Source organism: Centrocercus urophasianus, unplaced genomic scaffold, assembly GCF_019232065.1.
Source record: "Centrocercus urophasianus isolate 14NV4802_14NV808 unplaced genomic scaffold, USGS_Curo_1.0 seq_10, whole genome shotgun sequence".
In the NCBI taxonomy this organism is placed as follows: Eukaryota; Metazoa; Chordata; class Aves; order Galliformes; family Phasianidae; genus Centrocercus; species Centrocercus urophasianus.
In genome coordinates this window covers 50,535,255-50,607,343 of record NW_024884142.1, presented here as the reverse complement: position 1 = coordinate 50,607,343, position 72,089 = coordinate 50,535,255, and positions in this window count along the sequence as shown.

Here is a 72,089-nt window from a genome sequence, read left to right as displayed (position 1 = left end):
TAAAAGTTCATGAGTCTGTATGTAGTAAATGTGGGTATACAAATATATTTATACATCGCAAAAGATGCAAACACTAAAAAAAATTGAAGAGTTACAGTGCTACAGTAAATACGGAAATACGTTTTCATTCTCTCTCCAGTCAATTTCTCCCCAAAATACTTTCAAAGAACAAAAATTTTTTAAAGTAGATACAGTTTATTTTTACTACCTCATGCTAATTACACAATCTTAGCTTCAGCTCATCCTTTTCAGTATCGAGATTCAAATAAAAAGCAGATGATAATTATTGGACTTACTTTGGAGAGAGAAAAATGGAAAGGAAAAAAAAAAAAAGCTCCTCAAAATATAGAGAACAAACTGTGAGATAAACATAACATTTAATTTTTACCCTTACTATACTAGTGCTTTCCAGAGTATCAAGACAATGACTGCTTGTGAGGACAGCCAAACAGAGGAGAATCAGTAATGAGGCTTCACAAGGACATTACTGTCTGAACTCAAGACTGCAGGGGATCCATATGAAATCAACATGGGGAAGATCTCCTAAGGGTCTGCCTTAGGAGATGCCCAGTCTGCACAGTGATAGTAAAACAACTGCTATTGAAACCTATACATTCTGCAAAAGACATGGAGAGAGTAAACTCTCCTTTGTCTGTAACCTGTGAGAATAGCATCATGGCCAATAAATAGGTGCCTATAGAAACACCTTCTATTAGAGGTTAGAGGAGGACCTGTCCTGGCCGTGGGAAACACAAATAAGACCAGAGGTTTTAGTAATGGCAGTAGATCAAAAGGAGGAAATTCTAATCTTTCCTATTCTTCTGTGCCAAATATAACTCATTTTGTGAGGTTGGGTATGTATTCCTTATGATCTTTGGATTCCCCACAAATCGTTCAGTTGATTCTTGGATTTGTGGCAACACCTGTTTGCTTCATATAATTCCCAAACATTTTATTCAACTTCAGTCAGTCTCTCTCATCTACTCCCAGAAAAGAGATTACCATAATGCCTGTGATTCTTAAGTACCTCCGAGGCAGAGAAAACACAGAGATTTCAGTACAGTTGTCCCAAAACTTAGAAGTGGTAAAGTTTTATGTGAATACAAATATTGTTCCACATAGAAATCCCAAATAGCACTGAAGATTTTATTTGTTACTGCCATCAAAACATGGGAAAATATTAACTCTGAGATGCATTACATATTGCATCCTTAAGCACACCTGTTTCACCAAATTTTAACTGACAGACAAAAGTCATCCATTCAAGGGAACAAAGTGGGATAATTGCATGCTGGCAGTTTTATTTAACTTTTTGCCATTACTGGTGGTGACTAGACACACAGTTTGGTAAATTATAGGGCGCCTGCACTTTCTAACACCAAGGAAAACTCAGTTAAAGACTACAACACTCGAGTAGGAGCAGTTGCCTTTGTACTATTCCTTTCTCTGCTCTTTTGAGAGGTGTCCCAATTTATACAGATTTCAAACTCCATACTGAAGATTTAGATCCCCCTCAAGTTATTGCTTACTAATGAAAAGGGGTGCATACTGAAAAGGAAGAAAAAAGAAAAAAAAAAGAACATTTCCATTTTTCCATTATTCCATTAGTAACTTTTATTTGGCCAATATCTTGCAGATGGAACACTTGCCTTAATAAACCAATCTAGTGGCTTTCTATTATGGAGTGACAGCATCAGTGGACAAAGGGAAAGCAATTAATCTAATCTACCTGGACTTGTGCAAGGCCTTTGACATGGTTCTCCCACTTGGACCATTGGAGATACATGGATTTGAAGGGTGGACTATTTGGTGGATAAGAAATTGGTTGGAAGGTCACAGCCAGAAAGCTGTGGTCAATAACTGTATGTCCAGGTGGAGGCTGGTGATGAGCAGTACTCCCCAAGGGTCTGTCTAAGGACTTGTACTCTTTAACATCTTTGTAAATGATATAAAGGTGGGACTGAGTGCACCTTCAGCATGTTTGCTGTTGACACCAAGCTGCATGATGCAATTAATGTGGCAGAAGGAAGGGATGCAATCTAGAGGGACCTTGACAAGCTTGAAGGGTGAGCCCATGTGAACACAATGAGGTTCAACAAAGCAAAGTACAAGGCTTTGCCCTTGAATCAGAGTAATCCCAGGTATGCTCAAAGACCAGGATAAAAGCTCCTTGAGAATAGCACTACTGAGAAGAACTCAGGGGTCCCGGTAGATGAAAAACCTAACATGATCAAGCAGCATGCTATTGCAGCCTGAAAGGTATCCTGAGCTACATCAGAAGAGGGGTGGCCAACATGGCAAGGAAGTCAACTGTTTCTTTCCACTCTGCACTCATGAGGTCCCACTTGGCGTGTTGTGTCCAGGTCTGTCTCGAGACAGACTGAAGGAACTGAACACTGCAAGAAGATTTCACAACTGCCTTCCAGTATTTAAAGGAAGTTTATAAACATGAGGGAAATCAACTTTCAGATGGATAGATAGCAATAGGACAAGGGGGAATGGATTTAAACTAAAGAATGGAAGATGTAGATAAGATATCAGAACAATTCACTGAGAAAGTGGTGAGGTGCTGGAAAATGCTACCCAGAGAAGTTGTGGATGTTCTTTCCCTAGAAGTGTTCAAAACCAGATTGGATGGGGCCCTGGGAAACCTGATCTAGTATTTGATCTAGTGGTTGGTGACGCTGCCTGTGGCACAGGGATTGGACTTTGATGATCCTCGATGTCTCTGCCAACCCAAGCCATTCTTTGATTCTGTGACTCTATTACTCTATGATTCTATGATGAACACGGTGTTACAATGCTATTGCACTGTACGATCAAAACAAATAACATGATCACAGAACAAGGGAGGCACAATAAATATGCAGACAAGTGGAGTTAAAGAAGGCAATATACTTCACATAGTTATGGATGGAAAACGAAATGCTCTGTAGCTGGCCTAGCAGTTTTCAGCTGGCTTATACAGATGACATATAGCTATTTCTTTATGTTCTTACCAATGGATAATTCATGGCAGGTCTCTTGAATAATTTATTTTGAGAGATTTTTAATACCCTTTATCATTTTTTTCTTTCCTAAAACTGTATTTAAAAATATTAAGCATTCATTAGAAGAAGATAGAAAGTTCTAAAAAATCCTTATCTTCCACAGCTTCAAAGTAATGTTCTGTTGAAGAAACAAAGGTATATGAATGCCAAAAATGCTTTCCCCTTAGAGTATTCACTTGCGAGATTACTTCCATGTAATTTTTTACTCAGCACACAAGATTGGAAACATTTTGGATTCCTTTCAGCTATGCTGAGGCCAATCCAGATGTTGAGTACAGTATTTTTATTTTTGATTTCTATTCACTCATCACCAAGCATCAGCCAAAATCTGCCTCTCTGCTTGTGCAGTCTTTTTCATTAGTAGAAGGGAATATGTAAAATGTTTACAGCTGAAACACACAGTAAGAAAATATAGCCAATTTATGAGAGAATATTTCATAAAACTGCTTATTAAATATTGCCAGCAAGGCCCCAAGTATAATTACACCCAGTTGTCTTTCATTCCTCTTTGCAAATATGATATTTTCTCATTCCTGTTTTCATATCTGATGTTTTTTGTCATCATCACAAGCACTGAAAAGAGACAAAGCTCATATTCTCTTCAAATAAAAAAGTAAATGTTCAATTTGACTGAGAATTTTAAATTTGGAGTAATATCTAATTGATTTCCAATCAATTTCCAATTAAAATATATTCTCCTTGAACTGATTTTTTTTCTCCTCTAGAAACTATTGTAAACCTGAAGAATTACAGGTAAAAGGGAGAAAAAGAGGGAAAGAGCTATTTTGGCTTTCTAAAATACATTTACATACAAGGAACAGCAACAAATGCCACCAGCTGAAACTTAAGGACTTGAATAAAAACACCCCAATACACAGACAGAAGCCTGCAAACTAAGAGAGAAGAAAATTTAGCTTTCTGAGAAAAAAAATATTTTAAGAAAGTAAGAAAAGTATATGCTATGGTGGGGAATGTTTTTAAAAGCTTCTTTCAAACCCTCTTGGCAAGTAAAGTTTTGTTTGGTTTGGTTAAAAGCACTGTGGCTTATGCCTTTGGCATTCAAATTTACATGCTAATAAAAGTGTGCTTATAAACTTGAATAACCACACTCCACAGTCCCAAACACTGCACCTCTGAATCTAAAAGCTGCTACTGCCAACATATGCATATTGTCCAGATCTCTCCATCTGCAGTCAATTATTTTTCTATGACCAAAAAATTCCAGTCCTTTACTGCATACTCCCAATTATTAAAATGCATTTTTGCTCTTTGAAAATCATTTTTTTATCATCTTCCAATTCCATAGCAAATGCATTCAGTTTAATTATAGCTTTTCCACCAATTTGCAAAGCTTTGCAAATCCTCACTGGATTCTGAGAGTGAAGCTGAACATCTTTAATTTCACTGAACATTCTCAACAAAGAGAGATGCAGAGCAAGGTAGCTCATCATTTATACCTGTGTAGCCTCATTGGCTTTAAATTATACTTTCTGCTACTCAAGTATAAATCAAATTTTAGTACCATTATTGGTGCAGTTGATCAGAACATATTAAACAGTGGTGACAATACACAAGAACAAATAAGTTCATTTCCTCTCTCTTCCTCACATCACATTGAAGAACAAGAATTGTTAAATAAAAAACTGTTATGTTGCTAAGCTCTTTTCACAGTCTGTATATATTTTAAAAGGCTACCTGTTATGCCTTATGATGTGTTGCCCCTGCTGAAAGTAAAAATTTTTATTTTCTCTAATGCTGCACCTTATGTAGTCTGGAAATCCCTGATGGACACAGGAAAATAAAAGATAGAAGTTGTCTATTTAGCCAACACAGAGAAATAATATTGATTAGGACATGCCTATTTGTGATTCCTCTAGACAGCCTGAGGTCTTCTGAATGCTAAAAGCATTTATACAGTGTCAGAAGCTAATGCCCAAGGTCTTCCAAAACTCATGCTATGGTTGTTATATGCAGATATGTAGAGAAATAAACAGAGAGGGAAAGTGAAGAAAATTCTGATAAACTTCAGATAACATTCTTCATATCACTGAAAATTTGTTTTCAAGTTTAAGTTTCATCAGGAGAGCTCATAAATGTCTTTCTATACGAATTTCGACTGAAGAGATTGAATATCTGAATAGTTTTATTCTTCTCTGGTAGACCTGTAGATTACAGTAACTCTGCTAGGACTCAGAACTGATTTCACCAGTTTTCAGCTAGTGTAGATAAAAGAAGAAAATGCAACCACAAAATAGAGACAAAGCAACAACATCCTGAAGAGAGCTTGTGATCGAAGGAGAACACTTCTGACAAGAATCAGTGGGTAGTGGCATAAGCTACAGGACTTCCATGAGACTTTTACACATGTCTGGATACTGGGCATAAAGAGGCAGTTAACGAATTAACACTGCTTTAAAAAAAAAAAAAAAAAAAAAAAAGAATCAGGCTCAATGCATTGGAGGATTCTGGCGTTTTTACAGCATTTACTACTAATCCTGTAGTACATTTGATTCTAAGTGACAGTAAGTGGCATTATCATAAACGTCAGTTGCATTATTGTTGCAACTTTCACACCCTAATCTTAAGGAAAGCAGAGCTGTTTAGATGTTGGGAAAGAGATAAAATGTTTTATCCTGATGTTACAGACATAAGATCACTTGTAGCATCCCACTATCATGAAAGGGAAAAGAAGCATTAAACTCTCTGAGCTGCTCTCCTAAGATTTAGTAAATTGCTAGATTCATATGTTTAAGCAGGAGGATAAGAAGAGCACGGCTGTTAACTAAACTGCCCCAGTGCTTTGAAGTGGCAAGGCAGCCTGCATGAATGGGATTGTTTGAGGGAACTACAAGAAATTGCACAACGTTGTAATGGGATATCAAGGGTTTATCTTCATGTGAGCAAGTGAAGCACTCTGAAAATTGCTGATTAAATCCGACTACCATGCCATCTTGGATCGTACTATATGTATATAGAGTGTTCTACAGAAGAAAAGAGAGTTCAGAAAAATCTTTGACTCCTTTAAAGTTTAGTGGAGTTTCACTCACTTATCATTTTTCCTCTGAGGGAAAAAAAAAAACAACAAAAGTACTGAGAATGCCTCTGAAGTCCATAAAATCAAGAAAGACTTCAGAGAAAGTGGGAAAATTCCTACAGTGTGACAAACATTAGAGCAGAACAATGTTTCTGAAAGCACTCATGAAACTCTTACCTGGACCTACAGTATTGAAGACAGAACATGAAAGACTAATGACAATTGTACCTTCACACCGATGACACTATTGCAGCTCCTAGCTCTTTTGCAGGACCAGCACTAAGGATAATATACTCCAGATATACAAAGGGGAAAAAAAAAAGAGAGAAGAAATAAAGAATTTGTGGGGAAAACTGATAATCTAATCTTTTTTTTTTTTTTCTTTTACTTCCTTTACAATTCAGGTAAATTCAACTTTAAATTCAACTTTAAAAGCATAATGCCAGTGGCAGTCACTAGGAGGAACAGCACTAGCTAGCTTCATTAATTTTCAATAATTTTAAGTAAAGCAAAACTAGGGCTTGTAAAGCTGCTAAGGATATGTTCTTCACTCAGTCTCTTTGGAGTATCTTAAGCATTGGTTTTAAGTTAACGTTTTTGGCATTTACCAAGCATCCTGTTAAAGCTTCTTAAGATTAGGCAGTTCGTGTTACAATCAACTTTGTTTGAAAGAAAATAAAATTGTTATTTGAACACCAACCTTTGCCCTGGGGCACATCTGCTGAGGAAGAGACAAAAACAGGTTACATCATCTTGTTAGCTTAAGAAGAGGCCCACAAAATACATATTAAAAACAGAATCATAAGAAATCACACATTTTATTTTTATTATTCCAGGAATATTGAGTTGGCATGCTTGTCCTTGAACATATAGTGCCAAAATTAATACAATTATTCGCAAGAGCCTAGTTTTATACAAAGTACAGTTTATATTTTTGAAATACTAACTCTCGATACATGCAGAAGCGCTTTCACCATGGAAGAGTTTCAGCTTGCCTCACAAATGAATTTACTAAATAATCCTACAGAAGAACAAGAACAATTCCCACCTGCATTATGTATTGTAAGCTTCGAAAAGAATGTAACGTTGTTCTGTCACTTTCACCCACCAAGAGACAGAATTGGGAAGGCAGACCAAGTCTTAGGGATTCTTCCCAGACTAACAGAATCTCAGAATGGCTGAGGTTAAAGCAACCTATGGAGGCCATCTTGTCAAACCCCTCTCAAGCAGCACCACCCAGAGCATGGTTGCTCAGAACTATCCTATTATCGGGCCCATTACTGAAATAATGAACAAACCACTGAATGCTTGTATTCAGACACATGCCAATAGCTTGCTGAAGTTCCAGTTACTAAGTCCCAGTCACCACATCACTGCTCTTGCTTTTTCCCTTCCAGCTTGGTATAATGACAGCAAAGCTTCTGCCTTCACAGAAGAATCAGTGGAGGCTGTAGAGAACCTTTGATCAACAAACCCATATCCGCCATTCACATCTACTGCAGTGCCACTACCAATCAGTGATCCAAGTGAGACTGCACCTCCTTGCTAGCTGTTGCAGAAATACAAGGCTGCGGCCCTCCAGAATTTCACTCTGAAAAACACTCCTCCTTGACCCTCCAGCCAGGAGTTCACACACTCGTTGTTTCATCTGTCACCTGAGCTTGGAAAGCATGATCCTAAAGAAGTCAGTGAGCAAGATGAAAGGGAAAGCATGGTCACTCATCTTGAAAAAACTCATTTCCCTTCACAAATTCATCTTTCGCAGTTCATCCATCTTCCTGCCACCTCCCATTTTGAAGTGAGGTACATCCCTTTTCTTTTTCTTCCTACCCTTACGGTCAGACTGGCTGACTCTTACGTTCCCTCTTTTCAAATCTAACACAGTATTGTACCCAGGGAGCATTTCATCAAGGGAGAAAAACACACTACACTGTACTACAGGCATAGTAGCACACTTGTCAGTTCACCTCCAGTGAAATAAGATTACTTTCCTCTTGGACAGATTTTAGCTTTGGAGAAAGTTTGCAGGAGGCACAAAAATACTTGGTGAGATTTCCAATGAAAAAGGCTTACTCAGACCTGGCTGGATTATGTGAATTGCCAGAGGGAGTTCTGGTGACACTGACACTGTCTTAAAAGTGAAAAAGCCTTGTTTTTTTTTAATTTGCCACTTCATATGATTTAATACATAAGATACCCCAGGGAAAGTGTATCTTTCTATCTTCAGATACCCATAGAGAACTGACAGTACCCACTTTCCAAAGTTTTCAAAATTCAGAATTTCAATGCCATATTTTATTTCTGTGAAATCTTTACTCTTTTCATTTGTACAAGTATAAGTGTTCCAATAAAATTCTGGCAATGCAATGTTTCACAAGAGCCTTTTAGAACAGTTGAATTATAAAGTGTTACACAATGGACATTTCTCCTATTCAAATGGCATAACAGCAAAATCAGTCCCAGGAGGAAAAGTGCATTGCAGACACCAGCTTTTAAAGTGGGTTTAATATTTGAGTGTCCACTTGACATCTGATCTCTTGTGAATTAAGTGAAAGAGGTGGTTCTTTAGTGTAGATTCTCTTTCCATGTCTGTCTCTTTCTTTTTTCCGTCATGATAGACTATTGCCAAGTAATGATCATTACACATGTAACCATAATCATTACACACAGCATAGAGCTTAAAATCTGAAAAAAAATCACATGCTGACATTCTCAGAAATTGTTCATATAGGATAAACAGACAAATCCAAAATATTGGAAAAGAAGACACCCCCAAATCATTCGGCTTCTAGTCATACTGTTGGCCTAATTGTCCCTTCATTCTTAGCCAGTGAACAGTGAATGGGTGAAGTGCAGAACCCAGCTCTCTTGTTTATCTGACTGATGCAAGATCTAGAGCTCCACTGAGCATTTCAACTCAGAGTGAAGAGATTATTTTAAGTTTACTGTACTCCAATATACGTCACTAATACTTGTGCAAAATCAAGCCTTTCATAAATTCAGGTACTTGGAAATACACACTTCAAGACCTGGCAGGATCTGCCAGAATACCTCTCTGCAACATTAGGCTCCAAAATATGATGTGAAACCCTGACCCTCAATCCTGGAAGCCAAATAGTGAGTCAAATCAGGTAGCTTATCTAGATAGCTTCACAAATTATTCTGGAAGGAATATTTTATGAGAAAACAATTCTTTAAGACTGCCATAATCTTACACTCTCATTCTCAAGATGTCTGGTCCAGGATTTCACTCAAGATGGATTCTCTTTCAATTCAGTTTATTTTTCTTTTGAATTATATCACATGTATTACAGCATGAATCAGAAGTCTGGAAACTTGAAAAAAATTGCTGAGAAAGTATTAAAATAAGAAATTGCATCCACAAAACGTGCTGTAAATTTAAAATAGAATGTTTAAGTAAAGTATGGTATTCAGTATTACCTAAATTCTATTCATACTTGATAGAGGTACAACCTTGCTGATACATGATGCCTATTTAACGACTTCTGATATATGAATGTTGTGCCTAAGTCTGTTTCTTAGAGCTTATATGTACATGTTGCACAGCATAACTATGACAATAACCATGACTTAATACCTTGGTTGACTGTATATCTGCACAGCCAGCCAACTGAATTACAGTTCAGAAATACTGTAACTAACCTTAAATAAAAAGCAGAGCAAATCAGGCTTTGTGGAATTCCAATCTGACACTGCAAGGTACCTTCCAGTACTGAACAAGGTTATATTAAGCTGCCTTGGATACTTCTATTTTATCTCCAACCTTCGATGTAAACAGAGAAGATGGCAACTTAAAGCCACAAAGAGTGACCCTGAATATGCTCAGAAACAATCCTGAGAAACCAGAGCTCTGGTAATGGTAGGAAAATAGGTTTTGGTAGAGCTTTCCTTCCTGGAAGCTTTTCAGGAGCACATCGCCCATGCACATAGACTTTTGCCTTCATCTAAGACTAGATCCTTTTACTCTAAATATGGAGATATCAGTATTCTGTAGTGTAAGACACATTTCTTTTACAGTAAAATTACTGTAATTCAGTAGCCTCTCAGTCTGATTCTTCAAAACTGTCAAACACAGGTGTTTATATGACTCAGTTCATGCTGCTCATTCAGTAGACAAATATATATACCATCCAGATGAGACTATTATACCAGAGATTGCAATCTAAGCAAGTCACTATAATTTCAGATATTCTTTTAGCTTCCTGCATGATGGAGCAGTTGGAATTACCTGGATTTTTGGCAAGTCATACAGTTTTCAACTTATTTCATCCTGAACTTACGTGGTGATGGACAGTCAGCCTGTAAGCTTAGGAAGAAGAGGATCTTGTTTGCTTAGTCTGAATCTCTTGGGTATGCTCACTGCTGTTCTAATGTAAATGTTTATGAGGGATGCAATAAAATATTAAACTAAATGAATAATTGATGTTTACTTTATAGTAATTCAGATCCTTGCTTGTTTGAATAAAATCCATTATTTACAATATTCTACTTAACTAGGAGTGATTTCTCTTTGTTCATGCCACTTACTAATTACTTGTTCCATCTGACACCTTTTCCAGGGACATATTGAGATGGTTATTGCATGTCAGTGTTTAAGGGCTTACTATTCATTTTCCAGATACTCTATAACACCAAAAGATGTTTGCAAATTTATTTCTTGCTTGGTAGGTTATGTTTACCTCTCAAATATTTTTGACATGACCACCACTTTAAAGATATAAGTATATTAATTAAAGAAGAATGATGGGAAAAGATCCACAAAACACTTCAAAATAACATACAGCTTGAACTCAGTACATTGTTTTTATACTCATAATATACATTATTCATGAATATTAAAATGTAATTTCAAAAAAATGTACAAAAACCTTTAAAATTTTATACCCAAAGTACAGGAAAAAAATCTTCATTTGCAGAAAGGCTTCAGTAATGCAATTGGAAAGTGAAAACTGTATCTCATGATTAATAATCAAATCTTGAAAGCAAGTAGTTAAAAGTGACAGTCTACAAACAGCACATAGCTTGAAAATTATCCATCCAAAATATCCAGAGCAAATTCAGAAATTCAAAATGCAGGTAATACAGACAATTCAGTTCTGTTCCAATTAATTATGCAATCGGTTCAATTAGTACGGTCCAGTCTCACACAGCAATTCATGTTATATAACAACTCTTAAATCTTAAATTATCACTAAGCACAATGTGCACTGATGTTTTGTACATACTTAGGCAATTAAGCAAAGAAGGAATTCCATTTCCCTGCTCAGCACAGGCGTGCCCCATGGATCAACACCCACAAGTTATCTCTTAAAACCAGGGTGTGAGAAACACCAGGAAAAAAAAAAGAGAAACACTGAATGTGAGTCTCCATTAGAAATTCCACCATTAAATTATGTTGTAAATCTACCACACAAAATAAAGCTTGATGTTATATACTGTCATAATAAACATGACACAATTCAAACAAAATAATTTTTTGCAAATAAAGTGCCAAATGTCTCCTACTTAATATGTAATATTGAAAAATTAAAATGTGAGGTGAAGTAGATTAAATGCAAGCTGCATATATTTAATCTTTTCAAGAATTTACAAGATGGGGTCCTAGCTATCATGAGGGCAACCTGCTTGCTAATTCTTAATGTGAATAATTGGATTTACATTGGCAAAATATCAGCCAACTTCTCTGGCTGATGCTTTGCAGTTAAGCAAGTGGAACTTGTATGATTTTGTAGTGTTATGCCAGTAAAATCAGTCTGGAAGTCTAAAGTGCCAGATTGCAATTTATAAAGTGACTTCACCCCTGTGTGACCTCTGAAATTTTGCGTGAAGTTACTGGAGAGATGGTATGCATGAGAAACCGTGGACTGAGTTTAAGTAAAAAGTCATTGACTATTTCAGTAATGACCTACAAGAAGACCTCAGAACTGAATCCAGCTTCCCTTGAAGTTGGTCTGAATACAAAAATAGTTAGAAATATACTGCCACTGAGGAAATTTTTTGTTTCACTATTCACTATTTCACTATTGTTTTCAGCTTTTCAACTACTACATTTGAGGTTTGGTCCAGGCCAAACCTGGATGCATGTGTTGGTTTTTCTTACCACGTTCAGTGTCTTTTTATATATGGGATTTTAATATATATGCTAAGTAAAATTGTATTTATTTTCTGTCTAATGTTTTGCCAAAGAAAATGTTATTGATAACAACTACATCCTTTTTGCCTCTAGAGGACCTAACAAATAATGCCCTTATCTAACGTACTTCAGGATAGAATATCAGCGCTCTGTGATATGAGTGTAAATAATGCTTTAGTTAGTTAAAGTGTGATCACCTTGCTAGGTTTATAAAATTATCACTGTGAAAACGAGGCCTATCTTTTTTTAAAGAGACATTGTACATATTGTACAGTGACAGAAAACTGAACAGTGAAAAAATGTAATCAGATAAGCAAAATAATACTGGTCATAAGAAACTCCTTATTTCCAGCCCTTCATTCCAGTCTTCTGTATTTTCCATATAGAGAGAGAAACTTTAAGATACGACTAATGGGACTTTAGACATCTATGACTAAAATGAAGTTCAAATTTAAGCTTGTCATCTAGAATCTTTTACTATCCATTGAGGGAAACTGGAAATTTTGAAACATTAACCACCTCTAAAGGTAAGTATCTATGTCAGCTAGATGAATTACCGCCTGGAAATATGTATTTCTCTCCATTGATTCCACAATATTCTCAGTCTACATTGCAAAAATTTATCTGGAATGAATAATACGCATTGGATTACATTTTTAATTAAAAAGAAAATGAACATTTTCAAGGAAAATAAAAGTATCTACATATTATGGTCCCCTGTCTAGTGGGTTAAGCTAAATATTAGATCAATCTAAGACACGTAAAGAAATAACACAAATAAACAGATATAAGGGCAATCAAGGGAAGGGATTGTTCCATTATATTTTGCACTGTGGTGATCTCATATCACTGTGTGCAGATTTGGGTGCCACAATATTAGAAGGATGTAAAACTATTGGCGAGTGTCCAAAGGAAGTTCTACAAAGTTTGTGAAGGCTATGAAGAGCAAGACATGTGAGGAGCAGCTCAAGTCCCTTGTTTTTTCAGCCCAGAGCAGAGAAGTTGAGGGGAGGCATCATGGCATCCTACAGCTCCCCAGAGGGAGAGTGAAGGGATAATGCTGAACTCTGTTCTCTAACTGACGATGACAGGACCCAAGGGAATGGCATGGAGCTGTGTTTGAGGAGGGTCGAGTTGGATGTCAGGAAAAGGTTCTTCATCAGATGGTGGTGGGCATCAAACAGGCTCCCCAGGTCACAGCCCCAAGATACCAGAGTTCAAGGAGCATTTGGACAAGCTCTCAGATGTAGGGTTTGGATTTTGGGTGGTCCTGTGTGGAGCCCAGGGTTGGACTCAATGATTTTTGTGGTCAGGATATTCTGTGATTCTGTAAAAGAGTTACAGTGTCATGAATATTTCAATACCAGCACAAAATAATGTTGTTTCTTCAGAGAGAACATTTAATCCAGACAGCATCACATATAATTGTTTTAAGTTCAGCAAATTACAACTGCAGGATTTCAGATTGAATATGACCATATGAAAGTCTTTCACACAAAATTCAGACAACCTGAAACTCCATTATTTGTTCACATTTCAGAATTTCCTATTCTGGAATGGTGCCAAGATCAAATGTATCAGATGTCCCAAGATTCTTCTCATGATATTTACACCCACATGGAGCCAGGAAGTCACGAAGTTTGACTATAAGTTGATTTCTTCACATGGTTTCCTAGAGCCAAAGGATTCTAGTTCTGAAAGTGCCCATGATGTGAAATTAGAGCAATAAGTTGAAGTAAATTACTCCAGCCAGTAGCTTTCATATACCTACACAGGACCAGAAATAAGAAAAGAGATTACTCATCCCTCTTTTCCCAGCAGCACATCTTCTTCCAGGCAACAGTGTGAAAAGAGACCGTGAGCTAGAAACACATGCCAGCACAACTTTCTAGAGATATATAAAGCTTCGTGCCTTTCAAATGTAAAAGATGTCAGCTATGCTATACAGTGTACCTTTCCGGTCAAACTGCCTGAAGCTTCTCTGTGTGCTTTTCCAGATCCATTAGGCAAGGATCAGATTGATTTTGGTTGCTTCTTTAAATCTCTGACTTTGTAAGTGTACAAGCAGTGTCTTTTTATTGCTGCATTTTGCAGTCTACCGTCCTTTGGCTTTGGGGTGGATTGACAGAGTGCTCAATATTGTGGTTAAAAGGGGCAATAGTACCATGGATTGCATGGCTGTGCTATCTTCACAAGCTGTCTTTCTTCTAACTGCAAACAAGAGCTTGCTGAGGATTTATTAGCAGACTAAACGAACTCATGCGAGGGCTGGGTCAAGTTACACTATCAGTGTAACTAAGTCACTATCGGTAACTACTAACAGCGGTTTGCAAGACAGTTTGAATAGAACTGATGGATTTATGAAACACTGCAAACCTGGAAAATCATGCAATGATGAGAGTATAAGAAGATCCTGGATAAAAACTCAACAAATTCTAAATCCTGCACAGATGTAACAAGCTCAGTTATATCTGATTTTTTTTACATATACCACTTTAAAATGGATAGTTGTAAACAAAACTAAAACTAAAAGGATTAACATTCCTTAGATATTTCACCTACATCAGCTACTCCAAAGGAGACATTTAGCCCAAACATTCATCATGTCTTCAACCTTCCTCTGTGACACAACACTGAAGGAAAAAAAAGGTGAAGTACTTTAAAAAATGTTGACTCTTACTTGAAAAACCCTTTTTCCACACTACTTTCTCAAACAAGTAAGATTTGGTAATGAATTGTGAAAATAGTGCTCCCACTCATGGTTTGCTCTTAGTGAATGCAATGATGAAGGAACTGCATTTCTGCATTTCTCTTTAAGCATTTCTCCTGAATTAAGGTGTGAACCACAGATCAACTTTCACAGGCGAAAGTATTTGTTTATTTGGTTTCTCAAGGGAGAAGTTCCAAAAATGAAATCCATGATAGGGAATAAGTAGAGGGCTTGCCCTGAAAATACCAAAAACTCTCTCATGCCTCCCCAGCACTAGACTTGACCTGAACACGACAACTTCAGACTATTTTCTGGGAATTGCCCGAAACTGTGACCCATGGCACATTATTTACATAATCCAGAAGCATTTCCCATTTTCGGTGGCTGTCATTCCACTTTCCACATATGCTCACATATCCCAGCTCCCATATAGAAATACCACCCTGAAAAAAAGCATGCCAAAATGTATGTCATTAACTTTTACTAGGAAAAGAGGATGAAAGATACTAGTAGATTTTGGAAATGGGGACTATTGAATCAAATATTATCTATTGATGAGTCAAGTTATGACAAGACCAGCACAAAAAATTCCATGTATTCATACTAAGTTTCTGTGAGCTCCAGATATCCATAAATCTAAGAAAATAGTTAAAATTTGGTCCACTTCTGCAACTGCTAACAGAGAATCCACTCAGAAAGTCTTGTTAATTTTAGGAAGAATCCATGCACATAAAGGAACATAATCAGAAAAAGTTTTTTTTTAAAGTGGAAAAAAAAAGAAATTCTTAAATCCTTTTTTTCCTCATTTTCTTTTCCTTGGATAATGAGCATGCTATCCAAACAGCTACTATACAAAACTGCCAATGCTGTGATCCAGACATAATAGTCATGAACAGTTAATCAGAAACCACCCTAAAATAAATCCTGTACAGTATTCTTTATCCTTAAGAATCTGTCTTGGCACAAGTTTTCACCTCTAAAATGACTATGTTCAAACTTTACTAGGAACTTCTCTCATGTAAGGTACTAAAGTGTCTGAATTAAATAAAACATAAGCAGTAACATTCTTCTCTTATTTCTTGGAAAATTGCTGCAATCATCCTTAATGCTCCCAATCTTCCCTAAGTCCTCCAAAAACTGCCATGAATATTTTTTGTGTTATGAGTAAGCCCAGGACTAGTTGTCCCTCTGGAGACAAAAGCTCTAATGGGGATGACCCCAGGGAACAAGGAAAAGGATGAAGAAAAACTGGGGTAAGGTGAAGGAGAGTGCCTCTGAATAGAGATGACAAGTGACTTGACAGTCCTTCCACCAACACTGACCATGCCTAACAGCTCTAGGAAGAAATGTTTAGCCATATCTTTCACCCTCTTCAATGCCACATCTCAGAGAAGGGAGAAAGCGGGAGTCTCTGGCTAAAATTCAGCAATGGTGAGATACCTGCAGTCTCAGTCACGACCCTGGCTTCACTGTGCACACCTGGACTTTGATCCATGATCCCTCCAAGTAAGGTAGACATCGAATCCATTACAAGCCAGGTGAAACATGTTGTCTCCAGCCATTTGCTCTGAATTTGACTACATTAATTTGGCTGTAGTTGGCTACTCTGCTAAGTTTATGCTTTTGGACTGTGATGCACCACTGACTTTTTGCCCAAATGACTGTGTTTGTCACCCAAATAGGAGACCTCTCTACATCCCTGCTCTAGGACAATCAGTTGAGTCTAACATGTTTTTGCTGGTAAGAGAGAGTATCTAAGTATCAGCTGTAAATTGACATTGAAATAATAAAGCATTTACTTATAATCACATCTTTCAAATGAAAGACAACATCACCCTTCTCATATAAGACATTGACAGGTCCATTTTTTCTTAAATTCTGTTCATTTGAGACTAAAATAACAGCTAAACTTTATGCTGTTAAATTCCCAGAAATCATTTTTATGTGGCCAAAGAAAGGCATGGACACTAGAGATTTTAAGAAAACACTGTGGTGTTTATTTGATTTTCTTGTTACATAAATGGATTTTATGTACTGGAAAAGTAGCTAATCTTGATAGATGTGCATGTGGTAATTCAGCTGATGGTTACTGAAGCCAGACAATGTGAGCTTTCTCTTTCCAAGCCTCTTACTGAGAAACTGTGCTGATACTTAAATAAATAACATGGCAAAAGGAAAAGGGATAGAAATACAAAGCTGATTAAAATCAAATTAAAAATAACTCAACAGCAACTCCTACTGAAATGCACTCCAGAAGCTGCAGTAGCATCACAGAATAACATAAATGAAGAAAAATACATTGATCTCCAGACACAAACATAACAATCATTTATTTCTTCGTATACATCATTTAGACATTTTAGAGAACATTTGTTTGGAATGCCTGAATCAGCTCATGAGATCAGCGTATGGCAGTCTCTAAAAACTGGTGAAGCTTATCAAAGTAGTTGACAGATTACTCTGCTCATCATATAATAGGCCACTGTGAAATACTATTTTGTCACACTATGCACTAAATTTAATCATTTTGTGTATCGTTTAAATGTCTACACGGATTATACCACCTCTTTCCACACATTTTTAAACCTGCTTTTTTTTCAAAAAAAAAACTTCTATTTTAGCTCATAAGTATGCAGAACATTACAACACCAAGGCAAGACTACCAGTTGTGAAGCCAAATTCCAAGAGTAACTCATCATTCAAAGAAGAAAAATTAAGACAAAGATCTTTTATACTTGTAGCTCTATGTTCAGTGCAGAAATAGAAGTGCATATAACCAGTGCATTATTTGTCTTTTCTTTGCACTTTATCCGATATCAAGTACACCACTAAAAGCCATAAGACACAGCAATCTAGTCATGTTTCTGATCTTGTCTGTTATCATTAGGACTGGAAAGGATAGCAATTTGCATAAGAAGTAAGAGCAAATGTTGCATGTGGAATGAGTTAAGAGTAGATAACTGGAACTCAATCTGAGTGTGTGTGGCAGATCTGTAACAAAAGCACATATCTAAATGAAAGTTATGTCAGTGCTGCTCTTGTTCATAAAGCCTTTCGTTCAAGAGGAATTGAAAAGAACCTATTCTCTAACAATTTTAAATCTCTTTGTTTTTCAAGAATTGTTTTTAAAGATGCATTTGAGAATAAGTTGGAAAACACGTAGCAGTTTTGTAGGGAAAAAAATCAAAATATATTTCTTTATTTGGTTGTATTGATGATACAAAAAAGCCCTTAGTAATAACAGAATTAATAAATCATATAATCATAACATCACCAAGATTGTTAAAGACCTCTAAGATCATCTAGTCCAGCTGTCCACCTATCACCAACATTTCCCACTAAACTTTGTTTCTCAGTACAACATCTAAGCATTTCTTGATCACATCCAGGGACAACGACTCTACCACCTCTCTGGGCAGCCTGTTCCAGTGCCTGACCAGTCTCTCAGAAAAGAATTATTTCCTAACATTCAACCTGAATCTGCCCTGGTGTGACTTGTGTCATATACTAAGTCTCCAAGATTTTCCACCAGAATTATGATGGAGTTATACTGCTCCTATCCAAGACTTCGAGGTTAGGGAGTAGAATACTCTGAGGATAACTGGTCTGACTGTTAAAGGTAGATGTAAAGAAGGCATTGAGGATTTCAGCCTTTTCCTTATTCTCAGTAGACACATTACCTGTTGCATCCAGTAAAGGATGAAGACTCTCCTTAACCCTCTTCTTACTGTTAATATATTTGTAAAAAAGACTTTTTTTCTCTTTTACCCAATGGCCAAGTTGAGTTCAAGCTGGGTAAGGTCACCAGGTGACCAGACCATAAAGATCTGGTATCTCAAATATTGACTCTATGTTAACGTTACTGTAAGAAGTGATCATACCACTTATGTTTAATAAAAACTTAGGCTTCTAAATTTTAGGTGTATGCTTCACTTAAAGAATCTCATTAGTTCCATGAAAGTCACTGAAGCTCTTCTTTTAAATCTACTTTCTTAAACATCAGCTGACGAGAGCATTAAGGTAACTTGCTTGGACAGTGGCAGCTGCCACTCCAATCTAGTGTTGGCTCACTTTCAGTAGTAATGCTATGCCTGTAATGTAGCTTAAGACATTCAAATTATCTCCTATTCCTTTAGAAAAATGCAGCAGAAACTTAACTTCTATTTCAGTGTTACTAGAGATATTAATTTAATTACTGAAATTAGAAACTGAAATAGTCTCTTAGGTTACCCTACCCTGGAGAATGATGCTGCAGCAGCCTAGGCCTCTTCAAGATCATTGCAGATGTCAGCAACAAGTATAACTGCAAGCACTTCCCCTGAACACTTGACCATCCCCACCTCTTAATATCTTTTTTGTAAGCAATAAGGATTAAAAGAGTGCAGTAGCTAAACTAAATTTCATACAAACAATGCACTTAATAGTACTGAAGACTAATGATGTACATGGGCACCAGAGTAAATGACAAGTTTTTTGCTTCTTCTGTTGATTATGAAAGACATTAAAAGAAAGGTTGGGAGCAGAAAAAAAAGAAGAGAAGCTTAGATTCAGATCAACCAATTGAAATGTGGAGAAAGTACATAGTAAAACCAATAATTATGAGAACAGCAATAGCAATGCCAATAACACAAATTGTGTTGGATGGGTTTAACACAGATAAGCCACCTGATTAGAATACAGTTCTTTTGGCACTACTGAGTTCATCCTAAAAAAAGTGTCTATGTTCTGTTTCATATAGTTGCAGGATTGTTTTCATAGGTCATTGTAGCTTTGGATACAGATAGTGCAGTTAACTAGCTAACAAGTGAGAGCTATGAACAGGCCAACAGGAAGACACAAGTTTCTGAATTCTTTGTGGAGAAGTATTCAACTCACATCCACAGTCCTTCTCTATTCCTGCATCTAAGAGTCACAGGAGTCTGGCAGCTGCTTCTGGTCTCCACCTTCACTGAGGAGAACCATAATCCATGTGAGGGAGGCAAATATAGCCTTCAGACTATGAAGTGGGCATGAGACACACTTCTGAGAAAGATGTAGACAACTGCTACCTGAAAAACCATCATCCATACCACAGCCTTGTGCAAGAACAAGAAATATCTAGGGAAGAAAAGAGTGCTAAGATGAGGTATGAAGCTTTCTGAGAACTACCACTAACTCCTAACTCCAACTACTCTTACTGCTCTGGCTGACTAGGAACAGGATTCACTAAATACTCCCCTGGTAAAGAAACAAAATATGTAGCCTTTGTGACCACAGAGTTGGGTACCACTTTTATGTATCACGTTTTCTTCTTTCTACGTGTCAGTAGATATCTATGTCAGTCATTATTTACTTTTAATGTATAATAATGCAGAAGAAATTATCTAGAATCCTAGAATCATTAAGGTTGGAAAAGACCACTAAGATTATCTAAGATCACTGGCTCATCACCACCATGCCCACAGTGCAATACCATGAATTTGGAAGGTAAATCTAGTACCCACTCTCATACAACCTCAAAAAATAACTGTATCAGAGACACACTCAAACTACTTGTCAGTTAGGTCTTCCTCAAGTGCTCTTAAAATTATAAGCATAAGATCTCAAACAGAACCAAGAAGTTAAAAGTTTCAACATTTCATAAACAGCAGGGTGCTTTGATCAGATCTTCTTTGTGATTGTGATAATTATATTGGAAAATATGTCAGTGCAAATATTTGAAAAACAAAGGACATCAAAGCAACTAAGAAATCCTGTTTGTTTATTTGCTTTGGAAATGTCCTTGAAAATACTCCTGTAGGTAATAGCATATCTCTCAAATGGCTAACTAAATGTCTGAAATAATAATAACAGAACTATGGCAAAAGCTATGGCACAAATATTAAAGGCATAAAATTGAAAGCAAATAGCCTAACAGGAAACAAACAAAAATCCTGCTGTTTTCTTACACACAACTTGATTTACCACTGGCTCGAATCATGATACAAGTGACTAGTTATTTTATCATAAATTGTCAAAAGACCCCAATAAAAACATTAAAGGAAACAAAGCAGTTACACAAACAGGAAGTCAGTATGAAGAATTTAGTCTGCTCATCAGGAAGCAATTTTTAAAATGTTAATGATCTAAATGTTTCAAATATTTTGTAAGTTTGCATGCTGTATCCATAGCACTCTGAAATAGATAATTTTGATAACAAACTTGTCAAATTTGTCAAGTTGAGCCTATCCCAGATATATGTAAAGACTGAGAGAAGAACTCATTGAGATCAGACTTGTGAAGAAGAACTTGGAGCTACTGGTGAATAAAAAGCTTGAAATGAGCCAGGAGTTTGTGCTTGCAGCCCAGAAGACCAAATGTATCCTGAGCAGCATCAAAAGAGAAGTCGCCATCAGGGCAAAGGAGGTGATTGACCCATCTACTCTGCCTCAGTGTAGCCTCATCTGGAGTCCAAGCCTCCAGGACAGGAGGGATATGGAGCTGGTGGAGCAGGTCTAGAGGAGGACCATGAACATGATCAGAGCACTGGAGCACCTCTCCTACGATGAAAGGTTGAGAGATTTGGACTAGTTTGACTAGGAAAAGAGAAGGGTCTGGGGAGAATTCATTGCAGCTTTCCAGTACTTGAGGGAAGCTCATAAACAGGAGGGAGAAATGAAATTTTATTTCATCTGATAGTGACAAGGGGGGATGTTTTTAAACTAAAAGAGGGAAGATTTAGAATAAATGCTAGGAAGAAATTCTTTACTCAGGGGGAGGTGAAGTGCTAGCACAGGCTGCCCAGAGAAGCTGTGGCTGTCCCATCCCTGGAGGCATTCAAGTCTGAGTTAGATGAGGCCCTGGGCAGCCTGAACAGGTTGTTGGCAGTCCTGTCCATGGCAGATGATTTTTAATTCCAACCTATGCCTTTCTATAATTCTATGATTCTAGAGGATGGAAACTTATTTTCTCAAATGAGTATTTAAATCAGTAGAGAGGAATAGGAAAAGATCAAGCTAATAAGTTGTTTGTTTGAAACAGTTTTTTCCCATAAGAGGACTTCTGAACTTGAATTTTCAGTAGAATTTACAAGAGGGTAGCAATTGCTGAGTTCCTTCAGTGCACAGACATTGAAGAAATGAGACTAATTATACAATTTCTCTAATATTTTGCAGCTCATAAAAGGTCAAAATATAATTATAACAAGTGACACATTATCTGTTTTGACGTTTAAATACAGGATTTGCCATTTAAATATCACTTATTTGTTGTGCAGCAATATATAAACTAGTGATATTAGAAGCTTCTTCTTACCCTGAATGACCTGTTTCCATCATGGACTCCCTGCATTGCCATTATACATCTGAGAATATAGTGTTAACTTTGGCTTAAGGTCTGTGACACTTTGGGAAATGTAGTTTGGCAAAAGAGTGATATTTTGCTTGAAGGGATTATTTCTTTAGGGGTTTTGGATTTTTTTTTCCATGTGGCTGGTCAAATTAAATTAAGTTGTTTTGCTGGAGGAAAGGGAATTATTTATTACTATTCTTTGCCCTTAAATTTAGTTAGCCGTGCAGAGCATGCATATCAAATACGGTGAATAGAAGAGAATGACTTTAATTCTTTTGGGTGTTTGATTACAAGGAATTTCCGCCTGCAGAGACTCCTCAGTGAACCACCCATGGGTGGTTCCCTCTAGTATATGTTAGGTATGAGAGAAAATATCAGAAAAAGCATAGATTTAGCGTGACAATTTAGGTCAGGAATTTTGTGGGGTTTTTTGTAGCAAATAAATTTGTTTGTACACGGAAATCTTCACTCCCTGTTTATCTGTTTGGTTCTTTTTTTTTTCAGTTTAAGAACAACAGTGCTGGGTATATGCATGGGAACTGCTGAATCACAGCCTGAACCTCTGGTTGATCACCTGATATGAGCAACGAGTCAGCCCTGGGAGCACAGGAGTTTTCCAGTGAACCCAGGACAAGGGTAAGAACTCTATCTATTCTTTTTTATATAATAACCTGCTTAGCCAAACTCTCTTGTATTTTTCATAATTATAACATCTGTATATTCATTGATTATACAGTGTAACCTTTTTTTTCCACCCATTTGTACTCAAAGATAAACTCTTCCTTGACACAATACAATAAACTAAAAGCAGGAAAGTAATCTCCCAAATCAAATACAAATCAGACAAACTGAAACAATGAAGAACATGAAAGGGACACTTACAGAAAGGGGTTAAATGAATAGGCACTGAACTCAGCACTGGCATTTCCTCTCTAGCCATAGTCCCAGGCCATTCTCCTCTATGCACTGAGAAAGAGATGTGCTCCAGGAGGTTAAGCAGATGCTGCCTGCCATCCCTTCCCAGTTTCATGACACATCTTGAGTATCAGATTTACCTATCACCCACAGCAAAAGCAAGCCCCTTCTTTCCCCTTCTCACTCTGCCATCTTAACTTTGTACCCCTCATACTTTTGCTAACTCAAAAACCAGAGATTAGAACCAAAGAATCATAGAATCGCTCAGGTTGGAAAAGACCTTCAAGATTATCAAGTCCAACCACAACCTAACCATACTACCCTAACTAACAACCCTCCACTAAATCATGTCCCTGAGCACCACATCCAAATGGTTTTTAAACACATCCAGGGATGGTGACTCAACCACCTCCCTGAGGAGCCTATTCCAGTGCTTAACAGCCCCTTTTGTAAAGAAATTTTTCCTGATATTCAACCTAAACTTACACTGGCACAACTTGAGGCCATTTTCCCTTGTCCTGTCACCAGTGAGAGAGACCAACCCCATTCTCATTGTAAGCACCTTTCAGATATTGGAAGGGAGCAATAAGGTCTCCCCTCAGCCTCCTTTTCCCTAGACTAAATAGCCCCAGTTCCTTCAGTCTCTCCTCATAGGGCATATTCTGCAAGCCCTTCACAAGCCTTGTTGCCTTCTTTGGACCTGCTCCCGCACCTCAATGCACTTCTTGTACTGAGGTGCCCAAAAATGAACACAATACTTGAGGTGAGGACTCACCAATGCTGAGTACAGAGGCAGGATTACTTCCCTAGTTCTGCTCACCACAGCATTCCTGATACAAGCCAGGATGCCATTGGCCTTCTTGGCCACCTGGGCACACTGCTGGCTCATATTCAGCTGACTGCCCATCAGTGCACCAAGGTTTCTTTCCATCAGGCAGCCTTCCAGCCACTCTTTCCCAAACCTGGGGTTGTTGTGACCAAAATGCAGGACCCGACACTTGGCCCTACTGAAACTCATGCCGTTAACCTTGGCCCATCAATCCAGTCTATCCAGGTCCCTCTGTAGTTTCTATCTCCCCTCAGGCAGAACAACACTCCCTCCCATCTTAGTGTCATCTGCAAACTTACTGAGGGTGCACTCAATCCCCTCATCAACATCATTAATAAAGACGTTAAATAGAAGTGGCCCTTGAGGCCTGAGGTTAATCCATAACATATCTGGGGGAACAAGATAAATAATGATCAGTTGGCCTGCACATCTTGCTGGTCCAGGAGACGCCTTCATCTTCTGCCTAGATGATTGCTAACCCATCCCCCCTCACTCTCTGCTTGCAGCAATTGCTCAGACTTAAATTCAGGTGAATGTGGGAAAAAAGGATAGATGGATCCACAGAGAAAGATGGAATTTCTTTGGGAAAGGATAACAAGATTTGAGTAGAAGGGACAAGCATTTTCATTCTTAAATGCAGAATTTGAGAAGGGATAGAATGAATGTTGAAGCTGCACATGTATTCTGAAATGGTATCACAATTTTCTTTTGGAGGAGAATAATGGTGTGAGTACTGGCAAGTAACTATGAAGGCCCCTGTTATCTTGTAAATGCTGCCATAAGTCAACATTCCTTTAAAAAGATGCATGTGATTGTAGAACTGAAATCTAGTGTATTTGCATAGCTATGGAGAACTTCAGTTACTTTCTGAAGCACATCAGGTTATTACAATTAAACTCATAAGCTTAAATGTTCTTTTTTTAAAAAATAGCTTTAGCATAAGTATGCTTTGGTCCAAGTGTGGACTTTCTTTTAGCTTCAAGTCTTCCAGTGCTTTCTAAGTGTGGTGACATTGAGTCAGATATATCAGATAAGAATAAAATTAACAAAAAAAACATTTGGAGTGCCAAATATTCAGGTGTCAGGCAATAGGACTGTTAGTTAATAATTAATCACCCATTTGCTAGCCATATTTAAACAAAACTTATTTTGGTTGAAATCAGGAATATGGAGATTAGTCACCCAGCTGTAAAATAGAATAGCAACAACAAGAAAAATAGTAAGTTCTCATATCTCTGCTACTAAATACTATTTAAGGAATAGTTGCAAATCCTTCACAAGCCTTAAGACTTCATGTAAAACAGCATAGCAAAGAAATAATGTGAAATATGAACATATGTGAAGTATAAATGTTTGAATAGAGGTTTTCTTGGAACACGTTGAATGTTTGAAATTCCACCACAAATTTAGATCTAGGAAGATGTTCATGGTAGAATCATTTTACCTTTTCCATAGAGTTTATCTGAATTATCTTCAAAATAATGCTGTTTATCCAGAAAGGGAAAAAAAAAAAAAAAGTGCACAAAAATGATTGTAACAAAAGTCCTTCAAAGAAAAGATTTAAAACTTTGTAAGAAAAACAATCTTAGTGCAGGCCAAAATATTTAGGTAAATGTTTATTTGGCACACAAAATCAGAAAAACGAAACTAAAAAAATTTGAAAATGTGAGTAAAATAATAGATATTCCTGCTGCAAAATTCCTTAAATGTCAGTGAAACCAATCTCCCAGAAGAGGAAAATGGCAAAGAAAAGCAAAGGAGAATGTAACGATACAGCATTGAACTGAAAGCAACTTTTAAGCATATTTTAAATTTTATAGCAAGTAAAACATCTAATTTTGGAGAACAGCTGCCTCTCACCTGATTTTACTTAGAACATAAATAAGGGCTTATCTGCTGTGTAGATTTATTCTCACTGAAGATAATGTATTTTCATGTCTGTATTTGTGATCTTTGAATATTTTGTCTCTACTCCTACTCACAAACAAAGAGATTCCTCAAGTGATAGCTAAATAAAACTCTTATTCATTCTTGCTGAGGATTTTCACTGTGAGCAGAATCTGCAGGGATTTTTGGTGTCAGTAGGGGAAAGGGATTGTTGCTTACTGTATTTCTTTCTTTTAGCACAGCTCTTATTTCCATTGTGCAAATGTAAGTGAAATTCAATTACCTGATGGAGTGTTGAGTGGTTACATTTTGTTTATGTGAAACATCATTTTCAGTGCTTTGTATCTTATTTTTATTTGATGGCACAGCCCTGCCTTGTTTTTCAGACACCATAGTAGGTCATGAACTTCTCCACACAAAAGATCTTTGAGTAGAGGTTGAGATCAAACTTGAAAAATCCATGTTGCTTTAAGCAAATGTACTATTATAAGAAATGTACATTAGATTTACATCGCATATGTTTCAGAACAGTCTTTGCCAGAACGTTCAGGCTTATTTTACCTCTGCCCAGTCTGAAATCTGAGATGAACCTGGAGATCATATTAAAAGATTAATAAGAAAAGTATCTAAGTCTTATAAAAGGGCAACAAAAAATAGAGTTCTTCAAAGAGGCACAAGAGGACAAGGGCTTTCAAATTCCAGTCACATTATACGAGAGAAGAGAAAGTGTCCTGATTTGGCTCTGTCTGCTCTGTAACATGCAACACCATAAGAGACCACCAATAATGAGAATTTGAGTCATATTAGCAAATTACAACTTTTCACCCAGGTATTGTTTATATCTAAATTTCCCTACAATGACAAGATAAGCATGTACTGTGCCTAGAAGCGAGCGATATATAGTACATGGAAACGAAACTTAGATTTCTTTATTTTAGTCACCTCAGTAATCTAAGGCAGAAGACACTCAGAGGAATAATATTTTAGTAATATTTGCCGTCCAAGAACAGACTATTCTGTGAGGAATACATTGACAAGAATTACTATGAGAGGTATAGCGATTTGAAATACTAAAATGCCTAACCATTTTTAATTGTGTATTCTAATTGCATAGTGTCCTTCTCTGTATCAGGCTCTACTAAGAGATAATTGACCTCTATGCCTGTTGAGCTCTCGCACATTTGGTTCGGGTAGCATAATTCCTATCACAGCCAATTACTTGATGATATAGCCTACAAAAAAACTCAACGATCAGAACAGCTCTGCTATTTCTTTCCCCTTCCTTCCGTCCTTCCTAGGTATAATATTTTGGCTATTCTATTTGTCAGATGGCCACTTTGTACTCTTCCATCTATTCTTTGCCATATGAATCCAAAGAGCAAAAAATAACCAGCTCAAAACAACTCCACTGTTCCACTGTTTTACTGTTTCAATGCATAAAGCTTAACAGTGATTTAGCATTATATAGAAAATAACTTTCCCTTAAATATTGGTTTTAGTTAGTCTTGCATACAAAGCCTTTCAAACTACATGCTGAGCTGTGTATGATAAGCAAATCTGATAAGTCTGTGTTGCTTATTGCCGTAGAATTATCTATTGTTGCGTCAGGTATCTTTTTATCATGATTTAACCAAAGGCGTTCAACTACTTTTGTTTCTTTAATTGGTTCTTTCAGATCTGTTATATCTGATATATCATGTTAGCACCCAGGCAGCTTACATAAATTAAAACTGTATATTAAAAAAAGTACAACTCCTTTGAGAATAGGAATCTCAATAACTAAATCTCTGCCCCTGTTATTAAAAATGGCCTAGAAGTCAACTGAAAACAGGGTCATTAATAGATCTAGTAGAAACTTGAAGATTGCCAGAGTCTAGTTTCCTACTGAAAACCTTAAGCTGTTGGACCTCAGAAACCATACACTAAGGAGCATCAAGTCTCATCTTTGATCAGGATAACCTAAGAGATTATCTGACTGATACATGTGTCTCAGCCTCACCATGATAAGTCATAATCAAAACCTTAAGTTGCTTTTACAAACAAAGAGGTTGTACATGGCCATTACAAGAGGTGCTTATTAGCAGGACAAGAGACATATTTGCTGGAATCCTGATGATAATATCTTCCCTAAGTTGACTAGTTGCTCCTGAGCTCACCACTGAGCTTGTAACTGAAGAACCACAGAAATGGCTACCAGTTAACTCTGGGTGTTGAACTTCCTGGACACTGAAATACTTGTGACTCATGACTGACACTAAAGAGCACTCAGCAATCAGTTTGAAATCTAGAAGATTTCAAACTTCATCTTCTAGAAAATAGTATTTTTGTGTGATCTAGATCTTTCTGCAACTCTACACATCCTTGAAACTAGTAACTTAATGAATAATTCAGAGAAGATGGTTAAGTTTATGGAGCAATTTTCTATCTATGGTGTGTAAGGTTAAAAGCATATGACGCAGTGCTTTTTTGTAGAGCAGAATTTTAGTGTTCATGCCTCTGAAGCTCTTTCCAGGAATTTATTGATAATATCCCGTGAGTCTTGCAAACTCTTTAATTTTCTTAATATCTGTGATATTAAGATAGTTAATACAGGTTTGAATTTAAAAGGTTGTGTAATATATATTGCATATACTGTATTTATATTATACTAATCCCGTGCTTCAGGGCTCCCCATGATTACTTTTGAGGACTGGGAAGAATTTTTTTTCTTTGATTCATAATAAGAGTTCTTTTTCACATTACTGTGAGTAATGGAGACAGCTAGAAGACAGAGATGTATTCAGTATTTTCAGTGGTATTAAAGTCACAGAAGTCTGACTAGTCAGACTCAAGATTAAACCAGCAATCGGAGCTAGGGTCTGGAATGGATTTTCCTGTAGCTAAGACTGACTGCTGAGGTGGCATTTTTATTGGTTTTCTATACCAAAGAACATTACTTGCTTCCTAGAATCTTGAAGAAATTTTTCTTGAAAAATCCCTTTCTGGTGGGTGTTGGTGAATACCTTGATCTCTCCTCTTTCTCTTTTTTGCATATTAAATTTATATGTGATACTTTTTAATGAAAAGACTCAAGTCTGTTGCAAGATGCAGGAAAGTTTTGGTAGCTGGCTGCATGCATCATGAGTGTGATGTACAGTAAAATATTCTATGAAACAGTCTAGATAGACAAAAAGAAATCTGCTATATACTAGCCCATGGCTGCAGTTCAAGACACTGGTGCGTGTAGCCCTTTCACTTCTTATTTTCCTGTGGTTCAAAACACAAGAATTGGTATACAATTGAACTTTGACACCAAGTACAAGGTTTCCAGCTCCAATATTTCTTTTAGTTCTGTAGAGAGAAAATACAGGAAAGAGTAAGAAGACAAGGATAAAGGGAACAAAAATCTAATCATGTGCATCACTGATTGGAACTGTGACCAAACACAACCCATTGTACAGAAAGCAAATTGGCTGGAGAGGTAGGGAAAGTTTTGTTTGTTTCCATTTCTATTTTGCTCTGAAAAAAAATGGTCATGGCTGTTTCTAGATTACATACTGTGCTTGCAGTCCTAAGTCTAATGCCTCATCTGCTTTTTCCTTTCCTCACCTAAAGCTAATAGTAGTGTAAGTGTGGGAAATTGTGGATATGTTTCTGATTTAAATAGGGAGTACAATGTGAATCTATTAGATTAATAGTTATGATGAAACTTGCATGCATTTTTCTTGGCAGTCATTTCAATCATTTCATTGTAAGCAATCCAGATTTCCTCGGTTTCTTCAGTGAAGTATATTTCCAGAGAATTCAGTCTTTCCTAGTGCATTGTCAAGTGCTGATAAATTTTTATGAGCTTCAGCTAGCGGGTGACAGCCGCCATGGATATCAGAAATTATAGGAGAGCACTTAATGCGTACTGCTCCTCCTTTAGAGTACATCTGCTTCAAGTGTCAAATCATGACTGGTATAAACTTAACTGTTTTTCTTCTACTGTTGGAGTAATAACTAAAACTTTCCTTGAAAAACTCAAACACTGTTTTATTAGAGTAGTTGGCATTTCATCAAATTTCATGCTAATACCATTAATTCCAGCAAAAGTTGGGATGGTCTGGGGTTCTAGAATGCTGATGTCTTTGTTTATCCTTTCCTGACTCAGGGAACAAGAAATAGCCAAGAGGAAGCTTTAGGTGACCTAACCTGTTCCTAATTCTATCTGTTGTCCCCATCTGAGACACATTAGAAAGATCACACTTGCCATGATCAGATGAGGCTGAAATTAACTTTACTTCATTTGATGAAACCGATTTTCTTTAGACAGAGTCCACTTGCTATACTCAGTCGTGGAAGAAAAATAGGATTCCCACACCAATGACATAACAATGCCTATTCTAATATGCATCAATAGAAGGAGAAAATTATTTACACACTTCTAAGTTGATGTAAGTAGCAAAAACTTGGGACACAAGAAAAGCAGAATCTGACTACATCAACAGTTTAAATTCTTCCATTGCATGCTTAGCCACAAGCTGCTAAGTGCCCAAAATGAACTTAGCTGTGCTATGAAGTTTTCAACCCTGAGAACTTTAAGTGTTTTTTCAACATGGTAAAATGAAAGCAGAGAAATGATAACATGGCTTGCCTAAATATCACAGGATGAGAAACAAGTGTCCTAACTTCCAGTCTAGTGAATATGCTCCACCTAATAGAGCATGTCATGTTCAAAGAAGTCCCAGGAATGCACTGATAATAACTTTCGGAGCAGTAATTTCAAATTATTGGCATAAGTATGTTTTAAATACTCAGCAGTAATGAGCTCACAAAACAGAAGAAGGGAGCTGTTTCAATAAAGTCTAAATTACAGCTATTGGGCTGGATAGAAGGAAAAGATTTTTGTGCAACATGGCAAGAAGAGTTAGAACAGGGATTATAAAAAGGAAAGATATAAGATAAAAAGGAAAGGAAAGATAGTGAACTGGAGTGTGAAGCCAAGAACTGGAGGAGGGAAGAGGTGGTAATTAGGTAATAGTGGCAGAAACAACTTCTGCATATAAATATATGGCTTCTTTCTATGATGTAATTCATATATTTTTAATACAATTAAAATGGTTATTGACATACTTAAGTATATTAACAAAGTGAATGCCACACCGAATAAAGATTGTTTCACATCCTCTGATGTAATCTTTGCAGATCTGAGAGCTGTTCAGTTATTTTTTGACATATTTAAAGTAAAATGAACTTTTAAAGAAAATAAAGCATTATTATATGTAACACAGATGTACCAGAATTTATTTTACATTACTTTGACTTATAACACTTACACTACTGTACAATCTGCAATCTCTGGCAGAATTGAGGCATTCTACCAAAGATAAGACATGACAGGTACCCTATGACAAGCAGCTCACAGCACAGTGAGCAAGAAAATGAAGGTACAGTATATGAGCAAATAAACTGAGTTCAGTTAGTGAGAGAGGTAACAAAAAATAGAAAGTTAAATTTTTGTTAAGTATGCAAATTATCTTGGAATCTGTCTCAGAACTTGATTTCAAATGTGGATTGTACACCAGTTTTCCAGAACATCTCAGTTTCTTGAACACCAGTCTCTTGAAAGTGAGACATTAGTTTTCATACAGATCGCCTTTTTTTTTTTTTCTGGTCTGTGCACCCAAGGAAGTGTAAGATGTACTGGGGAAGCAAGGGAAGACATGAGAAAAAAGAAATTCATCTTAGTGTCCATGCATTACTTACATTGCTTACTTATACTGCTTATCAAAACCTGCTGCCTGCTCAGAGAATGTGTTAATTCATATCTTCAGTGTCTCAAATACATTTGTTGATGTCATTTGGTTCATGACACACAAAATCAGGCGACATCTGTGTACACATGACAGAAGAAAAATAAAGGCCAAAGAAACAACGCCAGTCAAATAAAACTATTGGCAATAATAAGTACTGACATTTCTTTTCTTAATGCATTTGTACCAGTATCAAACCTTTCCTGAGTCTACCTCAATTATTTCTCTTGAAGATGTCAAAAAGCAAGAAAATGTTTGGTCAGATTTGTATACAGTCAGATAGACGCACTGGTTCTAGAAGTATAGTTTGCTGCTGATAGAAAACGTCAAAGATTGATGGGTTTTTTTGTTGTTTGTTTTTGTTTTTGTTTTTTTTTCATTGATCCTACCATGACAAATTGTCCTTTAGTTGGTGATTCATTATTTCAAGTGATGAGCTCTTCCCAAATTTCTCAAGCTCAAATAACTAGAACTAGATAAATAAAAAGTTACTAAATTCTTCACACATTTTGTAAGGATTCTATGATATTCCTGACAACAAGTGAGATAAATTAAGGAGTATTGTACATGTGAAGCTAATTCAAAAATAATTTTATTAGGTCATCAGATGATAGAACGTAGTTGCTTCAGTTTGAAAATAATGCCAACAATGTTCATCCACAGAAGCAAAAATCACAAAAAATGCACACAAGGAGGACAAGTGAATACTTAAATGCTTGCAGAAGCTGTAGAGAGATATTGCTCAGGGAGGGGGGAAGGGGAAGGAAGTAAATGGTAAATGATTCATCATTTTCAAGGAAGCTCATATTTTTTATAGTTCATTTCCTCCCCAGTGTAATATTTTTAAAAGGACCTTTCAAGGAAGTTGTACAGGAGAGTGGTGTTTCATTAACATCTTACAATTACCCTACAGGCATTCCTTGTTGTTAATCAAAACACCACAGAGGCTTCTAAAAATAAAAAACAAAAAAGCATAATTATTATGAAATGATTATTTTCCCACTCTCAACACACAAAATGCAAGTTTAAGAAAACAACCCAGACTGTTCATCGTAAGTAAGCTTTAATTTGTATCTACCCTGTGTTCTTCTCAATTCAATAGCCTCAGAGTTTGTAACTAAATGGCACTGCTTTATGCAGCCCATTGCCTAGCTGGAGATGTCAGAAGAAATTACTTTCAGAGATCTAAGATTTTATCATACAAACCCTCTTATTAGCTTTCTCAATGGACAGTACAAGTGAGATCATTTGTTAAGCATTTCATCATATCTTATCAAAAGGCCATCACAGATTATACCTCACTGTGCACATGAACAAGTGAGAAAGAACTTGAGCTAAATGAAGTTGCCTCTGTTTGATAGTCAAGTGGCTTTTTTGAAGTTTGACTACTTGCCTGAGGCAGCGAAGGCAGGGAGACAGGAGGAGCAACGTGGTATTAAATGGTATTTGAGGCCTACACATCTGCACATAACTTCTTCAATCAGATAGATTTTGGACCTATACCTGAGGTAATTTACTATCCTTTTCATGGAGGGAAGAGTAGCTCAGGTTTGAATTATAGAATTGCTTAGGTTAGAGGGAACATTAAAGATCGTCCAGTTCCAAAAACCTTGACATGAGCAGGACTGACATCCACAAAATCAAGCTGACCTAGTCCCCTTTCAACCTGGTCTTGAACACCTCTGGAGATGGTGTATCCACAATCTCACTGGACAATCTGTTTCAGCATTTCACTATCCTCTAAGCAAAAGTTTTTTTCCCACCATCTAACCTAAATCTCCCCTCTTAGTTTAAAGACGTTCTGCCTTGTCCTATCACTATCAGATGATGTAAAAATTCTGTCTCTCTCCTGCTCATAAGCTCCCCTCAAGCACTGCAAGACTGTAATGAGTTCCCCCTGGAGCCGTCTGTTTTTTTCTCTTTTTCCTCGAACCTCGACCTTTCTTCATAGGAGGGGTGCTCCAGTGCTCTGATCATTTCTGTGGCTCTCCTCTGGACCACACGACAGTTTGCTTCATGCATAGATGTTTTCACATGTTTAGGTAACAGGTTTAGAAGAACAACTGACAAAGGAGAACTAATCTATTGGTCTTGTGTATGCTTTCAATAGAAGGTGTTATTAAGGTTTTAATTTTAATGTGAAGACTACTAAGAGGATTACAAAAAGCTGCAAGAACTCTGTTCATGCCATAGCATCCTTTTTCTTTCCCTTTCTCTCTCTAGAAAAGATTCTGTTTTATTTATAGTGGCAGTATTGTTCCTACAGCAGTTCCTAGTCCATCTTTAGACCTTCGAATTCACTTTTAAGGGAATATATAATAACTTCTGTCATGGCTGACAAGCTTCTCATAGATGAACAAATAGATTAAATTAAATGTTTCCCTTATAAACTGTAGTCATACCTTCTAAGAATATTTTCAGTAGTAAATAATTCTTAATAGTCTCATACTATTATTATAGCAAAAAATGTTGACATAAATTTTGTATTATGGGAATGTCATATATTTTAATATCTTTGAAAAGCAGGATGGACAATTTGGCCTCTTAAGAATTCTTACGGCTTCTAATTTCAATAATATCTATGACTAAAGTAGAAATGTTGGGTTTTTACTTACCTGTAGACCAAGAAAAATATCATTCATTAAATCTTTAAGAATTTGAATAGAATCTCATTTTAGCAAATATGTTTTCCTCCAATTATAGTGCTACTTGTAAGCTTTTGTCTGACACTAATATCACACATTTAGATGTATTCATAAAGCCTCTTGTTCACACGTTGTCTATGTGCTTGCATTGTCCAAGCAAGAATATCTTGCTTGCTTGTACCACAAAATCTCTCTGAGCACTTAATATCTAAGAATTTTATGTAGTATCCCATGAGTGTTTAACTGTAAACAAACAGGGAAAAACACAGAAATAAAGTAGAAAACATTACATATTGGTCTAGCTTCCTGTATAAACCTCCCAGTAACTCTCTGTAGTAGCTACTATCTACTCTGGAATTACTTAATATTTCTGAAAAGATTTAGCAGATTGTTTTGGTTTGGTTTTTTTTTCCTTTTTTACTTCAAATGCCAGTAGAATAAATATTTTCTACCAGTATCTGCTGCTTTGCAAATGTCCACTTCTGAAATGTAGGAAAGAGATGAAAAGGGTCCCAACTTTTTTTTTTCCTGTACAGCTCATTGATTGTTCAGGGCTAATATATTAATAAATTTTATCTCTGGGAACAATGCAAAACATCTCATCTTCTGCATTTTTTATTTGCTTTACAAATCAGGTCTGAAAATGAACAAAACCGTCAAGGTTTTTATCCCCTCCTACAGACATTGTTCTTATCCCAAAAACAGAGTATATGCAAACAATCTTATTTATAATTTCCTCCCTTCAGTTTCAAGAAGGTATCAGTGTACAGCATGACTCACAGAGGTTTTTAAGGTAAGTGCCAGTGTGCTTGCAAGAACTTAGATAAAAACAGAAAATTAATGACGATACCTCCTGAAGGGGTATTCATTAACTTCAGAACTTTTGAAAATCTTAATGGCTCTGTATCATTTTAGACATAAGGAAGAACTTTAGACATAAGGAAGAACGTTTTCTCTCAGAGAGTGGTCAGGCATTGGAATGGCCTGCCCAGAGAGGTTGTGGAGTCGCCGACCCTGGCAGTGATCTTGTAGGTCGTTTCCAACCTTGTGATTCTATGATTCCATGTCTTTACGAGAAGAATATACTGGATATAGATAGGCATTTTATAAGAATAAGGATGTACATAAAGTTTAGAGATCCAACAGTTACTCTGTCTAAAACTTTTTCTCTATCCACAATTGGCAGCACAATTCAAACTTCCACGACTGCTTGTCTTCTTATTGTAATTATTTGTATTATCTCTTTCTACCAAAAATCCATATACAGTTCAGAAAAAGCAGACCACTTGCTTGCTGTCACAGATGATAGAGAACACAGTTACACTCTTCTCCTGTTCTCTTCTGAAAAGTCAAATCCAACATTTCAGAAACTTTTGCAGAATGATCTGGCTCATCCTACATGGCTCTTCATATTCTCAGTACTGCCCTTATTACCCTGGAGCAAAGAAACTATCAATGTCAAGAGAGAAACGCATTTCTTGAAGACAGGGAACTAGTACATGAAGCTGAGATTCCTGCCTCGAAGACATCAGTAAAACTTCATTTGATTCACTGCGAACAGCAAAACTTACTTTTTAAGCAAAACTTAAAAACTTTTTACTTACCTTTCTACCTATATACACAAGGTCCGTGTCCCACTGACTTTGTAAGCATCAGCAAAAAAGACAAAGAGAAAACATATTTTTAGACATGCTTCGTAGGCTTGAAAGTTATTTGGATGCTCCCTAAGAGCCTCAATGCATGAGGGTGGAAATTTAGTAACACCAAATACTCTCAGTCTACTAATTGTCCTCAAGAGATTCTTCTTACAGCTTTAGTTGTATCATGTTTTCAGTTACATGGTTTGTCTGTTTTGTGAGAGTAAGGGAGTTGCTTTTTTTGAAGTGTTAGATGACCACACATTGTACAATGAAAGCAGTAGAGTTTGTTAATTTAAAATGAGTCCTAAAGACTTTAATATTCCTTGCACTATAGCAACACAGAAAGTCATTCCTATTTAATTAGTTAGGCCAAAGTATTTGCAAAACAATTAAGAATGTAATTTAATTTTGGTGTTTGGTAAACATCCAGGGATTCATTCACTCTGAACTTACGACCTACATGTTGAGTTTACTTTGCAAAGTATCATTAAACCAGTCAGTTAGAACTTACAATTAAAATGCATGACATGGCAAGTCTAATAAGTATATATTACAAATTAGAAATATGCATTAGAAATTTATTTTTAAAAACAAACTGACAGCTTAAAAATGAACTGTATGGTGAAATCAAAATAGTATCAGCAAGGAATTTATTTTGAAATGTTGCTAGGAATCCTGAGGGATTTAGATTTTTCAGATATTTCCCATGTTTCCTCCTCATTCCTGTGTAAAAACTAATTCAGCGTATAGGTTCCAGGAGTGCATTACTCCAGTACAATCAGCTCCTACTAGTAGTGCCCATCAGAAAAGACACAGGCAGGAGTAGCACTAATGTGTTCCTCAGGCTGTCTGTTTTTGTGAAGAGAGAATAAGAAAATTCATAGAGTAATTCTCAACTGACGGTTCAGCCTAGACACAGGCACAATAGCAGTTCTCTAGTCGTGTCAGAGTTGTTATCTATCATGACTACATTACTACACATGCAAAAGCTATCTACAATAATATTCTTAAGACTCTGTAATTCATTCATGGGTTAGGAAATACCAGAATTAAGGCTGCTTGTGCAACATTTATTTTCCTCTCATGTGTCTTTACTTACATGTTCACATTCTTTCCTCCCCATGTGATTTCAGTCTGTAAATGGGTGATTATTCAAACTTCAGTTTCATCTTCATCACTGGTTATGTGAACTTATTTAATAAATATCAAAACCTGCACTGATTATAAAATTATTCATCCCTTTCAACTCCTTATCAGGTTATTCACATCATCGTGTCTGAATGCTTCTCAAGCACAGATCTTTACAGTGCCCATAAAAGCAGCATGAGTACTAAGAGTCCATCTTACAGTCAAGGAAAAGAGAAAGTAAAGCAAAAAGCATCCAAATTGTCCAATAGTTTTCCTTGTCCAACATGAAACACCAATGCTGCTGTTTTATCATATATTTTACAGTCTTTTATATAATCAGATCGTAGCTCCAATCAAGTCTAGGTGCAACTGTGTATGCTGAGCAAGAGGTGTCTTTTTTGTTTGTAGTTCCCAACTTCAACTATTTTCCCCTTACAGCTCCTGCTATCAGTGGGCCAAATCACTAAAAGAAAGGGAGTGCTCCGAAGCACGGGAAAAATGAAAAATCTCCTAATTCTCAGCTCCACTTCTGCACCCTCAGCGATGAGGATAGATACACTATAGACAGATCAGTAAGTCTCTAGATCACTGTAAGGACATAGCATGCAAAGCTCAATCATGAGAGATGTTGAGTGTGTTTAGTTCAACTGGAGTCCTTAGAGACTTTAGCTGCTACAATCAACAGCAGCCACTGAGGATCCAAAGGTACACATTACAGAGACTGATAACTTAAAAGGATGTGAGCAAGCTAGCAGCAAATTATCAAGGTTAAACTGATTTTAAAAAAATAATAATTATACTAACATTTATGTAATGGCTGTATACAACCTCAGCACTAGGATAGCCACAGAGGATCTGGAGCTGCAAAGCAAACAGCTGCAAGAGCTTTTACAAAATGACTGAAACTATATTGTTTTCCCAGCTTATAAACAGATAAAGCATTTTTACTGAGATTCTCATAATAACACTTTCTGAAACACACACTGAAAGCAACTCTCTGTATGATTAGTTTTGAAAAAAAGCTACATAACAGTGTGACTTTTTGTAAAGACAAGTTCTGAAAGGGTATACCTGTAAGTCTGCAACACAGACAGATAGACAGAGATCAAGTATTTAATGATATTTAAGCACCCATCTCCAATGGGAGTCATGCCTCTAATTCAACTTGAGGGTCACATCCCCTGTGGTCATGCAAACCATGATGCTTTGCTGCATCTCATTTCTTCTTGCGGATGTCAGCATGCGCCCATCTTTCCCACACTTGGATCCCCACAGTTCCCTAGGTAGAAACTGCCAAACATCTAACATGTATCAAATTCAAGCTTGTTTTCTGTGATATAGCCAGGCATCCACAAGGGACAGGGCTGAAACCACCAAACCCATTTTACATATAACCTAAGACAGAATCCAAGTCTCCAGAGGCAAAGGGCTAGTAAATTAACCTACTGTGTCACCTAACCCTTCACTATTGATTAGTAATTATTCTTTTCAAATGAAACAAGGACATAGGACATAAGGTCATCTACAGTATATCCCTTGAAAAGCCAATGTTTCCTTGCATCCTTCCATCAATCACTGTTGAGCACTGACTTGAAAGAAGTTCTCATTGAAATGCAATTAAAAAAGTAATTTCACTCAGCCTTCATAAACAAGGAAGAACTCATGGATGTGAGCTAGTTCTGAGGCAGGCATAACAGGCACAACTATGGTCAATATCTCTTCAGTCTGGTGAGGCAGTTGGACAACTTGATAAAGGAATTGATCAATGAATAAATAAAACAGACAGGGACCAGCGGATATCAAAGATACTAGTTTTCAGCTTGAAATTTTTCCATGCTGGCTCTCTTTGTCCAAAGTAACCTTCCTTCTCCCTTTGATATCTCACCATTTCTCTACCCATTTTATCTTTTTCTACATATGATTAATCATTAATTCACATACTGTTCATACAAATTCATTCAGTTCCTAAAAAAAACACTCTTCCTTCTTCGGAATTGTAAATGAAATTGTAAAAGAATCACTGAGAAAATAATTACATTTATGTCCTTTAAGGACAATACCAGTTCAATATTAGAGTGAACCAGTGAACTTCTATCCTGTTCCCTGTGATAACCAATGATATATTTACCATAAGATTGATCAACATTGTATAATGAACAAACAGGTAGAAAAGTGCTGTCAGGTCTGAATTTCCAGAAATTCATACTGAATCGAGTATTAAACTATGTTCCACATCTTGAAAATGGGACATTCAACTATTTTTAATCCTAGATTCCAGGTCACTGCTTCACTTTAGATACTAGAAATTCATTCTCATTTAATCTTTCATAAAGCCAAGCTTTTGTGCAGTAGCATAACGGAATCCCAGGTATAAATTCTGACAAGACAGAAATATCTAAGCATTTAGGACAGTCTTTCTGCAACATAGATCATTGGTGGTTTCCATGACATATTAGTATTATTATTTTATTTGAACAAAATAATAATGGGAGATAATGGGAGCCAGTTGTAAGTCATCACATACTTTTCCCAACATATTGAAGGGTACTGCTACAGTGCACTCTAAAATCTATGATTAAATTTCAGTTTCTTCTTTGACTTCAGAATACATGATAATCTCACACCTAGATTACATTAATATGGAGAATGGGAAAAGCAATACACTGTGTTCTCTATCCACTAATGTCATTAGTCTACAGTGATAAATGCTGCGCACAGAGTTCAATATGTATTTGGATTATATTCTACCAATCAGTATATTTATAAGGCAATGAAACATTTTCACTATTAAATAATATTTTTCTAATTTTAATATCTTAAATATATATTAAATCCATTCTATCTGAATTCATGTTTGACATGTAAAAAACATTTTGCTTAAAGCCACAACATCAATGTATTTTAGAGTTACAGTTACCACTCAGTTTGGAGGGATTTCTGGCTCTTTTGTGTGTGTGTGTGTTTTACTTTTTGATACAGCAGAAATCTCAAAACAGATATTGAACTTATAAACTATATATGTTACATCTAATTCTCAGATCCAACTTTGTCTGCTGCTACCAAAATATTTACGTAAAAGGTAAGCCAAGATCTGACCTTGAAGGAAAGAGTAGCCTGCAGTGTAGACAGGCTCTTATCTTATGGGGAAGAAGAGAGAAGTGTATTACTCCCTACAGTGAAAGGAGAGAGCAAAGCCACCCAGCACAGCAGTCTGCTTGGCTCAAGCAAGAACAGCTTCCTTTTTTTTTTTTTCTGTATCTTTTCAGCAGCTTCATCTTCTTCGCTACTCCCAATACAAGGTATTTCATTTCTTCACTACCATGCTTGGCTCTGTACACTTCTCCCAAGCCTCTTTTCAAGTTTGGGCAGAGACTTCAAACATCCAAAGCTCATTCCAGTTCATCCTTAAAAATTTCTTTTTCCTACAAAAGTATTTTAGGAGTTAATTTGCTGGTATGCTTAACTAATTATTAACAGCAATATAAAATCTATCCTTTCTTCTTCTTCTTTTACTTTATTATTCTGGATAAGACTGTTATCCTGGTTTGTATTTATATTATATACTGCTTAGTGAACCTAGGATGAGATGTGTGGCTCCTGTCATACACATCAACACACATAAAAAGTAATGATGCTGGCAGCTTTTCCACCCAATCACTGAGGGTGATTTGAATGTATGAAAAAGGGTATGTTTATTTTCTCTTTGCTTATTTCCACAACTGGCTGTTAATGTAACGTGTAATTCACAATCTGATCAAGATAACAAAATATTAAACTATCTTTCCTTCACAATCTTTCTGTTTTCTGTATTTAATGGATTGTCTGTTTTCTTTCAATAATATCTTTTGAGCAACATAAACTTTTTCATATGATTTCTTATGAAAAGTATTTAGGCCAAGAGTTCTGATGCCTCAAAGCTAGATATTCAAATGCTTTCCCAGCGTGGTGTGTGACCTCCTTCCTCTGGCATTTGTTCAACATATGTTAGAAAGATACTTTCAGTTTCTCTGCTCATTGAACTTGGAGCAATCCTGAAAGTTTCCTCAGTCCATAACCTCTGTGAAATTTTGCCATTATCATGACAGCCCCCTCAAAGATACAACATTATTTCATGCTTTCCCTGTTAAAGTGTAAAGATTTCTGTTTTCTTTGGTGGTAGTATCTGTTTTGAGCCACTTTTTTTTTTTTTTTTTAAATCACTGTCATATCAGGGATGGATATTAAAAGAGATTGAGAACTAATTTCTTCAAATAACCTTCCTAACATTTTAGATATTCCTCCTAACATTATTACATTACTTGAAAACTTATGTCAGATATTTACATTTCATCATAAAGATAAGTAAGCTTTGAGAATAAACTTGTGACACAGTTTGAAAAGAGATTGATAATGATATGTGTTAATAGGCAGGAAACCTCTTGGCTGAGGTTGAAACTGAATTGTTGTCTTTGTTGCTCTCAAAGAATGACCAAAAACTTGAATTTGATTGTGTCTCCCTACGATTACTAATGAACAAATATATCAATCACCAATAGTGAACAATTAACATAATCTGAGAGTTTAAGCACAAAGTGGACATGAATAGCAAATTGAAACTAGGCAGATCCTCCAAAGCAAGACTTCAACATTAGCACAGCTTTGTGAAGACCTTTTTACACATTCTTCATGCTTTCTTTGAGCAAACAGATGTTCTAGAATTGTAAATCCAGTACATTTCATGAATGCTAACATCCTCTGGAAAAATAAATATTTTGCTAGAGTTGGATAACAAAGAAGTTTACTTTTTAAAAAAGGAATTTTGAAGACAGCAAATTTTCTAAATCTAATAGTTCCCTGTGGTGCCACATTTCTGAATGTTTTAAAGTTAAAGCCAGCATTATTAACATAAAAATGCTGGTGGCTGAGTATGCAAAGTGACATTTTCTTAGAATTCTTTTTCTAAATATATATACATCTGTACCAGAACTGCAATGCCTCCAACACTATGGACTGACAACATACAAGAGAACACAATTACGACAGAACACACTTTTCAGGGAAGGGAAAAGTAGATATTTTGAATGTACAAATTGAGCACACAGGCTGTGTCATTCCTAACTTCATGCATTTCAATGGCAGATTTTTTTCCCTCTGGCACTGGTGGTTTCAGTGTATCAGCCACCAGGAATGGACATTGTTCTGGAAGGTTTATCACAAAAGCATTAAAATGCAGCCACAAAGACTTCAAGTAGCATTCAGAATGTGATATTGAGCCACAAAAGCAACAGAATTTAAGAGTAAGCCAATTCTGATTGACATGTGTCTCCTTATATATGCAAGATACTTCTTGCTGCACATGCAGGAATTTATTAAAACCATTTAACAATATATTTTGCATGATGACAGCCAGATCAAGGAACACAGTCAACTGAAAAAAAAAGGGATAGATAAATCGAAAAGTGATGGAAGCTAATTCAGTTAAGAAATGTAATTAGAAGTTCAAGTGATTATGTATACTGTTGTGGTTCACTTGATGGACTGTCAGTCTTGCAGTAACAAGTTGAAAGGATCCCTGGAAGTCTTACAGTTCTCCTACTTGGCTCCCTACACTGAGTCCTCTGAACTCAAATGCAGGCAGAGAGGTGATTTTCTGGATAGAAATAGTCACCATTTGCCCTGCAAGAGTCACTGGGAGCTGCAGGTGGTACTTTGTGAAAGTATCAAGTCTGTAGGAGTTTGACTTTGGAAAAATCTGTTTGTAGATGTAGCATTTGGCCTTGGTGAAAACAGCTCGTATTTGGTTTAGAGGTGCACATGATTCTTCAAGAACATAATGGCTGGAGAGAATCCTGGAATTTGGAGTAAAAGATTTGGAAATCTCTTCAACAGCAAAGTGAGAATCTCTTCAAAAATTTCCAAAAGAGAAGGTGGAGAGAGGGGTGGAAGAAGAGAGTGAGAGAAATAAATTGAAAGAAACATATTCCTAGTACTCTTCTTGTTTTGCACTAGAAATAGCTCATTAGAACAGATTCAAAATTATGTTGTAAGGAAAGTAGATCTGGAGTGAATTTCGGTGGGATCTACAAAACCAAATGTGGAATTCTACAGCTTACCAACAGTTAGATGGGATATAGCCTTATAAACATTTTATGCTGTGAGGCACAGAGTTATTTATCCAGAAGGCACAAGCAGGGACCAAAGCTTCTCTCACAGTTCTTTGACTAGAAGCCATCCAACCACATTAACATAGCATCAGGCTTCAGCTAATGCACTGATCTAACAGCGTGTCAAGCACATCAGAGCCCAAGAAAGATTAGCGCAGCTCTATTTTCATCTGCCCATGTAGATTCACCAACCAAGTCAATAAATTGAATTATTTTCCATGCTTTGATAACATAATATTATGTAGTGTTGATAAAAGATTGTCTCCTCTTATCATCCCTCTTTCCTGTCTCTATTTTCTTGATTTTTTTTTTTTTTTGTATTTAAGTGGCATTTTTTTCAGCTAATCTTTTATTGTGTATGTACAGTACTTAACACAGTAAGGCACAGATGCTTATTTAGGCACACCACAAAGAGAAATACTACTTCTGGTTCAGATTATGAGAATATACTCTGAGTCATTTCCTGGCACATTCCACCCAGTGTATGGAACACCTTTCCACAAAAACAATACTTAGCCTCATATAAGTATCATCTACACTTTTTGTTGGAGCAAGACACAGAGCAGTTACAGAACTTCCCTCAAGGTCATTTGTGAAGTCTCTGCCAAAGTAAGACTACAACATACAATTGCCAGTTTCTACTCAGCTATATAACGATAATTTCCCTGAGACACAATATCTCTTTATGCATATGTCCTTAGTAATAAAAAGTAGGAAAAAAGAAATACTTCAGACATATATGATGCAGTCTACAAGCAGAACTCTCTCTAAACAATATGTCTTTCAAATTTTTCCATTAGGCATCAGCATCTCTTTAAGGATTTTATCATCGTTACTGACATATAATCATTCCTTGCAGGTGGAAAATATTGTGCTGAGAGATAATTGGGATAGTTATTGGATATGACTCCTCACTGGTTTTAAGGCAGTGTTAAGGCATGATTGCATTCTGCTCAAAGAAAAGAATGAATAGTCTTTGAATTTATGTCAGATTGAGTGATTTATAGGTACTTTAAGTACTACATTAAATGATAAGGGCTAACATTATCTGATAGGATGCAAGGCAAAGTTAAAATATGGACATTTTCCCCCCTTTAGAGAGGAAAAGACTTTTTGGCTGAGACACACTTGCTATTGGTTTATCTGGGTGGGAAAATTCAATCTCTGCTTGTATGGAGAAAAATGTCATCTCGGGTACCTTTCTAAAAGGAATAAATATTTTGAAAACTCCTACTTGTAAATGAGGTGAGTGAATGAGATGGATGAAGCTGGTAAAGGAGCGCACTGAGATGGTAGAGTTACTGAATGCTTTCTTTGCTTCAGCCTTCACTGCTAAGACTGCCCTCAGGGAATCCCAAGCCCTGAATATTAGAGAGAGAAACTGGGGAAAGGAAAAGTTTTCCTTGGTTGAGATGGATCTGATCAGAGATTATCTAGGTAAATTAGACAGACACAAATCCTCTGCCCTCGTGAGGCCACATCTGGAGAGTTGAGTTATCTTCTAGGATCCCCAGTTCAAGATAGGGAAATTCTAGAGAACCATGAATATTGTTAGGAGTCTGGTGCATGCCTTTATGAGGAAAGGCTGAGAGACTTGGAATTGTTCACCCTGGAGAAGAAAAGACTAATGGGAAAACTAGTCAATGCTTATAAATATCTGAAGGACAAGAGTAGAGGGGATGGAGCAAGAATTTTTTCAATGCTACCCAGTGACAGAACAAGGGGCAGTGGGCACAAACTGAAACAAATTAAATTCCATATGAACATGAGGAAAGACTTACTTTGAGAGTGACAGAGCCCTCGAACAGGCTGCCCAGAAAGGCTATAGATTCTTCTCTGGAAACATTCAAAACCCACCTGGATGCTTTCCTATGGAATATACTCTGTGGGACTTACTTTAGCAAGGTGGTTGAACTAGATGATCTAGAGATCTTTTATATTCTGTGGTTCTCTGATTCTGCAACTCTTTGATTCTGTGGTCTTATTAATGAACAAATTCTGGTAACTGTACTTGATGATTTGTAAGAAATGAATTATTCTCATGATTACTGTTTGTGGCAGGCAGTTTTAAAGTCTAAAGGAAGTATATTTCCTCAAACTAAGGCTTGGACTTGACAATATGAGAGAGAAAAATGGGGGCAGGTAAAGGGAGAACACTTCTTTATCCAACAAGAACTTTGAGAGTGAAATCTCTGCCCAGATAACTGGAGATGTAAAAAAGCTCTATTCAGAGCAGACAAAAAAATAGCTTTATATGGCTAGATAAATTTTGAGGAAAAATTAACTTTGCTATTCCTTGTTCTCCAAATAATATTCCACCTAAAGTGTCCTGAAAAGGCATTCAGTCTCTGTATTTTTTTAATTATTACTTTTGTTTGTTTGTCTGTTTGTAAATTACATATGCATGCACTGGTCTGTAGACTTTCAAAGTCAAAATACATAGTCACACACTTATTCTGCACGTGTAGATTTGAAGGTGGATTTTTTTGCTGTTTACTATTGTTTTTATATTTTAATAGTGGCACAACTCATAAAAACTAAATAGGTAAAAAATACGTGCACATCATGAACAGGTGCTTGATACCAAAAAAAAACAAGGACAAGGACAGTTCTGTAATGAATCATGAGATCTGCCTAATTCAAAATTGATATGATCCCAAGCCCACTGAAGTAAATGTACATCTCTGCATTAGCTTTAGAGGATTTTGGATCAAGCCTAACGTCATTCCTGCTGTAAGGGATCATTATTTAATTTTAGTAAAACAGAACTTTTTAATTTCTGTTGTTAGATAAAGAAATTTTGCCAGTCCAAATGTCAGTTGTGTCCATTTTTGTATTAAAACTTCTTCACTTGATACTTTCTCAACAAAACAGTTAATTTGTAGTTCATTTTAGGATGTTATTCAGTGAAAATGGATGTCAGAAATTAGTGACCCAAAATGTATACCTTATGGCATGGAAGCCTCCCAGAAGGAAAAAAATAAAGAAAGAGAAGAAACTAGATGTAATGTTATTTCCTGGTGAGGACTTCAGATATTGTTCTGTTGTTGCTTTCATGGGAAATATTGTCACTGTGCGCATTACTACAGGCGTTTCCGGTCATTGTTTCATATACAGAATTCTCACTGAAGACAATAGCACTATTGCATGAAACTCCATACCTGGATATGGCTATTAGAGTAATGAATTCTATCCTAACGTAACAAGTCAGCTGATTGCTGGCCTCTGAGCCAGATGATGACACCAATGAGAAGATGCAGAATCAGGTCCCCACTGCTGTTACTTCACAGCTAGAGAAACATAAATAGTGTTTGCAGTCTTCTCACTCTTTCAATCATCTTCTCTCTGCTGCAGCTCTGAGACTTGAAGAGGGAAAAGGTAGCTATGCCACTCCAGTGAAGAAACTTGCCTGATGACAAAATTCCAGTTTCCTCAGACTAAACTAAGGCTAACTGCAAAGAGGTCTTGAAATAGGCTAGGTCATGCAGTACATACTGTATTTGGCAGGTTTCTGGCAAAGCAAACCACAGGCTTTTAGAATATATAACAATTACAGTGTTTTTGTACTTATTTTTTTTTACAAATTCTGGTTAGCATTTTAATAGCTGGATCATCATGATCTTCAGAAGTATGGTTTAACGGTAGCAGTTACTGTTTCTTCTAAAGTGATTTGCTGCCTGTCTTACTGAAAATAAAGCAGGGCCCACCTTTGTATTCTGGGTTCTTAGTTCACTTCAACCATTAACTATGAGGTGAGGGGCAGCAAGCAAGAAATAAATCCAGGAGAAGCATTTTGTGGTAGAGGAAAATCTGTCAGCTGCACCAGGAGTATGTGCTGCTGTAAATACTGTGGGGTGTCACAATCACAGCTTGTGGCCATACATATGGCTGCTTTCCTCAGTGGCCTCCAAAGCCAAATGTGTCTAGACATGCTGCTTTTAAGACACCATAGCTGCACAGATATTATTTCTCCAAACATTCAACCTTAGGGCTATTTTCAATTTTTCATTATTAGACAGTGCCTGAGGTGATTTTTAAAAGCAAATTCTCATGGAAATGTTTTCGTCAGTTTTATGAGATATAGAAGAATTGAAGGATCTATTGTCATTGTTTTTGCTCTTGTTTGGTGTTTCTTTTTTTTTAAAGTGGTAGCACAGCTCTTGCAAAAATGTGTGATTCTGAGTTGTGAAATTTAGCATTGGTTTCATGTACTCAGTTCCAGGGTAAAAAATAGATTGAATGATAATGAACAAGAGAAAAATAATTCCTGTGCATTTTTTGTAGAAAAGTAGCCTGAGGAAGAATTTTTGTGATATCAGTCCATGGCACGAAAGAATGCCCCCAATCTCTAGAAATTGAATAGAATATTACACTGGTTCTCAGCAAATCTGGATTTTGTACCTGTTTCTGCCACTGGCTTTATGAGTGACAGCAAGAAAAGCATTATTCTCTCCTTTGTCTCTGCTTCTGCAGCTTTAAAATCAGGAAAATATATACTGTTTTCTTCTTTATCTATTTGTTTTTAACATATCTTAGAACCCTCAATTAAAGATTTAGAACACAGCATTATTAATATGAATAGCCTGGGATAATGTGGAACTGAAATAAAACTGATGACTCCATCACATTTTTAAATAAAAATTCTTTGTTCTGTCTGGCACAAAATTATCATCTATAACAGGTCAGAGAAAACACAATATTAAAGAAATTTTTCACAAAACTGCCAGTAATTAGGGTACCTCATATTTATGAAGCTCAATTTAGATGTCTTGTTTTTCATGTTTTCTCCAGTGAAAATTCCTAACTCCAACTTGGGAAACACAAATGCTTGGAAACCCTGAAAAATTAAGTCCGTGACACAAGTCAACTTTTCCAAAAATCCAGTTTAATTTCATGTAAAATAATAATTATTATTGTTATTATATGCTTTAATCGACATGTTAGTAGATTAAGTGCTCCTACATTTTAGACTACATCAGTGTGTGTGAATGTACATGTGCATGTATATACTTAATAAACTTTTCGCTCTGGAAAGTATCTAGAAGAAATTTTAAAAAAAGAACAAAGTCTGCTCTCTCAACTATTTTAACTGTCAGTATCTCATTAAGTTTAGGGAATAAATTTATTCCAAGTGCATGGCAAAAATGAAGTCAAAAATTTTGACTTCTTGAGCCCAGGACAACAAGGGAATTGTCTTTTTCAAGAAACATGGCTGTATGAAACTTGCAGAGTTTACGGAATATTTCTGGTTTGTATTGCTTTACGAGATCTGACAAAAGAGTATTGCTTCCAGAAGTGTAACTTCTTAATGTTTTTCCCAGAATTCTGAAGATATTGTATGCAGACAACAGTAGTCGAAGGGTCACCTGTATCCTGCTGGAACAGCTTTATCTATACATGGATAGTAGTCAGTAGTCAGAGATATAGATGTATTAATTTATTTTTTCATGGACTTTTAAAACAAACACAAAATTGTTGAAATATTAAGAATGTTTTAGAGAACAGGAGGAGTATGCTTTCAAATTTTTAAGAGATGAATAAAGCTTTTTGCTGTGTTGTTTATTGGAAACTAGCAGAAAGCACAATATCTTCCTTTACTTGTCTCTTTACTTCACTGTAGACCTCACAGGTAACATTTCAAGGAGGTCTGACACCCTGAAAAAACCTAACATGATTCAGAAGCATTTTTTCTAGGAAAGTCTTCTGATCACTAGTGTTGCTTCATATGCTATTCCCATGGAAATAAAGCTTAACTATTTTAAATTGCTACTCTCCAGTTCTGAGCATGTGAAACCAATTGACTGTCGACTATGCATAATTATTTATTTTTTTCTAATCTCTGAGCTATAAAGAACCTGCCATGGCTGCCACCCAGACTTCACAATAATGTTAAAACAAAACAAAACAAAAGAGCCCTCAAATATTGACTCAGTAATCTACCTCCCTCCCTCAAGGAAAACTCGCCCGCCATAAAATTCCAATCAGTTGCACACACACAGTTATGAAAATACGGGCCTCAAAACTTCCTTCAAAAGCCTGATTACACTAATTGTAGATCAATATGTAATTTCTCCTTCCTTTCTATTTTTAAATCATGTTTTTGACAAATGCTGAAATGATGATGAGTGGTTTAGATTGTTTTCTTTCTTTTTGCATGGAAGGGTTTGTGGAGGGTTTCATGTTTTTAATAGCTATATATTCTTTATTGCTGTTTTAAAATACTAATAAAAGTGATGAAAAGGCATGAAAAATCATCACTGATTGCATAGGAATTCACTTAAAATATGATCTTTCCTTTGCTCAGTTATCATCTGTGGTGGTGTTTCCTTACAGAAATGGTAAAGGGCTAAAAGTTCTTAATAAGAAACACATGCTTTTCTTTACTCCGCCACCACACTTGGATGTATTCCCTTGTGGAAAGCTACATCAGGTTAACCACTGCAAGGCAGTGTTATGGTAGATCAGATCTGTTTTTAAAAATGCATTCCCAGAAGACTCAGTTTAATACACTGTTACTGAGAATACTTCTGTGAGTGTCTTTTCTTTTTTATGGTCTTGCTCTTCATATATGGAATCAATTTCTGCTGGTGATGGGTAGGAACAGAAAATACTATTTTGGGAGAACAGAGAATCAAAGACACGAATTACTCCAGAAATTAAAGAGATGGAGCACACATATGCTGCATTCACATTGGGTTTTTTTTTCTTTTTTGCTATCTCTGGACAAGTAAAGTAGTTCTTCCAACTTAGCAGAAGAGAAAATGAATGGTTTTCCTTGAAGTATGTAAGAAACAGAGTTTTGCTGATCCAAACCTTGTTATTGCTGACCTGCAATAACACTGAGAAGCTATTATCCGTGTTTCTGGCCAGTTTTGGAATAAAATGCATCTTCTAATTATAAATGCAAAAAGCATTTTAAGTTGATTTTTTTGAAGACAATGTTAAGAAAATATCTCTACACTTAAAATGGAAATTACTGTGAAATCAGTAGTAATCCTAGGCAGAAAAAAAGTATAAGCAAGACTTCCCATTCACACATTGCGTGTTGGTCTCTACCAGTAACAGTTGATCCCCTTAGCTGTTCAGAAGTGGTAACAAAGCTTTGTACATTAACTGGGGGGAAGGAAAGAATCTTAATTCAAAGACAAAAAGACAGGCCTAAAATAAGTGTTTGACCTTGCTCTGATGGAAAAAAAAGTATTAGAAGCTAAATGAAATATATATTTTTTTAAAAAACCTACTATTGGTGAAATAGCATTATCTGATCGGCTGATTTTCTGGTAAAGTTGCTTTCCAGAAACAAGAACATAATACCTGACAGTACACTCCCCCATTGACCACCATGTGAGTGGATTCAAAAGCACATCAGGAAGAGGGTTTTGTTCGTGAAGATGGTAGGTACAAGGTGGGTTATTGGCTCTTCCTGAGGATCGTTTTCTTTGTAATTTCTTTTTCAACTGTGAGAGGTTAAAGTAGTAAAGCAGTTTTCCTTCACTCTGTATTATAGCTCCTTCCTACAAGCAATAAAATGAAGGAATTACTTGTAAGGGCAGAAATGTCATTATTTTTTCACTCATCCTGACCCCTGGATCTAAAAATACAAAATGCAGGAATTTGTAGAGCAGGTGACATTTTAAAAAAGGACCAAGGGAAGTCTAATAGTGTAAAGGCTAAATATACTTAGGAGGTGGAGGGACAGAAATAGAGAGATATCTCTGCTTTTGACCTAGACCTAACAAGATTGGCCACATAATTCATTTCAATGACTTCTTATCCATGCAGTTTACCTCTGGGTTTAGACAGAAATATTTCTCTTTAGCATAATGGATCTCAAAGTCAAGTTGGCTACCTTCTGCTTCAGAATGGGGTTAATTTTAGTCTGCTCTTCATGTTGAACACACAAGGAATATATATTACTCATCAACCCCTGCCAAAAGCATAGGAAGTGTTCCTGAAAATCAGAAGCTGTCTGCTATATGAAAAGATTCAAGTGCCTCACATTAATTGAGCTGAACTTCCTTATAGATCTCTGAAGCTACACAATAAAGTATACAAAACTTCTAAACCACTGATATTACAGTTGTTTAGTCTTTTTTTTTATTCCTTTTTTTTTATTATTCTTTTTTTTTTTTTTTTTTCTATCAATTCTGTTATTCATCTGGTCAAAATCAAGTGCTAAATTCTGCTTCCAAAGGGTTACTGCATTATTTCGAATGTATTAGATAATATATATACTCTAGACTTTTGGCTCTGAGCATGCTACAGCTTGGAGAATCAGGCTTTTGAGTAGATACGACTGAGGAATTTACCAAATTGTAGGAAAAAGTTGAAAGATTTCTTACAATCTTCTTCCAAGATGCCATCCACTGAAGACAGATAGGGTTAAATACCAAATCACATGAGTAAAATGAAAAAGGCCCTACTAGAAATCCACAAAAGATGCCCATGTATTTTCAGAATAATTAAGAATTTTATCTTATTTCTTAGTCTATTTTTTTTTATAATCAACAAATACCTGTTAATACAGTCCTGCCCATCCATTCAAATTTCCAGCTCCCACTTGAGGTTATTCTGCATAGAAGTGTGTAAGCAAAATAATAAAAAGCCAGTCTTAATAAGGGAATTTTAGAAACTTCAGGTCTCAAATGACCTAGGAAATTTTTTTTTGTTATTTTTTCAGAGCAGATGTGACCTAAGGCTAAAAGCCCCACTCCATTGCAGACAATAAGAAAAAACTCACTGATTTTACCACAGTCAGTCTTGCACTCACTGAGCGTCTAGCATACTTTGCTGATGCAAAACAGAGCTGAGCAGAGATGTTGAGCAAGGGGGCATCGTTTCTTAACAGTCACCTTTCTATCTGCACAGTAACAGCCTGTGGAGCAGCTGGGAAAAAAAAGAAAAAGAAAAAAAAAAGGAACTTGCAGTTCCTTCTGAGTTTGATTGAATTTGGTCCTACAGTTCAGACAAGTCCTTCTGCTTTCCTAAAGCATAAAGATTCATGAGATTTAGCCAGGAGCTCTGCTAAGAAGCTCCAGTCATACAAAGTTTCATCATTACCTGCTATATTTACCTCACAACAATGATTCTTTCCTTTCACACGTGCCCACTTCCCCAGCAGAGAAACTGGGCAGACGAATTATGTCACTAAATGGAACTTCAGACTCATGATTGCCTAACAGTGTCTTTCTTGTCTTTTCTACTTCAGAGAACATCTGAATCACAGAATCACAGAATATCCCAAGTTGGAAAGGACCCAAAAAGATCATCAAGACCAACCCCTGGATCCACCCAGAATCCTGCCCTACTGAGATCCCTCTTTAGACAAAGCAAAGCCATCACTTAGTCTTAGAGCCAAGATTCCATCAAAGGCAGCACCAGGTTTTGGTCACCAAGCCTCCTGCTGCCAGCTGCAGTAGCAGAGACTGTGACTGTTCTGATAATTTTTTGTAAGTCAAACTCAAAATCTCTAAGAGGCAGAGATTCTCCCATTAAAGACTGGCACTGTTCCATTAAATTTAGTGCTATTGCACTGTTTGTAACCATAAATCTACCCTCTTGTAAATATGAATTATGAAACTGATTTTAGTTACAGTATCCCAAGTTGCTTCACCAGTAATAAACCATACAGTATTTTGAGTCCCTTTAGACGCATGTGTAGTAATATCTAGTAATATTTTTAATAGTTTTCCTACAATCACTAATTTCATTATCTTAATGGTCAATATCTTTATGGTTACCGAAAAAGCTCAGGATAAAAATGGTTAAGTATAGAACAACAACAGAACTATTGGAGAAAATCATGGTGCTTGATTAAAATGCAATTGGCAGAAATATAGAGGTTTTTGTTCACTCACTGGTTAAAGCTTTAAACCAGGGCACAGAACCTAACTTCAGAATTTGGACACATGAAATGTGAACCCTAATCTGAGCAACCCCTAGTATTATAATGGGATGAAACAAAAACCATAGCTTCAAGCACTCCTGAAATTTGGGTGTTTCTATATCTGGATTTGAAATTTGTGGCTTGTGCCTACTCAAATAAACTTCTATTTAAAACTCTATCTCAATAAACTTATGTTTTGTGGCTTGGACCTATTTAAGTAAGCCTTTTAAAATTAAGTTCTATTTATAGGCCCAAAATCTATTTACAATATCTTTTTTTTATTATTATTTTAGGATTAGTAATGTTTTTAAGCAGAGAGGAATATTTGTTCAGAGGGTTTTCTTCATTCTTCATCTTCTTCATCTGTGATCATAACCTACTGGGTGAAAAAGAAATGGTTGCATCATATGTTTATTATTATAAATAAATTTCTTATTGCCTCTGCTTCATTACGAGAATGTACAAGAAAGATAGAGTATGAAAGGGAGAAATTTTACTCTCCCCATAATTTCTTTCTTTCTTTCCTTTCTATGAAATAAATGTATTATTTAAAGTTTTGTTTAATCCTTTTTTCTCAAATCCCTGAAGTGTTCTTCCTTATGTATCTTTCCCCTGTTTAGCCCAAACCTGATATTGAACTCATCCAATCCTTATACAACAGAAGCATCTGCAAATTTATTGACTTTGCTAGAGTCACCTTGCAGGTTGAGGGCTCTTATAGCTTCCTTCTTATCTACTCATTAGTGTTTGAACTATACTACTTTCTTATAAGGCTTTAAGCTCTGTCTCAAGGGACATGAGTGAAGAAATAGATGACAGTTGTCACTTTTAGGTTTTCCAAAAGTTAGTAATCAAAGTGAGAAGTCATGAATCCACAGCTTTGCTGCACTATCATGAAGACCTAAGATACATCTTGTGATACGTAACCTTTAGGTATTTTACTTCGCATGCCATGCTTTTGTTTTAACAGTGAAAAAGGTCCATCTTTTTTTTTCACTTCAACTGAGGAGATATGACAAAAGGCAGTTTTCATGAACTAATTACAGCCTTTTAGAAATTACCTTTTGTGCTAGTAAAATATGGCTATTTTTTCCCCTATGATGAGAAAGTAAGCAGTTTGAATAAAAAGTACTATTTAAAGAAAGAGTACAGTTACATAACCTTTCCATAAAATTCAGACAATTTTTTCAGCTCCACTTTGCAAAAAGAAGCATGCAACTTCCTGAAAATTATACATACAATAATCTATGAAAAAATTCTATACAGAATAAAAAAGATTTTTTCTTTTTGATAAGAGTATTGCATTATGTCTCGGTGCACATTCACCATTCAACAAAGGCATCAGGTTTAGCTCTAACAATATAAGGCAGAACCTGCCAGCATATGTTCCTGTCTCCCTACTTTGAAAACCAATGAGAAATGTGTGTACAGACTTAATGACAGACTTCAGCCCCTTAGGGTGCAGTCTCACAGACATCATAGGCTGATTTGAAGCCACACTGTCATCAAAATGGGCCCCACCAGTCTTTCTCTGGGTCTTTTCCCTGCATTCTCACAGCCTCTTTTTGCTACACCTGTGGCACCGTGGACAGACAAATCAAGGACACGGCCCAGACAAAAGCTCATGATGTTACTGCAAGACTCATTTCCAGATTAATTATTTCTCTGGTGCAGTGCACTGAGTGTGCTGTGAAGAAGCAGAGATACAAAGATAACAGAAGTAGGACCAGGAACAAGGAGAATGGAAACTAACAAGAAATGCTAGTAGGATGATGAAGAGCTGCTGAAGTCATCCAAAGAAAGTAGACATAATCATGCCTTGAGGGTTCAATGACCCATCCTCCTTGTTTACAGCCCATGGTCTGTACAAATGAAAACACATTTTAACATAGCATATCAGAAGGTTCAGTAATGGAGGAAAACATTATCCTTATTCAAGCAAGATGGAGAAGTTCCAGAAATTTCATAGATCTTACTTAAATCCACGGCTGCAGGATAGAAGGCAGTTGTATATACTGGAAAAACCTGATCATTATTTCATTATTACATTGTTGATAAGATTTAGAAGGATCATGTGCAAAGAGTTCCCACCTCAGCAATTATTTCACCAGCACCATAACTATAAAATCAAAAGCCAGGTAGTTCTTGAAACATCATATTTATTGGCATTTCAAGAAGATATCTTGGTGTCTGTGTACCAGAAAGGCTGTTATACTGCTTGAGTTTAATTATTTCACAGGCAAGATTTACGCAAGAAAACATTTATTACAATCACTTTCTGTGCAATGTCTCTTTCACTTGAGTCTTGTACTGAAAACACTGAGATGAATTAGTACTCAGGCAGAATAAGAACAAGGTCAAGGCTTTTTCTGTAACTAAGGGATGTACACAAAGGTGTCATCTACTCTCCAGTGTTCAAACAGTATGTGTGAGAACCTCACAAGTAACTCACAATCACACAGGTGTAGCCCAGCCTTTCCCTAAATTCAAGTAGCATGACATACAGAACCAAAATGAAGACAATATGATAAGGGCTAATTTGGAAACTATGTCACACTTGCTGTCTCGTAGGTCTCTGAGTCAGCATTTCTTATTCAAACTATACAGAGTATGCATGGATATATCTCCAGCTGCTTGGTTGGAGACATCTGATTTGAATCTGTATTAGAAATATTGTCTCTATCTTCCCCTTAGCAAAGTCCCTACTTGATTGATGGAGTACAATTTCTCATTTCAAAGAACAACAACAGTATAAATTTTTATGTAAGGAAAAAAAAATAAAAAGTGATTCACATGCATTTTCCAGAAAGGCTAGAACTATGAAAAGAGCTCTGACAAAACCTGGCACACGACATGTAATGCCTTCATGCCAACCAGGGGAAAAAAGAAGAAAAAACCCCCACAAGGTACAAACATGCTTCATGGTTTATTCACTATACCACTGAGCCTTTTGGCCATCAACATAAATCTCTTCAAATTCTTGCTCTTGTTTTGATGGAAAACATTCAGTTCTATAATAATAGTCCTTAGATAACCTGTACTTGACCTGTCTTTGGATAGTGATGATTTTCCATACAAGATGCTTTACTGTGATAACACAGTGATTCAGACACTCTATCTTAAGGCAGCTGGTATACAAATTCCAGAGCTGCTCGGTTCTGGAAATTTTTTTCTTTCACTGCTATTTGAATGTAAGCTGCACACTGAAGGCCTTTCCTACAAGTCACTTTTTCAAAGTGCTCTCCCTGCTAATGCATTTCCATTAGAATCCCTCTGTTTTTTATTTCAAGAACACAGCACTGCACTCATGGGAACTGAGCTTTTCAGGTGTTAAAGAGGATTTGTTATATAGAAAGTGATTATAATAGGATTTAATGTAATTGAATGTCAAGGTACAGTAGCCATACATTGTATCAGAGACAGCATTAAATTTGTATCGCAGGTGAAGTTTTGCTAAGTAAAATCTGGAGCCACAATGCACAGGCCATGGTGGAAGACCTCCTGTTTATTGTGCACCTTTTGTTGAGCTGATGCTCTCTTTACCGCCCTGCTCCCCCGAGAGGAAGGACAAACAGCAGAACTAACTCCCAGAGGCTTGTAGCAGCATGAAAAAGCTCTCAGAAATAGCAGAGACATTCCATGGAGATCAGTCTATCCACGTGAGCCCACTTCCCACAGGTTCCTTTCTTGCAGGTTATTGCTGCCTCTAGAAAGAGTGCTTCTTAAATGACTTGAATGGGAGGCCTGATGCTTAAACATATTGAAATGCTCTTTTTTCTGTTGCAAGGGACCACATTGAAACTAATTTGACTCTTACTCAAACTGACTGTGTATCATCTGCCAGGCTGTATCATCTACTGGCAAGCAAAGAAGTAAACCAGTGTCTGGAAAAATCCTGTTCACATAAACTGCTTTCTTTGCCTCACTGAAATCGACTGGATAGATGCTTCCAGTATCTCACATTCTTAAACAGATCCTTGTTATCAAGTAACTGCTAACCTCCAAAATTTCCACCTTCTTTCTCCTTATCATAGATTGCACTCTTTTCTGTTTGTTTCAATCCTGCTGTCTCTCCATTTTCCAGGGGATCTTGCTTACCTCAAACAACATCTTGAACTTCTCCATTTAATCATAATTTGTTTTCTCTTTATGCCTGCTTTCTTTTCAGCTGTTTCTGTGAGTGTTACGATGTCCTTAGATAACTTCTGTTTTGATTGTATGTGGGTAGTAGAAGTCACTGTTATTATCTTCTATTACACTTTGTTCCCTCTTTGATATTCTACAATGCTATGCATTCAGCAGCTTCTCCGGATGAGAGGTCAGGAATTCAGCCCTACTAGAATTTGGGCACTTTCATGTCCACAGCTGACTTGGTAAAAGTGGTTTTCATTTAAAAGATAAAAACGCCCCTTTCAATAAAAATATTCTTTTAAGGAAAATAATAATACATTTTTACAACCTTTCCCATGGCAAAGAGGACTGTTCCAGTAGGAAATAATTTTAAATTGTATCAAACCAAACTAGACTGAGGTTTATAAACAGACTATTACTTTAGTTTTCACTTTTCAAAGGAACCTCTAACAAAAAGTCTGACATTATTCTTTCCAATTTTGTAAGGATATAATTTCCACTTGCAGGTCAGAGGGAATGGTGGTGAATGCACTGATACATCTGTCTTTTAAAAAAAAACTGATAACTCCGAATTCTGAGTCCTTACTGATCTAGATCTTCACACTGAACAAAGGTGTTCAGGATAATGAAACTCTGTCGCAGATGATAGTGAGTATAAATTTCTCATCTTCCTGATCTATTGAGAATATATGCCCAGTCTACAGTCAACCACTAATAAACCAGATAACCTTGGATTTGCTGTATGTCTGCAGCATGCATCAGCCTCACAGTCATCACTGTATCTCATTTCACTGCTTGCTGCCATCCCTGAAACATGGGTGCTTCTGTGATGCAGCATAGCAGCAACTACCAGAGCACAAGTAGAACCAAGACACCTCCAGTTTTAAGCAACACCTTCCTGTATGGTTTGCTCTCTGTGACTCTTCTCGGCAATGGGTAAGAAGAGAGAGATGTGCTGAGAGCAGACTTCTGGGCTCTTGTCTTGGAAAGAAACAAATGATTCACTATTAACCGAGGAGATGGAGTTTGTCAGTTCAGAGGAGAGAGGTGTTATTTTCAATGTCTCTTTGCTGCTTGTCCTGCAACTTGCTTTAATGTTTTCATGCATCAAGAGTGAAACTGGAAGTCCCAGCTTCACCATGCTTATCCTTCCTGTACTCTAATCACAGCCTGGGCAGCATCTGCTGCTCTGAACCACATGAAAATGCATTTCCCAAAGGTCCACTGTGTGTACTCCTGGCATTCCTCAGATGTAGAAAAGGAAGCTGTTTATACTATTATTTTCTTTAACTATTTTTGCCATTTCACCTCTCATTTTGATTCAGGAATTGTTTTCTTTCTTTCAAGGAAGAAAAAAACCAACAAAACAATTGTGGAAGTTCATTACAAAGAAAAGTGAAATGTCACTAATAATTACTTAAACACACCAACCGGAGGAACCAGTTTAGGAACACACATACAAACACACTTACACAGAAAAACAATTAGTGTTTCAAGCTTAAAATTGAGAACCTTTGATGAAATGTGCAGTTGTGAGAGGATTAGTTTCTGATGATGTTCTTGAAGGGCAGAAAGAGAGATAATAACTTTGGTGAAGGCTCTTTGTTTAAATGACTATTGTTTGTAGTTAGCTGCTACTCAATCTGCACTACAGAGAGGAACCACTACATAGCTAAACTCTCTTCTAATGAGATCATTATTTTCTTACCACTCTTCAGAATGAATGTCATTTTACATAGCAAAACTACAGAGGAAGCATTTTAGAACACTGCTACCTTTTATCTAACCAACATAAGAGGCACTTGAGGAAAGGACAAGGAGGGTCAAGAAGAAAATGTATGCAGCATAGTTTCTTTGCCTGGCAGGCAGGGTAAGGACAAAGGAAGAGTCCATGATAACAAGACTGACCACCATTATTAGTGGAGAGCTGCAAAGTTTGGGATAGTTAGACTGGGTTTGGATCAATTTATTAAAGAATTTTCTTGGGTTTAACTCCAACATAACACATTTAGTTACATTTTTAATTACTGCTAAATATCGTTTAAAACTTCGACATTTGCCAATTGCTACCCAGCCTGGAATGATTACCAGCAAGATTAGCCGGGTCAGAAATGTCACTTCTTTTGCATACTTCCCCTTTAAAGGATAAAACCTCTTCCTTCCAGCCGAATCGGAGATGCACACAGTCATTTCACAATTCACTCTCGCTGCAGATGAATGTGGGTGGGTTTTACTGCAGCGGTTTCAAGCATCCCTGCCCGCCCTGCCCGCCCTGCCCCTGTGGCAGGTGTTGCCTCCCCCTAGAGCACTGGCAACAAAGGCAAACATATGCCCCTGCCTCAGCCACTGCACTTCACAGCCCAGCGTATGAGCTTCTATGGCTGATAGAAGTAGCTTTGCACTCAGACACTGGGCTGTAAACAGCAGCAGCTGAGCCCTAGGCACGCCTGGCTCTGCCGATCCGTTCCAGACGCGGAAACCCTTGAGCTCAGGGAGGGTGCGAAGCGCTGGAGTCAGGAACATTTCACATTGCTCTACATACCTGCTCTGGTGCCTGCGACTGGGATCAAGTAATCGCAGCATTCATATTCATGGGGCTGAAACTACCTGTGGCCCTACGCCTTGTAAATAAATGAAGGAGGCTCCTGAGCAGGAATGTGCAAAGCAGGAAGAAAGGAGCTGCCTGCAGCCAACTAATCAGAGAAAATGGTCTTAGGGAGAGGACAGAAATTGTGCCTGCCAGCCTTGAGCATTTGAGTCCTGTAACTGGCCTAAAGAATCAGGAGAGAGATTTAAAAATCATGTGATTTTCATAAACAATTCACATGGGATTCCTTTTATTTGCTCTCTGATTTTTATAGATTCCCGGGACCATGTTTATAAACTGTTAGCTGGAATATAAGGCCAAAGACTCCCATTAAAAGGTAAGAGGAAGAGGGAAGGATCACATCACCCATGTGATCCCAGGAAGGGAAGCAAAGGACAACAAAAAAAACGGTAGCTGATGCATGATTAAGTCAGGAGAGTAGACAGCAATTTAACCACTTTCTCTCCCTCTCCCTGCAGGGTGGAAATTCCTACATTTGTCCCCTCTGCTGTGTTTTGTGACCTAGTGTTTCTCTAAACCTACAGTTAAGTCATCCCTTCTGCCCTTTGTTTATGGGAAAGCATATTTGAGAAGCTCAAGAATCAATGCCCTACTCATCAAATGCAGGAGTGTTCGGTATTCATAACAAGAGTGGACTATAAAATAAATGCCTCTGGCTGCTCTTTGCATTCTGCCGTGCCACGTCTGGCCCTATCAGGCCTGTGCATAGGGGAAAATGGGGCCTCTCCTGAAGTTCTCAGTGTTATGGTCGGAGCATTCAGGCATGTGCAGACATGCCGGTCCTGGTGCGTGCTTTTTGTTTTTGTTTGTTGTTTGTTTTAACAGCTGCTAATAATTATATTATCCTGCTGCAGAGGTAGTTCTGGGAAGCAGCAATCTCTGAAAGCACCAAACAGATAGGGAGAAGATGCTGCCTCCCTCCCCCCTTCCTTCTCCCTGTTAGTTTTCTGGTACAAACAGCATTCCTGCCTCATTCCCCTCTGAAGTTAAAAGACTTAAATTCTTTACAAGGAAGGTCATCCATTTGAAGCCAAAACGCTGTTTGCTTTTGTCTTACCACTCGCTTTCATATGAAAAAAAAAAACAACTGAGAGCACACCAGCCCACTTCGCCAACTCAGAAATTAAGCATAACAAGCTCAGGGGGGAAAAAAAAATAAAGGGCTGTGTTTCAGTTATTAATGTGTGCGCGTTCGACACAGAGAGCTTTCCAGCAGCTCTTCCAAGAATGCTCGGCGGGTTGTTCTCGACCTGACCTGATGGAGAGCCAGCCAGCAAGAGAGAGGGCAACAGGCACGGGCTGTAGTCACACAGCGTCCAGAGCCTTGGTGTGCTCACTGCAAGGAACACTGTCAAGTGCTTTTAATAGTGTTAAATATAATTTATTGATTCTCCATTGTTTGTAATAATAACCTCCCTGAAGCCTGAGAATAATGTTTTCTTTTCCCCTGCAGATTTTGTCCTGTCAAACATTTATTTACCTTTTTTTTTTCTCATGGTGTTGCTAATAGACCTTGAAATTAACACTGCATTTATGTTTAGGATTTGTACTGCCATTCTTTGTGCTTCTGCTCTGGGCTTATCTATCAGCAAAGAAAATAGGGGCAGGGAGAAGCATCTGAGCCCCTTCCCAATCTGGGAAAAAAATGGGTTGAATTTTGCCCTCAGATGTGCTTGTGGAGCTCTCATTGTCAGTGGGAGGCTGGCTGCCTGTGTGCCAAGGAGGCAAAATTTGTGAGCTGTAAAACTGGAGGGGGCATAAAATGTTGGGGAGAGTTTTAATGGATACTATATAAACATTGATTCGTGGGAATTTTTTTATTACTTTCAGAGGTCAGGTTCTTCTAAAGTAAAATAAGGGATCTATAATGCCTTATGAAATTAGAATCGGGTTTAAAATGAATTAAAGTGCAGTCTAAACCAAATGACTATCCCTTTGAACAATGGTATAAGGAAAATTACTAAGCTCTAGCAAAATCTGAAGACTAGACTTGTCAGGCTTACTTAGATTAAACAAAATGGCAATTATTCCACTTCCCATTAGCAAATAACAATAAAAGAATTTATAATTTACTTTGAACTTTTTCTTTTCACTTTAACATCAAATTTCAATAAAAGAGTTAGGCTGCTGTTAAAAACACATTGCGTTGTGAAGCCCCATAAAAAGCAGTGTGTTTCAGGGTCAAATTAGCAAGCAGGAATCAGGAAATATTTAAAGGGTCCCTTGTTACCTGCTAGTAGCTTTCCCATGGAAAATGAGAAGCAAGCTGGAATGTAAACATGGTGAAGCATGAGAGTAAGAAATGCACCGGGAGCGCTTTTGGGATAGCCAAAGGAGGGCTTTGCAGAAGGTCTCAGCTTAGATGAGGGGGTAGGCCTCCGCCTTGGTGAGGGGGGAGGCCTCTGCCTCTACATGGGGGTTTCCAATGCTGGCAGGAGTTGCTCATGCATGGAGGGCTGACGCTGCAAAACCGCCAGCAAGGGGGAAGGGAGAGGGGCCAGGAGAGAGGCAGCGGGCAAAGGAGCGATGTGTACGGCTCCTCACCTCTCAGTCTCCATTCAATTTACGTTCTGCAAGTATTAGGAAGGCTCTCAGTGCAACGCAGGCCAATGAAAATCAATGCTTGCAAAGCTTGTGCGGATCTCGAAATTGCCAGAACTTCATCCATATGTGGGGTTCCCATGCAGGAAATAAAAGCTGGGTGATTTATGGCATTTTATTGCACTTCTTGGCCATTGCTAACATTTCCTTCATTGAGAAATGACAGAAGCTGCAATTTGGATTTTTACTGTGTAGTTTGCCAGCCTTCTCCCCACCCCCTTCCCTCTCTCTTTCTCCTTTCCTGGGTGAACTTGCTTTGGGTTTAGGAGATGAAAGTTTATGGAGGCAGATGAGTGTCAAGGGGACTGAATCCAAACACAGAGCCAAAGAGCCTGTTGCCAGATTTTATCTACCCTCACTGAAAATACAGTATCCAGAAAAAGAAAAGTGATTATAAAGTAGAGTGACTTAGCCTCTAACTTACACAGAAATTCTTGGATGAGTTTCTGGTTTTCTTTTTTAAACAAACAAAACAATGTTTCCTGGTTGGCAGTTCCCAAAGTCTTTCCTTTTTTTTTTCCATTTTCTGGCACATAGCTGAAAGGTCATGCTCATGTATTTCCAAAACATGCTCATTGAGTGCAGCTTTTCAAAAAATAAAAGCCTCTTTCTTTAAGGCCCAATCCTGCTCTCATCTAAGGCAGATAAAAAAATTCAGCTGTTTTCAGGGACAAGGGACTAGAGCCTATTCACAGAATCAGGATTGCTGTACGATGAAATACAAGCTGGGGAGCACCAGCTATTCCTAAAGCTGCTGACACCATTATACAAGCCTGTTTACCGCTGCTTGTGTCTGCCAGACTTTAATGGCTCGGCTGACAATGTTCGTGCTACTTTTCAGTCTCAAGTGAAGATTTCTGATTATGAGGCGAAGGGTGAATCAGTTGCTTCCCTTGCTAAAATAATCCAGTGATGATTCCGTTGAAAGCATTCATGCCCATGCACTTCAGGGAAGGAACTTCAAATATGGTATGCTTTATTTCTGGGCTAAAACTACATCCCAGCAAAACATTGCCAGATGGAAATATTTTCAGATAGAACTTTGCATGTGCTCAGTAGGCTGCAGTTTTGAAGACTGTTAACTTTGATTATGCACACTGACACCACAGCTCTAGTAAAGTAAGGTGTGCATATGCACATGTGTGTGTGTGTGTGTGTGTTTGCAGTTGTTTATTTGACTTAGACAAGCAAGAAGTAGAATGGGTAAATGGACAAAGCACTTGACTGGAACACAAGAAACTTACATTCTGTTCTTGGCTTGGTGTCAGATTTCCTGCATGACCTTGTATAAGTCACTTATTCTGTTGTATGCCTCAGTCATTCTCCCCATAAGAACTTTCCTTCCTTCCATTAGTGCTATCCAGTTAAATGCATTAAGGAAAATTTGGCTGCAGGGAGAGAGAAAAGAGGGGAGTGGCAGATTAGGGCTTTCTTCATTCCATGAAGTCTTGTTTCTTTCCAGGTGACTTTAACTGAGGAACAACTATATTAGCACTGTTCAACATCGTATTATAGTAACGCTCAGGTACACTAGTCATAAATTAGAAGCCCGTTGTGCTAGGTGCTGCATAAGCAAAGGACAAAAACATGATATATTTGGCCTCATAACTATTAGTGGCAGGATTTCATCACTGCATAGTTTTGTGCCCAGCACTTGTTTTTCTAGGGTTTTATATTCAAGGGAACACAGTGTGAACTACAACACAAACACTGCAAGTTTTAAGTACTCCTCTGATACGAAGCCTACAGCTCTCTCTTTCAGTTGCTTTCAGCAAGAGGTAAAATCATGTTGGCTTCTGGATCAGGCTTTTTATCTGAGAGTTAAAGCAAACTCCAGCCTGCTGCCTTTAAACTCCAGTACTGATCCCAGTAGTTTGCGCAGGGCTGAGAGGCTTTGAAAAGAAAGGCAGGTTTTTTGTTCCCTTCGACACACAAATATCCCAGCAAGTTACCTTCTTGTTTGTTCTACAGTAAACCTCCCAAACAGGCTGCATTCAAGGTGCTCACCTTCCACAGCATGACCTTTCAAGCAAATATATCCCTTCAAACCTTGGAATTCAGCAAGGTAGAATTAAAATCATTGACCTTTCATTCTCCTTTCCTCCTAGCCCACCTTCTCCGTCTCATATGCTTTCCTTTTAATAACCAAGAAGAACATCTGCAGTTTTTTTGCTGTAAGCACTGCAAAAAGCATTAAGGTTTTTAAGGTAACCTTGGCAAAATCCAAATTAGAAAACATACTGCAGTGATTCACTTTTAACCTCCAAGTTATTTCACAGCATATCTGACAGCTTGCATTCTTCAGAACTTTGTGCTGTTTGTTTTTTTCAACCCCTTCTCCCCTTCCCCCAATAGGCAGCAGGACAAGGAAAAACAAACCCAAAAAAGCATAGGAATTTTTTTCTCCATTGGGGGTCTAATATGTAAAACACACATTGAGAACTAGTTCCTTTTCTGGTCACTAAACTAAAAAGGGACACATTTCTTACAAGTTTAGAATAACTGTCAAATCAACTACAACACAACCCCTTGTTCTCAGAAATAGTTGTGTAGCTTGTTGCTCAATGATTTAGAAGATCTTCAGCTCCCTTCCGTTTCATCAGGGCCACTCAGCCAAGAAAGAGCCTTTTTCTGTTTAAGTCATCATGTTGCTCTCATTGTTTCCTCAGCCTGCCGGTGCCATTGCCTTGGCTAATGCCACTTTAGGCAAAGCTATTTGGGGTGGTGTGTCCTGACTGTGATGGGATAGGAGAGAGGGGCAAAGCCTCACTGAGAAAGCAAAAGCAAGAGAGAGATGCTACAAAGGGAAGGGGTGGGGTTCTGTTTTTCTCAGAAACGTGCTGCACTGTAGGACTGTTCCTTTTATTTTTGGCACAAATTGCTGTAGCAAATTATATAGCTTATCAGATGTGGTTTGTTAGGCTCAGTAAAGAAACCACTGCAAGGACTTGTTTTCCTTGTTGTCTGCACCCGATTATGAGATTGGCACAAATCAGATTCCTGATGCTGCACAGGAACAGGGTTGAAACTCCACTGGCCTTATTTTGCCAGTAACTGAATTAAGCGTGATTGGGTTACAAACCATTTCAACTCAATTGGGTTGATTCTCTGACTTTACACAAAAGCATTCACCTTAATGCACAGGAGTTCACTGGTGAGAGAGAAGGCAAACATTGACTAACACCATGGCATAAGTACATGCAGCTCTTCTCCCAGCAGCTTAATGGAAGCACCATTCCTTATCCAGAGCTGAATTTGGACCCTTCACCAAGCTTGTTTTATGGGAGCCACAGACTGTACAGACAGATCTGGCAGGTCCTTGCATTCTTCACAACAGTGCAGCCCCGCCTTCAATGATATGTACATGCAGTAGAGGAGATGCAGAAGGGATTTCAGAATACACTGATAAACAGGGCTTAATTACAGCACCTAGGGAGCAGATACACATTTTATTCAGTTCTCCCTGTGACTAGAAAAATGATCTTTAGTACAGGTATGGGCAACGGGGAGATTAATACCACCAGCTGACTTGCGTCCAGAGCTAGCTGGTGGTGCCTCTCCCACACTGCTAAGGGCACTGACACCACCAGGACAGAGTAAACTGACCACTTGCTGCTCCTGCCCAGTTAGCAGATGCATTCTGCAGAGGTAGAAAGGAATGAGGAGAGGAAAAAGATGGGCCAGAGAGGAAGTCCTCAGCCACCTTCCTCTTTGCAGGGAAGGAGAGAAAATATTTCATTTTCTACCTGTAGAGAAAAATGGATTCATGTCACATCCTTCCTTGATTATCCCTGGCATTATGCAATTCAATAGATTTGCTGTCTTGATTAGACAGCCAGAATAGAATTTTAATTGTGAGCCTGTGGAAGACAAAATGGAGAGATTTGTCTGAAAAATTTGGTAGGCTGCAATACTATTGGAAGGCTGAGCTTCTTATAGCTGGTTTTCATGCTTTGTTGGACTGTTTGCCATTACTTGTGCTCTGCTGCTTGAGGTTGAATATTGCTGTCTTTAAAGATGAGCTGGAAAGTTTATCCAGAAAAATAAATGTGTGTAGGATCCCTCAACACCAGCAGAACAGCCTTCAGCATACCAGATGCATATGTTGACAAAAAGAATGTTTTAATTTTAGCTTTATTTTTACTGTTTATCAAACAGAAATGATGCATGTAGTTGCTTGCACAAGTCACAGTTAACAGAAAGTCCCCTTCAGAAAGACTGCAGAAATGCAGTTAAACAAAGCTATTTTACTGGGGGGCAAACAGAGAATTCCTTTTTTTTTTTCAGATGTGTGCTTATAGATATATTGGTAGGAAAGAATGTTAGCTGGCCTAAGCCAGGTTTTACGAGTCAGAAGGAAGAAGACAGTATTTGAGTCAGCAGCCAGTGCTAATATTTTTGTTCATGGGACAATTTTTTGTTCATGGGAGAAATCAGAAATTAACTCAGCCAGGGACGAGGTGAAAACATACGTGGCTTTTCTGATACCTTTATTCTAGGTCAACAATGAAATGTGACATTTCTATTTACTAGCTAGGGAGATGGCCAGTAAAGCCAGAGATCTGGTCATGCACAGGAGAATCAGTTAGAGCAATAGGTGATAGTCTCCACTACTGTCATCCAGCAAGTTTGGGGACATTATTTTCAAACAGTGATTTTCACAGGAGTACACTAATCTCCCCTGCTTTTTAATCATAGTAGCTCTGTAAACAGAAAACATCAGTTCCATAGGTACATGTATATATACAGAATTTGAATACACAAATTCCATCCCAACTAACCAATACTCTAGGACATGAAAGGTCCTTAGTTTAATGCAGTATGAGCATAGTGTTGCCCATTCAGCAATGTGCTTTCTCTCTGTGAAAAACTTTAAAAGGATGTTGGGTTCATTCCAATGGGAAAAACACTTGCTACCATAAACAGTTTCATAAGGATGGAAAAATATTTCCTGTCAAGCTCTAACCTTTTCTGTAGGTGGAATAAACATGAAAACTTCTTGAAATACACTACTGCTATTAGTTAAGCAATCAAAATCACGGGGTTGGAGTTTTCAGTATTTTGTTGTTGCTTATAACATGAGCCTAAAGATTCTAGCATTAGTCCAGTTGGTCTAAACATCTAAGATGTTTAAACATTTTGATCTGAAAAATTATGCTGGAAATCTCACAAGACAGTTCAATACAACATTTCAAGAACTTTCAACTCCTTGCTGCAAACAGAAACAGTGCAAAAGGAGCAGTATGCTGATAGTATGGAGTCATTAATCCTGACCTGAACTGAATCAGCAAATGAGAACAGAGAAATTTGCAAAACTAAGCATTTTCAAAACAAATGAAAAAAAATGAAAAAGAAGGAAAAAAAAGAAAGAAAAAGGTTGTATTAGAAGTATGCTTATGGTTAGAAATCAGGCAACATCCTTACCATTCCCACTGTCCTTCTCATGGCTGCACTGAAACAATGCTGGAATACAATGATGTCTCATGCACAAAAAATTATAAAATGGAGAAATGAGAGATATAAATGCCAATCACCTTCAAAGGGACAGCTCACATGAGACTGATCACTAGAGAAGAGAAGAAATAACAGACAGAAATCATAGGCCACATACTTGAAAAATGTAAAAAGCTGTGGGTTGATCTCCTCTTCCTAACTCTGTGGCTGTGCTGGAGGTAAGCATTGCCCAAAACAACGCATTTGCACACAACATCTTGTTATCCACTTTTGCTATGGTCCTGGAAGCACAGCTAAAGGACCAGGTGCCACTTCAGTCCAGTAGCATGGACTCCATTGTTTCAGCTGTCCATCCCCTCCTCTGCAATGACCTCTGACAGCAGTTCCAGTGGCAGTGCCATGTCTGCAAAGAGCAAGGACTGTCCAGTTTTTGTGCTGTCACTTGGTATCATCTTTGCCTCTGTGCAGGAGATGCAGCCACAGACAATAATGTTACTGCTTCACCACCATTTTCACTTTGCCATTTTATGGACTCTTGTGAGAACTGAAATACCACCTCCATTGCCTACTTAACGACATTTTGCGCAGAAACAGGCATGCTTTTTTTTAAAAGACGTTAGTTTATCCATAGAGTTTTAATGATGCTGTGCTCATACTTCCCATGGAATTTTCTTTACTTCTTGAAGGAATGCTGCAGTAAGATAGAAAGCAAACTTACAGAAAATGTAGAGGCATCTATAAAAACATTTATGAAACTGCATAGCCTGTCAGCATTACCAAAACATCTGTAAACCTCATTTTAAGTCAAGCATAACAGGCAATTAGGGACTGACCAAGAAAATATTTAAGATATGTCCTTATACATCAAAGCACTTAAGAATCTGATTATCTGTCTTTTACCTAAGCATTTATTTATAAACTATGTTAAGCCTGGCACTGAGCAGAAAAGCTTATCTGAATTTAAGGTACTTTAGTGAGAAGATCAAGATGATATTTCAGCTGATTAGCCAGAGTTAAGGACTTCTCAGCAGTGCTGAGGACGTTTTGCTAAACTTGAGTTCAGCAAGAACTGGGCTTGCTGCCTCTGGAAAATGATGCCTTTTTCCTTGGGATCTCAACTGGGATTTCTGTGCCTGATATTAAGCACCTGCATATGAAAATGTTGTTATTTGCTTTGTTAAACCCTAATCAGTTACTATTATTACAGTGGTTAAGCAAGCAAGTTTGGAATTTGAACTTGCACAGATAAACTCCTGAACAGATAGCAATGGGCCATCTACAGTACCAAAGAAGATGTACAGTCCAGCTGTTCCATGGCATCTCCTTTCTCCCCACAGAATTGGTACTGCTGTGCTTAACGGTAACACCTTTATCTGACTGAACAGAAATAGATGTTAATTTTAAAATGTATTGAGTGTAAAAGGGGAAGAAAAGGAGAAAAGCACAGCTGCAACCTTCTGTTTGTGGGCTTTCCAAATTTTTATTCTGAACACACATCTAACATCATTCATGGAAATACTAGCTCAGCACTGTTGAACAGCAGTGTGTTTCTTTATATTTATTTTGCCCCCTCATATTTTCTTGCATTAAAGTTTAGCAATGTACACAAACAAACTACAGTGAGAAAAAAAAAAGACAAAAATGAAACTCATAAAAAGGCAGGCAATAGAAATGACCTTTGCCTCTCCTTTGATATTATTTTGAACATTTCTCTGCTAGTAGCTAAGATTTTCTTTTACACTTTCAGGCAACCGTAGATGATAACATGAATAAAATTGTATGGTGTCTCAGGAATTTAGCAGAAACATTTCAGGGACCATAATTACTCTTTCTGGAGCATAGCTTAATTTAGAGTTGGAATTCTTTCTATAATTTATGTGGCAGTGTATTTTATGCCATGTAAGGTATACCTTTAAATCCCCCTCCTCGCATACAAACATATTCAAAATGCTTTCTTTTGTGCACATACTCACGCAGACATAAATACACGTATGTTGATATACGTACATACCTAATAACACACAATAGGATGCATGTTGATGTGTAAACAACTGCATGCGTGAAGGCAGATATCTGTTTGTAGGAAAGCAAAATTTTAAATGATTGCATCCTTAATTAGATCTTGTTTTGAAATCGTACAGAGACGCAATGAATTGTAAGTAAAAGACGGCAGTCTAAGGTGAAACAAAAGAAATTCTTGTGACTGACTTTCAGTGCTTTCCATCAGTAAAGGTTATGGACAACATTAGAGCCTTTTGGGGTCACCACAAAACTCTGATTGGCAGAAGTAAATACATGTTGATTGCTCTGTTTTGCTCTTTTTTCCCCCTTTAAACATATTTCGAAACGGAAGACGTTTTCTGTTTTATGATATATTAAGGAATCAGAAACATAGCATCTACTTGAACCATCTTCAGCTGCTACAAGGGAACAGTCCTTTGTAGTAATTATGGTAGGGGCTGCAACAAATAGATTTAGGCAGCTGATGGTCCAGTTCCTTCTATCTAGTGAAGTATTTTCTATACAATAAGTGTGGTGCTGACAGCACTGTATGTTCAGTATTATTCTTCACTGACATAACCATGTGAACATGTTAATGCTAGTGATATGTCACACTCTGCAATGGCTTGCTTCATAACCTGGAAATCAGATGCCAGGAATTTTGTTCCCTTTTCTTCCACTTGCTGTCTTTTCTTTTTTCCTATCCCACAAATTCAACTGAGATTTCACAATTTTTCCCACACTGAAGCAGAAGGAAACCAACCCTGTTTAAATTTTTCCACACATAGACGAGCGTGGTCCATTGAACACTAGCGTTCAGACTGGGGCAACCATCCAGGACAGAATATTTGGACATCCAAGTCCCTGGATGGCCATTGCTCCAGTGCTTCAATTTGAGACAGAAGAATCAAGCTTAGGCAAGGCTAGCTGTAGTCTCCCACAATGGATGACAGCAACACCAGATAGTCACTGGTCAGGCTTTGGGACACCAGCCTCTCCTATCCCACTTGAGCTGCTTGATCAGTGGATAATGCTCTACCTAATGTTCCTCCTCTCTACGAATATTTAATCAGTAACAACTGGAGTAGCTGGAGTGGAAGAAGCCCATACAAACATCTGCCCACTTGCCCAGTGATTACCACATTCAGACACATTTCTTGCTTCATTTGCAGCAAGCGAGAAAATGAATCTGACTCTGCAGTATCTTGGTGAGCTATGGAGACATTTCCTTTAACCAAAGAACCAATTCTGTTAGCCTTTTTTCACATTCACTGTTCCTTCAAAAAAAATATTCCCATTTCAGTTGGGTACCTGTAGAAAAAGTAACTGTTTAGCATGAGAATGATGGGCCAAGGCCCCCTACAACCTAGGCATAAAGGACTCAGCTTTTTCATTTCTTTTTTCTCCTCCATGTGTCCTTCTGTGAGTCCCTCCCTGGAAATGGAAATGGTGTATTGTAATGCAGATTTCCTGCAGAATCTCACAGATCACTCTCTGCAGGGATTTCACTCTTCAGCTGAAATACTTTTCAGCCAAGGTATTGTTCATTTATTCAACAGCTTTATTTTTAAACATGGAATAATATAGCTGTGCATTACTAATTCCTTTTAAAAATATTATAGTGTTTGTTTTTCAATTGAGGCTTGAGGGCTCAACATCATTTAGCTGAGTTTTGTTGTGTTTTTTTTTTTATTATTTCACTATTATGAATTTAAAATACACTATGAAAGGATCAAAATAAATTAAGAGACCTCAAAATCCCACCAGTCTTGTTTTTCTTCTTCAGGCCCAGATCCCAGTCTGTTTTTTTCTTGCTTGCTTCCATTTTATTTAGTGTAATCTGGCTGATTGACTCTTGCCACTGTTTTCACTTTCCTCCTCTTCGTGGAGGCAGGTTAGAGAAAACAGCAAAGATTTCATTTAACTTCTCACTTGAGACTTTAACCCTAAAGTCCTCAAGTGCCCAGAACAAGCTGGAGAAACACTGTCCATCCCAAATCAGGCCCAAGGTGTAAGTTCAGAATCACAAATGAAGGAAAACCTCCATCCTTCCCCGAATTCACCCCCTAGTATCCTTTTGGGTGTTTGCCATATCTCCCCTCACACCAAAATGAGAGTGGATGATCATCTTTAGTAGCACCTAGCTTCATCCTCCCTACGGCTTGAAAAAAAGAGTCGGATGAGTCAAAAG